The sequence below is a fragment of the Chlorocebus sabaeus genome, chromosome X (genome assembly GCF_047675955.1).
Source record: "Chlorocebus sabaeus isolate Y175 chromosome X, mChlSab1.0.hap1, whole genome shotgun sequence".
In the NCBI taxonomy this organism is placed as follows: domain Eukaryota; kingdom Metazoa; phylum Chordata; class Mammalia; order Primates; family Cercopithecidae; genus Chlorocebus; species Chlorocebus sabaeus.
Window position 1 is genome coordinate 457226 of NC_132933.1, and position 72089 is coordinate 529314.

Consider the following 72089-nt stretch of genomic DNA (forward strand, 5'->3'; position numbering starts at 1 on the left):
GTAGGACACGCCAGTTGTCTATAAATAGGACCTGTGAATGGGCAAAAAAAAAAAAAAAGAGAAAACACTATCAGAAGAAGGACAGACCAAAGGAACCCTAAGTCAGAAGAGATCATTTAAAAGACAAGCTTTAGGTTGTTCTCTGCTTACATTAAATGAGGTATTTTTCTTTTGAAATTAAACAAACGTTTGGAAACTAAGATGTGTATAGCCCTGTAGTAGGCTAAATGGAAGTTACAGAGGCAACAGTAGGTAATAGGCCCTGCAGTGGAAGAGCTTCTGTTTCTCAAGTAATTGTTCTCTTATCAAAGCAAATCAGATAATTGGTTTCTTTCTTTTTCTTTAATTCTTATTCTACCCTTTCTCAAAGGGTTAAATTATCTCATGACATTTTTTGCTAAGCTGAAGGTATTTTTCATCCAGAGGAAATACCAAAATAAAAACTATGGAATCATGAAGCTGGAAGGACCCTTGGGGGTCATCCAGTTAAACCCCCTCACCATACAAATAGAGTTACTGATGCCTTAGAGATGGGATGAGGCTTGCTTCCAGGGCATTCAGTGAGCGAGCCGCAGGACCATGACCAACACCAAGGACTCTTTTCTCTTTTTCCTTTGCAACATTGTGACTCACATATTAAGTAAGTACCCGTTCTTCACTGCTTCATTATTACAAGCTTGCTTGACATCTTTAGAGATTAGGACCCACCCTGCCAGGCTTTAGTTTAACCCAAAACTCATTCTCAGGTCTCCTCAACTCTATCGTTAGAGTCCGGTGTGCTGTATACCAGCGATGGACGACATCATAAGGAACGGTATTGATGACAGCCCGGTCATAGTTGTTGTACCTAACATGGAATCATGAGAAGAAAGATCTCAAACACATGTTAAAGACATCTTTTGTTTATTGAACAATTTTATGTAAGGCTCCCCCTATGTTCAATACTTGTCCCAGAGACGAAGTGACAATAAGTCAATATTCTCTCAGGAATATCACATTGGAGTGAGGAGTTCCACTGCCTGTTGACCGTATTTTGTTTTTCTTTGAATAATCGAAGGATACGGGATAGAAGTTAAGTTCCAACTGGTTTCTCTCATCTTATGATATGATATTTTAAGTCTTTACTGGCCAAAGTTCATGGAAGCACTGGGGAAAGCTCTGAGCTTTCTCCTCACCAAACTGAGGTGGGGTGGACAAGAGAGGTTATACTAACAAAGCTTTCCTTTTAACAGGATGACTTACAACTTCTCAGGTGTCTCCCTTTGTGGGAGGAATCCCAGCTATAGCCTAGTGGACCATTCACCCAGGGATCTTCAATCATTCATTCAACCCTAACATTTATAGGGGCACCGGCTACATGTGGAGGAGGTAGCCAGGGGCTAGATCATGTATATATTGCCATGCAGGCCATGGTAAGGACTTTGGATTTTATTCTGAGTACCATGGGAAGCCACTGAAAAACCTTGCCTAAGATAATGGGTTTCCGTTTTGCCTAAGGCAAATTAACTTTTTACTGAAGTATACTATACATTATGGGAAAGTACACAAATCGTAAGCTTGATGAATTTTCATGACGTAATCACATCCATATCACTAGCACGCAGGTCAATAAACAGATCATTACCAGAACCCCAGAACCCTTCCTTATGCTCCTTTCCAGTAACGCCACTCCCCCAACCCAAGGGTAACTACCATCCTGACTTCTATCACCAAGGATTAGTTTTGCCTGTTTATATAAAACTTTATATAAATGCAATCACAATATGTATTCATTTGTGTCTGGCTTCTTTTTCATTTAATATTATGTTTAGGAGTTTCATCATTGTTTAGCAATAGTTTATTGGTGCTATACAGAAGTTGATTGCGTGATCACACCACAATTTATTTATCCATTCTACCGTTGATGGACATATGAGTAATTTCCAGTTTGGAACTACTACAAACAGTGCTGTTATGAACATTCTATTACATGTCTTTGGTGAACAAATATATTCACTCCTGTTTGAAATAAACTTAAGAATGGAACTTATGGATCATAAGGTATGTGTATGCTCAGATTTACTAGATACTGCCAAATATATTCTTTCCAAAGATAAATTAACATCCAATGGTGTCATTTTTGGACATCTCAGGCAATATTCCTTAGTGTTATATAGTACATGGCACAATCAGAGCCAATATTCTTAGTTTTGTTGCATATAAAATTGAGCATAATAACCTCTGCCTAGCTGATCTCACAGGGCTACTGCGAGAATCAAATGAAAAAATAGGCCAGGTGTGATGGCTCACGCCTGTAATCCCAGCACTTTGGGAGGCCGAAGTGGGCAGATCACCTGAGGTCAGGAGTTCAAGACCAGCCTGGCCAACATGGCGAAACCCCATCGCTACTAAAAATACAAAAACAAAACAAAACAAAACAAAACAAAACCATTAGCCAGGCGCGGTGGCACGCGCCTGTAGTCTGTAGTCCCAGCTACTTGGGAGACTGAGGCAGGAGAATCACTTGAACCCGGGCGGCGGAGGCTGCAGTGAGCCAAGATTGCGCCACTGCACTCCAGCCTGGGCAACAGAACGAGACTCTGTCTCAAAGGAAAGAAAAAAAAAAATAGAAAGAAAAAGAAAAAGAATATAATAGTCCATCCTCCCAGGCTTCAAGGAGCCATGCCTGGAGGGAGAATGCAGTGAGGACGCACAGTCTTCACCAGGTTATTGACACCCACTGTCATTTCCAGAAACTTCTAGTGCTGGGTTAAGCATTTGCAAAAATATTTTTAAATTTACTTATTTCATCATCCCAGAAGGAAAAGTGTTATTAACCTTCTTTTACATTTAAGGTTAAAACTGAAACTTAGACACCTGCCACAAAGTTTATAAGTAGCAGAGAGGTTTTGAAATCTGGTCTCCTTAATTCTTTAACTCATTATTTATGCCAGAGAACAGAAAAATGATCGTAATTCCTGTGTACGCTTGTTCATGAGAGCAACATTTTTACAGATCACACTTGTAATCTTTTGACTTCAAATTGAGATTTACAGTTTAGAAATGTTTCCATATACAGTATCTCATTGACCCTCTGTATGATAACCCCGTGTGGTAAGTAGTACAGCTGTTATTATCTTACTTTATAGATAAGGAAAATAATGATAAGGCCCTGTGATTTGTCCAAGTTTACATGGAATTTGGTATTCACTGTTTACATTAGATGGCGGTGTTTTCTAAAGCCAACAGAGAAAGTAGCAGGAAAAGTCTATTACACATAAGCAAAATGGTTGTGCAATATTCTTTGGATTAGAATAAGACTATTTCTGGACTTTGGCACAAAGTGATGCCATCATATTATTGTGCAGTTTTTCCTTTCTTTCCTGCTTTGATATGAAGCAAGAGAGACCTGGGAGTAGGGGAAAGCAAATAAAGTGGGCATTTATCTGACAAGAAAAGCTAGGAAGATTTAACAAGGTTATCCTTCTTCTTAGCTGACAGACAAGTATTTCCCAAGACAGCTCCATAATTGAGTGGACAATGCATTTGATGGATTTGTGTATTGTGGTGTAAGTGACAGCTGATGGGCTTTCAGATAGGTAGATAAATGGGCTTTCAGATAGATCACCATTACAATCTCAGTTCAGATGTGTGATCTTGGAGGAGCTATAGAAATTATAAAAATGCTAGAAGAAAACCTCGGGATGACTCTCCAGGATAATGCTCTGGGAAAAGATTTTATTGCTAAGACCCCAAAAGCACAGGAAACAAAACCCAAAAATAGATAAAAGAGACTAGATTAAACTAAAGAGTTTCTGTGAGGCAAGGGAAACACTCAACAGAGTGAAGAAACAACCCACAGTATGGGAATATGGCCATTGTAGAATGGCTGTTATTACAAAGACCAAAAATAACAGATGTTGGCAAGTATGTGGAGAGAAAAGAACTCTTATACATTCAATAAACGGTGCTGGGAAAACTGGATGTCCACATGCAGAAGAATGAAATTAGACCCTTTTATTACAACATATACAAAAATCAACTAAAAATGGATTAAACACTTACATGTAAGACCTGACACCATAAATCTACTAGAAGAAAACATATGGTATAACTCTATGATATTCGTCTATACAATTACTTTTTGGATATGATCCAAAAGTATAAGCAACGGAAGAAAAAATAGGTAAATGAAATTACATCAAACTGAAAAGCTTCTGGCACAGCAAAGGAAACAAAAGAATGAAGAGACAACCTGCAGAATGGGAGAAAGTATTTGCAAACTATACATCTGATAAGGGGTTAATATCTAAAATATTTGAGGAACTCAAACAACTCAATAGTAAGAAAACAAATAACGTGATTTAAAAATGGGAAAAGGATCTGGATAGACATTTCTCAAAAGAAGACATACAAATGGCCAACAGGTATATGAAAAAGTGCTCAACATCACTAATAATCAGATAAATTCAAATTAAAACCACCACGAGATATCACCTCATACTCCTTAGGATGGCTGTTATTAAAAGGACAAAAGATAACAATGTTGATGAGGATGTGGAGATAAGTGAACCCCTGCACACTGTTGGTGGGAATGTGAATTAGTACAGCCATTATGGAAAACAATATGGAGGTTTCTAAAAAAAAAAAAAAACTAAAAGTAGAACTACTACATCATCTGGCAGTCTCACCACTGGGTGTATACCCAAAGGAAATGAAATCAGTATGTCTGAGAGATATCTTCCATGTTCTTTGCAGAAATATTCACAGTAGCCAAGATATAAAATCAATCTAGGCAGAATACATGGGAGAGTATATACAGAAAATGTGGTATGTATAAAAAGTGGAATACTATTCATCCTTGGAAAAGAAGAAAGTCCTGTCATTTGTGACAACATGGATGAACCTGGAGAACATTAAGTGAAAATAAGCCAGGCACAGAAATATCAGTACTGCATGATCTCACTCATATGTGTAATGAAAAAAAAAGTTGATATCATAGAAATAGAGAGCAGAATGGTGGGTACCAGAGGCTGGTGGGTTGTGGAGTAGTGGTTGGGGATATGCTGCTCAAAGGATACATAATTTTAGATCAGAGGAATAAGTTCAAGTGATCTATTTTTCAACATGGTGACTATAGTTAATAACAGTGTATTGTAATTTGAAAATTTCTAAGAAACAATCAATCAATGGAGTGAAGAGGTAACTCGCAGAATGTGAGAAAATGTTTGCAAACTATGCATCTACAGAGATTAATGCCCAGAATATATAAGGAGCTCAAACTCAATAACCAAAAAAGACATAATCCCTTAAAAATGGACAAAAGTTCTGAATAGACATTTCTCAAAAGAAGGCAGACAAATGGCAAATGGGTATATTTTTAAACGCTCCGTATCACTAATCGTTAGGGAAATGCAAATCAAAACCACAATATCACCTCACCCCAGTTACAAAGGCTATCATTAAAAAGACAAAAAATAGGCTGAAAGTCAGGATGGCTAATATGTACAAACACAGAGAGAATGAATAAGATCTAGTATTTGGCAGCACAATAGAGCAACTATAGTTAACAATAACTTATTGTATATTTAAAAATAACTAAGAGAGTAGAATTGGAGTGTTCCCAACACAAAGAAATAATAAAGGCTTGAAATGATAGATACCCCAATTATCCTGATTTGATCATTACATATTGTATGCCTGTATCAAAACATCACATGCACTCCATAAATATATGCAACTATTATTTACCCATAATAATTAAAAATTTTAAAATTAAAATGCAATAAAATAAAATATAATAAAGTGATCTTAAAATAAATTTGCCCGTGGTTAGATATTACTTATTTGTTACACTTTAATTGATGATTTCTATTATAATTTCATAGTACTTAGAATATATATATATATAAGAAAATATCATCTATAGGATTTTTGCTTTCATGACGGTAATGATACTTTAAGCCTAAAACATTAGAATTTTCAATAATTTTCTCTAGTGTTTGGAAATAATTTTAATCCTCTGTTTAGTGCTCAAAAATGCTGTTCATTTGTGACTGATTAAACTTTCTAATAAAGTGATTTTATACTCTTTATGTTAAAGAAACAACAAATGCTGGTGAAGATGTGTAGAAGGGGAAACCTTATACATTGTTGATGGGAAAGTAAACTAGTATAGGCAATATGGACAACAGTACTGAGGTTCCTCAAAAAACTAAAAATAGAACTAGCATATGATCCAAAGCACTCACTACTGGGTATATTAAAAGGAAATGAAATCAGTATGTTGGAGAGATACCTGCACTCTCATTGTGATGGTTCAGTTTACGGGTCAGCTTGACTGGACTGAGGGATGCCAACATGGCTGTTGAAGCATTATTCCCTGGGTGTGTCTGTGAGGGTGCTTCCAGGGGAGCTTGGTGTGTGAGACAGTGGACTGCAACACTTAAGATCCACTTTCAATGTGGGCAGGCACTGTCCTATTAGCTGGGAGCCTGGTTGGGACAAATAGGCAGAAGAGGAAGAACTCTCTGTCTCTGCTCATTCTATCTCCCTTCTGGAGCCAGATGCCTTTCCTCCTCCTGCCCTTGGGCATCAGACTGCAGTTTCTTCCACTTTTGCACTCTGGGACTTGCATCAACAGCCTCCTGTGGGCTCTTAGGCCTTTGGCCTCAGACTGGGGTCTGTACTGTCAGCTTCCCTAGTTCTGAGGCTTCCAGACTTCGAGTGAATCATGCTACCAGCTTCTTCGGTTCTCCAGCTTGCAGATGGCCTATTGTGGGACTTCTCCACCTCTATAATCAGCTGAACCAATTACACCTCATAAATCCTCTCTCATACATCCTATCGGTTCTGTCTCTCTGGAGAACCTTGACTAACACACCCATGTTTATTGCAGCACTATTCACAATAGCCAAGATATGGAATCAACCTAAGTGTCCATCAACAGATGAATGGATAAAGAAAATGTGGTGCATATGCACAATGGAGTACTATTCAGCCATAAAAAATAATGAGATCCTGTCATGTGTGACAACATGGATAAGCCTGTAGGACATTACATTAGGGGAAATAAGCCAGGCATAGAAAGACAAACTTTGCATGTTCTCACTTATTTGTGTGAGCTAAAAATTAAGTAATTGAAATGAAGATAGAGAGTAGAAGGGAGGCTGGGAAGGTTAGTGGGAATGTGGGGAGGAAATGGGGAAGGTTAATGGGTACAAAAAACAGAAAGAATGAATAAGGCCTAGTATTTGCTAGCACAACAGGGAGACTACAGTAAAAAAATAATTTAATCGTACTTCTAAAATAACCAAAAGAGCATAATTTGGTTGTTTGTAATACAAAGATAAATGCTTGAGGTGATGGATACCCCATTTACCCTGATGTGATTATTACATACTGCGTACCTATATTAGAACACCTCATGTAACCCATAAATATATACACCTATTATGTAACCACAAAAATAAAAAAATAAAATAAATATAAATTTAAAAGCTGATGTTATAGAGGTAGAAATTAGAACAGTGGTTACCAGAGGCAGGGGAGGGGAGGAGGGAAAGAGAGATGGGAAGAGGTTGGTCATTGGGTACAAAGTTACAGTTATAGTTAGATAGGAGGAGGGTGACAATAGTCAACAATAATATGCTGTATAGTTCAAAATAGCTAGAAGAGATGATTTTGAATGTTCTCACTAAAAGAATAAGAGGGGGAATACTACAATCAATCTATGCCTATATATTTGATAACTTATATGAACCAATTTCTTAAACACACATGATAAAAAAACTAATTCAAAGAAAAGTAGATAATCTGAATAGCCTGACATCTGTTAAAGAAACTGAATCTGTAATTTAAAACTTTTCAAAAAAGAGAACTCCAGGCCAGACAATTTCACTCATGAATTCTATCCAACATTTAAGTAAGATGTAATACAAATTTTACAGTCTCTTTCAGAAAATTAAGGAGAGAAAATGACCCCACTCATATTATGAGGATACCATCATCCTAATACCAAACTCAGACAAAGATATTACAAGAAAAAAACTAAATAGCAATATCTCACATAAACATAGGTACAAATATTCTTACTGAGATATTAGCCAATCACCTCTAGCAATGTATCAAAAAGATAATAATACATCAAGATCAAGTGGAGTTTATCCCAGGTATTCAAAGTTGGTTCAACATTCAAAAATCAATCAATGTATTTTATTATATTGTCATACTAAATAAGAAACATCAGATGATCATATGAATAAGTGCAGAAAAGGCATTCAACAAAATTCAATATTAATTAATGATAAAATTCCCAACATGTTAGGAATAGAAGGAAATTTCCTTATTCTAAAAAAGGGTATCCATGGAAAACCTACAGTGAACCACTGAGTAATTTTCCCCTAAAATCAGAAATAAGTCAAGGATGTCCTTTCTCGCCACTACTATTCACTGTTAGTCCTGGAAGTCCCAGCTAGTGCAATAACACGTGCACACACACACACACACACACACACACACACACACGCAAGCAGAGAGAGAGAGAAGTGAAAGGCATACATATTATAAGGGAGAAAAAATACCCCATTATGTTGAAAACCCCAAATAATGTACAATAAAACTCCTAAAGACCCTTCCAAAAGACTCCTAGACTTGATAAAGAACTTCAGTAAAGTTTCAGGACACAAAATCAATGTACAAAGCACAGTAGCATTTCTCTACACCTATATCATTCAAGCTAAGAACCAAATGAAGACCCCATTTACAACAGCCACAAAAAATAAAACACCTAGGAATACGTTTAATCGAGGAGGTGAAAGATCTCTACAAGAGGAACTACAAAACACTGATGAAAAGATTGTGTATGACACAAATAAACGAAAAAGCATCCCATGCTCATGGATCAAAAGAATCAATATTATTAAAATGACCACACCGCTCAAAGCAATTTACAGATTTAATGCAATCTCTATCAAATTACCAACACATTTTTTCACATAATTAAAAAATCTTAAAATTCATATGAAACCCAAAGAAGAGACTGAATAGCCAAACCAATCCTAAGCAAAAAGAACAAAGCTTGAAGTATTACATTCTGACTTTGAATTATACCACAAGGCTATAGCAACCAAAACATCATGATATTGGTATAAAAATAGACATATAGACCAATGGAACAGAATAGTGAACCCAGAAATAAAGTACCTATTAACAACTGATCTTCTGCAACACTGACGAAATTAAACAATAGGGAAAGAATACCCTATTCAATATATGGTGCTAGGAAAACGGGCTAGCCATATGCAGAAGAATGAAACTGGACCCCTATCTCTCACCATATACGTGAATTAACTCGAGATGGATTAAAGATTTATATTTTAGACATGAAACTGTAAAAATCCTGTAAGAAAATGTAGGAAAAATTATTCTGGACATTGGCCTGGCTTAGGCAAAGAATTTATGACCAGGTCCTCCAAAGCAAATGCAACACAAACAAAAATAAACAGATGGGACTCAGTTAAGCTAAAAACCTTCCACACAGCAAAAGAAACAATCAACAGAGTAAACCTACCTAATGAGAAAAAATATTTCCAAATTATGTATCTAACAAAGGCTAATATCCAGAATCTGCAAGAAACTCCAACAACTCAACAAGAAAAAAAAAGAAAAAAAACAAAAACAAGTAATGCCATTAAAAAGTAGCCAAAGGGCCATGAATGGGTGTTTTTTGAAAGACATACAAGTGGCCAACAAACATGTAAAAGATGCTCAATATCACTAATTATCAGAGAAATGCAAATTAAAGCCACACAATACTATCTTACACCAGTCAGAATAGCTATTATTTAAAAATCAAAAAACAACAGATGTTGGTGAGGATGTGGAGAAAAAAGTAATGCTTATGCACTGTTAGTGGGAATGTAAATTATCACAACATTTATGGAAAAAAGTATGGAGATTTTGCAAAGAACTAAAAATAGAACTACCATTTGATCCAGCAATCTCAGTACTGGGCATCTACCCATCTACATTTTACATATACATGGAATACTATGCAGCCATAAAAAATAATGAAGTCATGTGTTCCACAGTAACATGAGTGGAACTGGAGTACATTATCTTAAGTAAAATAATTCAGAAACAGTCAAATATCACGTATTCTCACTTGTAAGTGAGAGCTTAACAATGGGTACACATGGACATATAGAATAATAGACATTGGAGACTACAAAAGGTGGAGGGTGGGAAGTTGACAAGGGTTGAAAAATTACCTATTGGGTGCAATGTTCACTATTCAGGTGAATGGTACGCTAAAAGCCCAGACTCCACTACGATGCAATATATGCATGTAAGAAATCTGCACTTGTACCCTCTAAATCCATTTTTAAAATGGAAAAAAAATCACCGTAGGGTACCACTTCATAGCCGCTGGAATGACTATTATAAGCAAACAAAGCAAAGAGCAAGCAAGTTTTCGTAGGGCCCTGGTGGGAGGTGTTTTCATCATGGGGGCAGGTCCCTCATGGGTGGTTTGGTGCCGCTCTCATAGTAATGAGTGAGTTCTCCCTCTGAATTCATGCAAGAGCTGGTTGTTTAAAAGATTGTGGCATGTCCCCCCACCACTTTCTCTCTTCCTCCCACTTTCATCATGTGAGATGCATGCTCCCACTCTACCTTCTGCCATGATTGGAAGCATCCTGAGGCTCTCACCTGAAGCAGATGCTGGCACCATGCTTTCTGTACAGCCTGCGGAATCATGAGCCAATTAAACCTCTTTTCTCTATAAATTACTCAGCCTCAAGTATTTCTTTATAACAAAGCAAAAATGGACTAACACAACATTTATATGAAATATCTAGAATAGGCAAATCCATAGGCACAGAATGTAGATTACTGGTTGTCTGATGCTGGGAGTGGCAATGAAGACTGACTGCAAATGGGCAAGGAAGAGGTCACTGACGTGATGCAAATGTTCTAAAATTAGATTGTAGTGATGGTTGCACCACCCAATAAATTTATAAAATCACTTTAAATACATGAATTTTAGGGCACGTTAATTATCCTAAACATGTTTTTAAACACATTCAGCATCAAGAAAAAAAAGAGAACATTCATCTCTTTACTTTGCCAATTTATTAGGGATCACACAGAGGTCATTAGGCTGTTTGTTGTTGTTGCTGTGGTGGTGGTGACAGTAAGGGTTGTGGTTTTCTCATGAGAGTCGAAGGTCAAGCAACCATTTGGTCTTTTAAAATAAAAATTTTAAAATCAATTAAAAAAGAATGTTGCTGGCTTGAAATCTGGAGTGGCCATAGGGGCAAGAGAAGTGGATGGATTTTTTAAATATTCAAGATGTAGAAGTGACAAGATTTTGTAGTGGTTAGATATAGGGAGTGGGGAAAGGTGAGGAGGCCTCAGACTGAGTATGCTTAAAGTTGAATTCCTGTTGTCCTCCCGAACTGGCTGTCCTCCCGTGCTGCCAATCTCAGTGAATGGATCAGCATCCTGGCACAGAGTTGACATTCATTGATTGCCTTTGGAGTGAACGAACAGAGTATGATGAATAGAGTAAAAATATGGCTAAACGAGGCAGACATCAGGTCCTGCCAAGTAGCCAGTAGAAAACTCACCCTTAAGGTTGGCTCAGTAGATGTCCAGCACAATTTTCTTCTCACTTTGCAAACCATTTGGGGAATCATGAGGTCTTTCTCTCATCCAGAAGAACACTCACCTACGTATCAGTCACTCCTTCCCTAGAACCTACAGGTATGGAGCAGGCTGAGTTCTTTCAAGGGTTTCTTATCCTGTAAATCTTTACACAGGGCAATGGCAGGTGCATGTACAGCCCATATGAGCATGGGGGATGCTTAGTGTTATAGAAAGGGGATCACAGTGGTGCCCAACTGATGGATCTGCGTTCTGTTTTGCTCCAAGCAGGAAGAGACTCTTCCCAACAAAGAAGTTTGTTGATCCCAGGGTCCTACTCCCAGACCCTGGAGGCATCAGATACAGCTGTCAGAAACATTGCAGACACAGAGTGATCCATTTGACTGGTTTTGCTGCTGTTCCCAGGGTTGACAAGCAGAAATACAGAACAAATGGTGGTTCCTGAAACAGACGCCAGAACAAGGAAGTGATCTGTTCCAGTCCAAGCTTCCAAGAAATAAAGAACTAGGTGGGGCACACTAAACAAGCCCCCAGACTCAACCACCCCAGTGAATATTCCCTGGTTGTAGAGAGAAGTGAAATTTGCAACCCAGAACAGAAATCTGGCTGTGTGAGCAGTAGAATTGGGGGTGGAAACATTTAATAAAGTACAATTTTTTTAACCCTCTTTTAGACAGTATCATTGGATAAACATCCTTTTCAATAATAAAAATCCAAGTCATTTCTGGCCCTTTTCCTGGAAATGCTTTCAAGTTACAGGAACACCAATAAGAGGCCCTTTTCTGGGCATGGAGCCCAGGACTCAAAGGGAGGCTCTAGAGAACATCTGGTCTGCTTGATATATAGAAGCTAGCACTGCATGTGTGTGTTTGTGTGCATGTGTTTCTCCTATGCTGACTCATGGCATTGAAGCCTCTCTGGAAACACCCCCACCCTTCTAGTCAGCCAGTTTATACACAGTCCTTTGGCTCCTCCTTGATTTAAATGTTAGGTCAGGAGGAAGAAGGAAAACGAATTCAAGAGCTGCACTTAAGCATCTAGAATTTTCTGCGTCACACCTCTTGAGAGAAGAGACTGGCTCCAGGTCTGACTCAGTCCACTACAAACTAGACTCTCTTCTTAAAGCACCAACATTACTTGAGTCTTTGGATAAAATTGAGAAAAGAGTCTACAAGTATTGTGGACTCTACAGGAGGCAGGAGGCTGACAACTGGCAGTAAAGACAAAGATGTCAGGCCTGAGGCCCAGCACTCAAGTGGACCCTGAGATTGAGCTTTTTGTAAAGGTAAGTTTTCCAGCTATAATAACTGCATGTAGAATATATTAGTTTTTGACACTGAAGTCCAATGTTTTTAAAAATTCTCCACATTTGGGCTAGAGATAGGAAAAAATGTTGTGATTATTTTCCTACTCTGAGTTCTAGAAAAATGCCCGGGTATGTGACTGTTCTTAGATGACAACAGGAAAAGAGAACTCTTCTGAAAAAGCAAGGTGATATGGTGGAAAAGCACTAGACTGGTTTGTAGTGAGCAACTAACTTATATTCGCAATGGCTTCCTATATAACCTTAGAAAAATCCCTCCCTCTCTCCAGACCTTTGTTTCTCCATCTATACAATGAAGGAGCATGACAAGATGATCCTTAAGGGCTTTCCAAGTCTCAGAATCTGTGTTTTATGAGATAGGTTTTGAAAGGCCTGACTGGGTGGAGGGGAGGGTGGAGAATGACCTGAGAACTCCATTCCCACACATAGCCCAGACAGAACTTTCTAAACTTCTACAATGGACAAACATCACAGCAGGGTCACATGGACACTGTGGGAGAAAAAAAACAGGAGTCTATGTGCTTGTTATGTGAGGAGGGGGACATTTTAGAATGCTCTGCTTCTTCTTTTTGGTCTGCCACAGAGTTTTTTGTTTTTTTTTAACATGTCTTAACTTTTCAGAAAAGCACTTTGGAAAACCCCTAAATCAAGAGAAAGGAACATGTGTTTCCAAATTAGCTCATCAAGGAAGAAAAACTTATATGGGTTATTCCCAGTAAAAATTAAATAGTTACTAAATCCTTGCTTGCATTAACTGTTTAGCTTTTCCCTTTATTTTCATTGACTATTGGAAATATTCAGGATAATAAGAACAATAACAAACTCATATTGTGCCTGGCTCTTTTCTAAACACTTTACATATGTTACCTAATTTAGTCCTAACAAGTTAGGAGATAGGTTGTTATTAACGATGCTTATATATTACTAGCATCATCAGTAGTAGTAGTGATAGTAGTAGTTATTACTACTTCATTACAACTTTTAGTTATTACAATATTATAATGTTGTTCTCATCATTTCTAGATAGGTAAACTAAGGCAATAAAGTTTAAGTAACTTGCCTCTAAAACTATACAACTTCCTGATGGCTTACAAAGACGTAAAATGAGATATACTCACCAAATGTTAAGTTAAATACCTATTGGCAAAAGTATGTGTTTACGGTCATTTAGATTATTTAACAGTTTGTCACATATATACACCAAGGACATCACCAACCTGTCTTTTCAAAATTGTGAGAGAAAGACCCTTGAATTCCTTCAGTGCTAGGTAACGCGATTAAGTGTTTGCTAAACTATCGGGCATAAGAGCAACTTCTCCTATCTGTGGGTTGTAGCAAAACATATAACTGCTCAGATGGGATATAAATGAGCTGTAATTTCCTAGCTAGCTTTTTACATTTACCAATTCCAAATCAGAAGTAATGTCTCTTCACTGGGTAACTAAAGTGTTCCCTTTGTACGAACTGTTCATTCAACTCAATTAGACTCCTTAAATCAATTGTTGGCTTTGATGTGTGTGTTTATCTTCATAGACTTTTTATATTTGGGTGGCAATCTGGACAGGAAACTTTAGCAAGTCACACATGGATGAGAAAATGTTGAATTAAATAATAACTTTCGAAGTAACCAATAATTTATTGAGTACTTACTATATGGTAGGCACTGTGCTAAGTGGTTTATTATTAACCCTCTTTTATGAATACAGAAATTAAAGCAAAGAGCAGCTAAGTAACTTTGCCCAAGGTCACATAGCTAGTTAGTGGCAGAGTTAGAATTCCAATACTTTAAAATAACTATGTCTAATATTATTCAATTGTTTTCAGTTGTGTGAACTTTTTAGTAAACTATTCCAGAATTTTATCAGGTGGAGTGCTCTAGATATATGTAAGCTTATCTGATGACATTGATACAAACTACAGATTTTCTGGAAGAACCTCAAATATCATCTGGTCCAGGTTTTTGTTTTATTTTAAGCTGTGTTCCACAGGTCTCTAGAAGTTTCATGGAAGATATTGGGAGGGGAAATAGGGGTTGAGAATGACTAAAAGTGCTAATGAGTAATTTTTAAAAGGCATTACTACAAGAGATTAAGCATTCTCCTGTCACAATTAAGAATTTAACCACAATATCTGTGTGTTCTGTGTAGTCAATAAAAAACATTGTCTTTTAGCTCTGAATGATTTGAGCAAGGTTTCTATCTAATAACTAAGAACAAAGGATTTGATAACACACATTTTATTTTCTCTAAGTGCAGGGATGAAATAATCTTAATGGTTTGTTGTTTGTTGTTATATGGAATGTTTGCATTCTGTACCAAAGACTCTAAAATTAAGTTTTAGTATATTTGTACATAAAATTATGGAATCTAATATTTGGACCAAAATTCTGAATGTAATAATTTTGTCAAAAACTTTTTTAATGTGTGGGAGAAAGAGGGAAGAGATGATACTCTTCTCTGAGTGTTCGGACCATTTCAAAGTATCTTATAGCTATTATAAATACTCATAAAGACTGATTAATATAAAAACTCGACAAAACTATTAAATGACAGAAGGCAGTGTTTAAGAGTATGGTGTATGGAGGATATAGTCCTAGTCCTGAATTTGCTAAGTGAGAAGAGAATGTATGTCATCAACTCTTGATTAGCCGACTGTACTTGAGCAAATCAGCCTGAGCCTCAGTTTTCTCACCTGTAAAACAAGCGTAATAACAGAGCCTACCTCATAGCATCATCCTATTTGTAAGCATTAAATAAAACAAGTATATAAAGCACAGTAGTTGGCAAGGTAGTAAATACTATATAAATGTTAACTATCGTTGCCATTATTATTTTTCATGTTTAAAAACTTAGATCACAAACACAAAGAGAAAAAAAATTGTTTTGGTGAATGGCCGCAAGCCAGCTGAAGATAATTAAGAGGTAGGTAATTCATCAATCAGGCTAGTGAATTTATATCGTAAAATTTTATGTGATGGCACTTTAAATCAGCATAACAGAAAAAAAAAAAATCTTCTGTTTTCCTGTAAAAGTTTACTGCATTTCCCCCACACCTCAGTGTTTTATTCTCCTTTTGCCAAAGGCAATCCACCCTTCCTGCTGTGCCTATTATCAGACTCCATTCTTCTTCCTGCCTCCCACCCTTAATCATGTTTCCCCTCACTAAACCTAGTTTTGATTGGATCCTTAGTCTGACTTCCATTACAAAACAAATGTAGCTGCTAAGGTTGGTTGTCTCTTCCCATACCTCTTCACACCCCGCCATCACAAAGATCAACAATATCATTTTCTTTGTCACATCCACTATCACGGAAAGAAAATTTTGTCAAAAAATTGAAATTTTGTCCAGTGTTTCTGGACCTTAATAATGCTATGCATAATAGATCAGAGCAGCCGTAAGATTAAGTACCTTTTATTTCCTTGTATAGGCTACTCTCTCTAGTCTTTCTTATCATAATTCTTGGTGATTTTAATATCTACACAGATGATTTTTCCAACACTCTAGCCCCTCAGATCCCTGACTTTCCCTCCTCCAGGGATCTTAGTCCTTATCATCTCTCAGGTGCTTCTTCCCATAGTCATATCCTTACCTTTGTCATTGCAATGTCTGCAACCTCTGCATAATATCATTTATTTGGGGGTGTTTTTTGTTCTTCTTTTTGAATTTCTCTATATTCATATATTTTATCAAGGTAAAATTTATATAAAATAAAATGCATGCATTAAGTGTACAGTTCAATAACTTGACAAATGTATATGCACATATAACCATCACCTCAGAAGGTTCCCTTGTGTCTCTTTGCAGTCAGTCTTCCCTACCCTACCCTTTACCTCTCTCCACCACAGCCAACCATTGATCTGCTTTCTGTTAGCCTTACATTTTCTAGAATTTTCTGTAGATAAAATTATATGGTATGCATGCTTTTGTGCCTGCTGTCTTTCACTCAGCATAATTATTTTAAGATGCACCCATGTTGTTGTGTGTTTCAATATCTCATTCCTTTTTATTACTGAAGCATTCCATTGTATGGATATACCATAATGTGTTTATTCATTCACCCATTGAAAGATATTTGGGTTGTTTCCAGTTTGGGGCTATTGTGAATATTGTTATAAGTATTCACTTACATATTTCTATGGCCATATGCTTTCATTTCTCTTGGGTAAAGACTTAAGATTGGAATTGCTGGGTCATATAATAGGTACATATTTAACTTTGACAAAATATTTTAAAAAGCAGTTGTACCATTTTACACTTCACTTCATTATGTGAGAGTTCCACTTGCTCCACTTTCCTGTCCACACTTGGTATGGTCATTATTTTTCATTTCAGTTATTCTGATGTGTTTATCATGTTAGCTCGTTGTGGTTTTAATTTGCCTTTCCCACATGTCTAATGATATTGGGCATCTTTTCATGTCCTTATTTATCATCTGTATATCTTCCTTTTTAACGTGCTCAAATCTCTTCCCCATTTTAATTGGTTTTTAACTTTAATTTTTAATTTTTGTGAGTACACAGTAGGTATATATATTTATGATATATATTTATGGATTACACGGAATATTTTGATACAGGCATACAACATGTAATAATCACATCAGGTAAATGGGGTATCCATCCCCTCAAGCATTTATCTTTTGGTTTACAAACAATTCAATTAAACTGTTTTAGTTATTTTTAAATGTACAATTAAATTATTTTTCACTGCAGTCACCTTATTGTGCTAGTAAATACTAGGTGTTATTCATCCTTCCTAGCTATTTTTTGTACCCATTAACACTCTTCACTTCCCCACACACACCCCCTCACTACCCTTCCCAGCCTCTAGTAGCCATCCTTCTACTCTCTCTCTCTGAGTTATATTGTTTTCATTTTTAGCTCTCACAAATAAGTGAGAACATGTGAGGAATGTCTTTCTGTGCCTGGCTTATTTTCTGTAACATATGATGTCCAGTTCCTTCCATGTTATTGCAAATGACTAAATCTCATTCTTTTTTATGGTCGTATAGTACTCTGTTGTGTATATGCACCACATTTTCTTTATCCATTCATCTGTTGATGGGATATTTAGGTTGCTTCCAAATTTTAGCTATTGTGAATAGTACTGCAATGAACATGGGAGTGCAGAGATCTCCATGGTATGCTGATTTCCTTTCTTTTAGGTAGATACCTAGAGGTGGGATTGCTGGATCATAAGGTAGCTCTATTTTTATTTTTTTGAGGAACCTCCAAACTGTTCTCCATAGTGGTTGTACTAATTTACATTCCCACCAACAGTGTATGAGGATTCCCTTTTCTCCATATCCTCACCAGCATTTATTTCCTGTCTTTTGGATAAACGCCATTTTATTAGGTTGGTGCAAAAGTAATTGCGGTTTTTGCAACTGAAAGTAATGGCAAAACTGCAATTACTTTTTTACCAACCTAATAACTGAGCTGAGTTGATATCTCATTGTAGTTTTGATTTGAATTTCTCTGATTATCAATGACATTGAGCACCTTTTCATATGGCTCTTCACCATTTGTATATCTTCTTTTGAGGAATGTCTATTCACATCTTTTGCCCATTTGTCAAACACAGTATTAGATTTTTTCCTATAGAGTTATTTGAGCTCGTTATATATTCTGGTTATTTAATCTCTTGTCAGATAGGTGGTTTGCAAATACTTTCTCCCATTCTGTGGGTCGTCTTTTCACATTGTTGATTCCTTTGCTGTGCAGGAGCTTGTTAACTTGATGTGATGCCATTTGTCCATTTTTGCTTTGCTTGCCTGTATTTATGGCATATTATTCAAGAAATCTCTGCCCACTCTGATGTCTTGAAGAGTTTCCCTAATGTTTTCTTTTAGTAGTTTCACAGTTTCAAGTTTTAGATTTAAGTCTTTAATCCATTTGAATTTGATTTTTTGTATATAGTGAGAGATGGGGTCTAGTTTCATTCTTTTGCATATGGATATCCAGTTTTCCCAGCACCATTTATTGAAGAGATTGTCCTTTCCCCAGTGTATGTTCTTGGCACCTTTCCTGAAAATGAGTTCACTGTAAATGTATGGACTTATCTCTGGGTTCTCTATTCTTTTCCACTGATCTATGTGTCTTTTTTATGCCAGGACCATGCCATTTTGGTTACTATAGCTCTGTAGTATAATTTGAAGTCAGGTATTCCTTAGGAGATAGCTTTGGCTATTCTGGGTCTTTCCTGCTTCCGTATAAATATTAGGATTTTTTAAATTTTCTGTGAATAATGTCTTTGTCATTTTGATAGGGATTGCATTGAATCTATAGATTGCTTTGGGTACTATGGACATTTTAACTATATTTATTCTTCCAATTCATATAGAATATCTTTCCATTTTTGTGTGTCTTTTTCAATTTCTTGTATCAATGTTTTATAGTTTTCATGTAGCAATCTTTTAGTACTTTTGTTAATTACTAGGTACTTTATTTCATTTGTAGCTATTGTAAATGGAATTACTTTCTTGATTTTTTTCAGATTGTTCACTGTTGGCATATAGAAATGTCACTGATTTTTGTACATTGATTTTGTAACCTGCAACTTTACTGAATTTATCAACTTTAAGAGTTTTCATTGGAGTATTTAGGTTTCTCCAAATATAAGGTCATATCATCTGCGAACAAGATAATTTGACTTCCTCCTTTCCAATTTGGATGCCTTTTTATTTCTTTATCTTGTCTGTTTGTTTTGGCTAGGACTTCCAGTACTATGTTGAATAATAGTGGTGAAAGTGGGCATCCTTGTTATGTTCCTGATCTTAGAGGACAGGCTTTCAGTTTTTCTCCGTTCAGTATAATACTAGCTATGGGTTTGTCATATATGGCTTTTATTCTGTTGAGGTATGTTCCTTCTATACCCATGTTTTTGAGGGTTTTTTGTCATAAAGGGATGTTTAATATTATCAAATGCTTTTTCAGCACAATTAAAATGATCATAAGGTTTTTGTTCTTCATTCTGTTGATATGATGTGTCTCATTAATTGATGTGTCTATGTTGAACCATTCTTGCATCACTGGAATAAATTGCACTTGGTCATGATAAATGGTCTTTCATTTTGGTTTTGTTTTCACTTTTAAGTACAGGGGTACATGTGCAGATTTGATATATAGGTTAACTTGTGTCATGGGGGTTTGTTGTACAAATTATTTCATCACCCAGGTATTAAGCCTAGTACCCATTAGGTTTTATTTTTTTTCTGATCTGTTCCTTCCTCCCACCCTCCACCTTCCAATAGGCCCTAGTGTCTGCTGTTTCCTTTTATGAGTCCATGTATTCTCTTCTTTTAGCTGCCACTTAAGTGAGAATGTGTGGTATTTGGTTTTCTGTTGCTGCATTAATTTGCTAGGGATAATGGCTTCTAGCTCCATTCATGTTCCTATAAAGGACATGATCTCATTCTTTTTTTTTTAAGTGACTTTATTTTATTTTAGTTACATAAATTACAAAATATCGCTAAGTGAAAATAAAATCAATAAAAATCATCCATGATACCACCCACTTTAACATTTATGTGTATAGCTTTTTATGCTCTATTTCTTCACATATATAGATAAATATATTCATCAAAAAGAGGTTATTTCATATATTAGGTTGGTACAAAATTGGTTGCGCTTTTTGCCATTGCTTTTAATATATTGTTTTGTAAGCTATTTTTATTTAACAATGTATTATGAATTTATTTCTATAACATTAAATATATTCTCTGTGTGTATGTGTGTCTTGTTTCTTATGACTAAAATTTTTTAAAATTAAGGTGTTATGTTGAGATGGTTGAAGATTCACCTGCCATTTTAATAAATAATACAGAGAGATTCTGTGTGCCCCTTACCAAGTTTCCCTTAATGATAACATCTTGTAAAACTATAGTACGATAAGAAAACCAGGACATTATTGACATTGATGCAATCAGATACAGAAGATTTTCATCACTACACAGATCCGTGTTGCCCTTTTAAAGCCACATCCACTTGTGTCTCACCCAATCCCTCAACCATTAATCTCTTCTGCTTTGATAATTTTATCATGTCAAGAATGCTATGTGGATGGAATAATACAGTATATCACCTTTTGGGGTTGTCTTTTTTTCCCCACTCAGCATAATTCCCTGGAACTTCATCCAAGTTGTTGTGTGTATCAACAGTTCGATCCTTTTAATTGCTGAGTACTGCTCCATGATACTGATAGGCCACAATTGGCTTAATTATTCAGCTGTTGAAGGACATTTTGGTTGTCACCAGTTTGGGGTTATTACAAACAAGGCTGTATAAATCCTCTTTTACAGGTTTCTTTATGGACATAAGTTTTCATTTCTCTGAGATAAATGCCAAAGGGTCTAGTTGTTTGGTTGCGTAGCAGCTGCATGTTTAGATTTGTAAGAAATTGCCAAAGTGCTTTCCAGTGTGGTCATACTATTTTACATTAAACCCAGCAATATTTCTGTGCATTCTCACCAGCGTTTTGTGTTGTCACTATTTTTATCTTAACTATTTTGAAAGGTGTGTAGTGACATTTTATTGTTTAAATTTGCATTTCCCTAAAGGCTAATAAAATTGAACATTTTATGTGCTTATTTGTCATCTGTATGTGCAATGTCTGTTCATGTCATTTGCTCATTTTCTTTTTTCCTTTTTTATTTTAGAGTATTTAATTGGCAAATAAAAATTGTATATATTCAATGTATACAACACAATGATTTTGTTTCTTTTTTTAAAAAAAATTATTTTTCAATGGGTTTTTGGGGAATAGGTGATGTTTGGTTACGTGAATAAGATATATAGTAGTGACTTAAGAGATATTGGTACACCCATCACCCAAGCAGTGTACACTGTACCCAATGTGTAGTCTTTTATCCCTCACTCCCCCACCCCTTTCTCTGAGTCTTCAAAGTCCATCGTATCATTCTTATGCCTTTGCGTCCTCATAGCTTAGCTCCCAATTATGAGTGAGAACATACCATGTTTCATTTTCCATTCCTGAGTTACTTCACTTAGAATAATAGTCTCTAATTCCTTCCAGATTGCTGCAAATGCCGTTATTTAGTTCCTTTTTATGGCTGAGTAGTATTCCATGGTGTGTGTGTGTGTGCATGTGTGTGTACACACATATGTATGTGTGTATATATATACACATATATGTGTGTGTATATATATACATATATGTGTGTATATATATATCACATTTTCTTTTTTTATTATGCTTTCAGTTCTTGGATGCATGTGCAGAACATGCAGGTTTGTTACATAGGTATACATGTGCCATGGTGGTTTGCTGCACCCATCAACCCATCATCTAGGTTTTGGGCTCCACATGCGTTAGGTAATGCTCTCTCTCTCATTTCCCCCGACTCCACAAAAGGCTCCATTGTGTGATGTTCCCCTCCCTGTGTCCATGTGTTCTCATTGTTCAACTCCCACTTATGAGTGAGAACTTGTGGTGTTTGGTTTTCTGTTAGTTTGCTGAGAATGATGGTTTCCATCTTCATCCATGTCTCTGCAAAGGACATGAGCTCATTCTCTTTAATGGCTACATAGTATTCCATAGTGTATATGTGCCACATTTTCTTTGTCCACTCTATCACTGATGCCATTTGGGTTGGTTCCAACTCTTTGCTATTGTAAATAGTGCTGCAGTAAACATATGTGTGCATGTGCCTTTATAGTAGAATGATTTATAATCCCTTGGGTATATACCCAGTAATGGGATTGCTGGGTCAAATGGTATTTCTGATTCTAGATCCTTGAGGAATTGTCACACTGTCTTCCACAATGATTGAACTAATTTACCTTCCCACCAATAGTGTAAAAGTGTTCCTATTTCTCCACATTCTCTACAGCATCTGTTGTTTCCTGAATTTTTAATGATTGCCATTTTAACTGGTGTGAGATGTTGTCTCACTGTGGTTTTGATTTGCATTTCTCTAATGACCAGTGATGATGAGCTTTTATTCATATGATTGTTGGCTGCATAAATGTCTTCTTTTGAGAAGTTCATATCCTTTGCCCACTTTTTGATGGGGTTGTGTTTTTCTTGTAAATTTGTTTAAGTTCCTTGTAGATTCTGGATATTAGCACTTTGTCAGATGGATAGACTGCAAAAATTTTCTCCCATTCTGTAGGTTGCCTGCTCACTCTGATGACAGTTTCTTTTGCTGTGCAGAAGCTCTTTAGTTTAATTAGATCCCATTTGTCTGTTTTGGCTTTTGTTGCCATTGCTTTTGGTGTTTTAGTCATGAAGTCTTTGCCCATGCCTATGTCCTGAATGGTATTGCCTAGGTTTTCTTCTAGGGTTTTTATGGTTTTAGGTCTTACGTTTAGGTTTTTAATCCATCTTAGTTAAGTTTTGTATAAGGTGTAAGGAAGGAGTCCAGATTCCGTTTTCTGCATATGGCTAGCCACTTTTCCCACCACCATTTATTAAATAGGGAATCTTTCCCCATTTCTTGTTTTTGTCAGGTTTGTCAAAGGTCAGATGGTTGTAGATGTGTGGTGTTATATCTGAGGCCTCTGTTCTGTTCCATTGGTCTATATATGTGTTTTGGTACCAGTACCATGCTGCTTTGGTTACTGTAGCCTTGTAGTATAGTTTGAAGTCAGGTAGCGTGATGTCTCCAGCTTGGGTTTTTTGTTTGTTTGTTTTTGTTTTTGCTTCAGATTGTCTTGGCTATACAAGCTCTTTATTGGTTCCATATGAAATTTAAAGTAGATTTTTTCGAATTCTGTGAAGAAAGGCAATGGTAGCTTGATGGGAATAGCATTGAATCTATAAATTACTTTGGGCAGTATGGCCATTTTCACGATATTGATTCTTCCTATCCATGAGCATGGAATGTTTTTCCATTTGTTGTGTCCTCTCTTATTTCCTTGAGCAGTAGTTTGTAGTTCTCCTCGAAGAAGTCCTTCATGTCCCTTGTAAGTTGTATTCCTAGGTATTTTATTCTCTTTGTAGCAATTGTGAACAGGGGTTCACTCATGATTTGACTGTCTATTATTGGTGTATAGAAATGCTTTTTGCACATTGATTTTGTGTCCTGAGACTTTGCTGAAGTTGCTTATCAGCTTAAGGAGTTTTTGGGAAAGAATGGTAGATCTCATGTAAATTTAAATTTTATATAATCCATGTTTTTAAAATTACATGTAACATGTATCACAAAGAGTTAATGTCTTTAATATACAAATAGTTTTTCCAAACAATAAGAAAAAGTCATTACCTTCATAAAAAAATTAAAAACTGTCATGAACAAACAATTAGCAAAATAAGGAAACGGTCAATGGCCATATGGAAAGATACTTTTCAGAGAGGAAATTTGGTAAGAGCTATCAAAATGGGAAATGTGCATACATTTTACTCACCATTTTCATTTTAAAGATTAACCTTAAAGATATAATCTCAGAAGTGGAAGAAGTTATATGCCCAAAAATGTTTGTTTCTGAAGTACTTAGATTAGTAAAAATTTTGGAATATCTTAAATGTCTATCAATAGGAAAATTATATAAATTCTGATAATATATAAAATTTATTATTATTATGTACCCATCGCAGTTGTAACTTTGCATATAATGAAATTATTTGCTTCCGTATATCTCTCTGTCCATAGATGATGGAGTTCTTGAGATTGAGAATGTCCATATTTGTCTCTAGCAATGAGCTCATTTCCTAGTAGGCACTCAATACATACTTATTGAACAAACAAATAAACTGTGGTCTCTCTTTATCTTAATAGGCTGGAAGTGATGGAGAGAGTATTGGAAACTGTCCCTTTTGCCAACGCCTTTTCATGATCCTCTGGCTTAAAGGAGTTAAATTTAATGTGACAACGGTTGACATGACCAGGTAAGAGAAATCAGGACACGTTAAATTCTAGGAATTGAGATTGGTACATACCAATAAAATATTGGTGTTTATTTAATGTGTACTTTATCTAGAGACCTAACTCTGCTTATTTTTAATAATCATAGAAAACCTGAAGAACTGAAGGACTTAGCCCCAGGTACCAATCCTCCATTCCTGGTGTATAACAAGGAGTTGAAAACAGACTTCATTAAAATTGAGGAGTTTCTAGAACAGACCCTGGCTCCTCCAAGGTACAGCATTTACAGGATACTATTTTGCTGAAGATAATCTATTTTACTGACTTGTTTATTGCAGATTGAGTATTCTTACCAATTTAAGTACTTTTGGATTTCTGGGCCTACATGTCAAATGGCACACATGCATAAACATCCCCCTCCAACTTCAAATACAAAAGGATGATACGTATAATGTTTCAAATAATGTTTAAAAGCTGCATAACATACATAACACAAGAAGGTAAGCTCTCGGTGGTCTAGAAATAGAGTAGGAACATATAGTGAGATAGGAGTGAGGGAGTGGGGTACTAACACTATGTTATGCATAAGGATTGGTCATGACTGGTCCTTAACACCACTGATGAAATGAAAGAACATACCCAACACAAGGGTTAGTGGCCAGGAAATAGACTTCAAGCAGTTAACCAGAGGCCAGAACTGTACTGCCTATACTTGAATGACAACCGCACATCTCTGTCTACCCAGGATAGGTCTAGAAACAAGAAGCATGCTATATTAATTTTCTATTGCTGTGTAACAAATTACCACAAACTTAGTATCTTAAAATAACACGTATTTATTATCTCACAGCTTCCATTGGTCAGTTGTCTGGGTATGACCTGCTGAGGTCCTCTGCTCAGGATATCAAAAAGCTGCATTCAAAGTGTTGGTCAGGAACACAGTTATCATTTGGGGCCCAGGTGACTCTTCCATCTTCATTCAAGTTTTTGGCTGAATTCAGTTCCTTGAAGCTATATGACTGAAGTCTTAGGTTATTGGGTAGCTGTTTGTTGGGGTTGGCATTCAGTTACTAGAGGCTACCCCTCTGTATAGGCATTTCACAACATAGCTGATTGTTCTCTTCCTCTAAAACCCATGGGAGAATGTCTCTCTGATGGTTCACCTTCTTTTAAAATGTTTTTATCAGCACAAATTATGGGATACATATGAAATTCTATTATGTGTATGTAATGCATAGTGATAAAGTCAGGGTATCCATGGTGTCCATGACGCAAGTACAATACATTTTTGTAACTATAGTCACCCTGCTCTTCTATCAAACATTGAATTTATTCCTTCTATCTTATTTATGTGTGTACTTTTTAACACACTTCTCTTCATCTTCCCTTCTCCTCCCAATCACCTTCCCCAGTCTCTGTTATCTATCTCTCCATTCTCTATCTTCATGTGATCAACTTTTTTAACTCCGACATATAGGTGAGAACATGCTATTTTTGTCTTTTTGTACCTGGCTTATTTCAGTTGACATAACAATTCCAGTTCCATCCATGTTGTTCCAAATGACAAGATTTCATTCTCTTTTATGGCTGAATGCTATTTCATTGTGTATGTGTACCACACTTTCTTTATCCATTTATCTGTTGATGGACACTTAGGTTGATTCCATACCTTGTCTATTGTGAATAATGCAACAATAAACATGAGAGTGCAGGTATCCCTTTGACATACTGATTTCTCATGCTTTGGGTAAATGCTAATTAGTGAGATTTTTGGATCTTAGGGTAGTGCTACTTTTGGTTTTTTCAGAAATCTCCATGCTGTTTTCCATAGTGGCTATATTTATATTCCTAAAAACAGTGTATAAGAGTTCCTTTTTCTCCACATCCTTGCCAATGTCTGTTAATTTTTTCATCTTTTTAATAATAGCGATTCTGACTGAGGTGAGATGATATCTCATTTTGGTTTTGGTTTGCATTTCTCTGTTGATTAGTAAAGTTGAGCATTTCTTTGTGTACATTTTGGCCATGCCCTTTGCCCATATTTTATGAGATTTGTTTTATTGTTGAGTTGTTTGATTTCCTTGTATATTCTGGATATTAGTTCCCTGTTGAATAGTTTGCAAACATTTCCTCTCATTCAAAAGGTTGTCTCTTCACTCATTTCTTTTGCTGTGCAGAAGCTTTTTAGTTTAATTGAGTCCTATTTGTCTATTTTTGTTTCTATTGCGTGTGCTTTTGACATCTCAATCATAAATTATTTGTCTAGACCAATGTCCAGAAGAGTTTTCCCTAGGTTTTCTCTTTTTATTTTTATAGTTTTGAGTATTATGTTTAAGTCTTCAGTCCATTTTGAGTTGATTTTTGTATATAGTGAGAGATAAGGATCAAATTTCATTCTTCTGCATATAGCTATCCAATTTTCCCAGTACCATTTATTGAAAAAGGTGTCCGTTCCCCAATGTTCTTGTGAAATTTGTCAAAGATAAGCTGGCATTAAATATGTTAATTTATTGCTAGGTTCTCTATTCTGACCATTGGTCTATGTGTCTGTTTTTATACCAATAACATGCTATTTTGGTTACTATAGCCTTGTATATATTTCAAAGTCAGGTACTGTGATGCCTCCAGCTTTGTTCTTTTGGCTTAGAATTGCTTTGGCTATATGGAATCTTTTTTGGTTACATGTGAATTTTAGTATTCTTTTTTTCTAATTCTGTGAAAAATGACATTGGTATTTTGACAGGGATTGCATTGAATCTGCAGTTTACTTTGGGAAAATTACAATGTTAACAATATTAATTTTTCTGAACCATGAGCATGAGATGTTTTTCCATATATTTTTTCATTTTCAATTTCTTTCATTAGCATTTTGTAGTTTTCATTGTAAAGATCTTCTACCTCCTTGATTAAAATTATTCCCAGATATTTTAATTTTTAGCTATTGTAAATGGAATTGCCGTCTTCATTTCTTTTGTGGGTAGATCATTATTGGTGTATAGATGCTACATATTTTTTAGTGTTGATGTTTTTAACCTGGAACTTTACTGAATTTACTTATCAAATGTAAGAATTTTTTGATGGAGTTTTTAGGTTTTACCAGATACAAGATAATGGCACCAGTAAAAAGAAACAGTTTTACTTCCTTTTTTCCAATTTGGATGCCTTTTATTTCTTTCTCTTGGCTGATTGCAATACTTAGGACTTCCAATACTATGTTGAATAGGAGTTGTGAAAGTGGGCATCCTTGTTTTTTTCCATTTCTTGGAGGAAAGGCTTTCAACTTTTCCCTATTCAGCATGATATCAGCTGTGGGTTTATCATATATAGCCTTTATTATTTTGACATATTTTCCTTCTACGCCCCATTTGTTGAGAGGTTTTATTATGAAGGGGTGTTGAATTTGATCAAATGCTTTTTCTGTATCTATTGAGACGATGATATGTTTTTTGTTCTTTAGTCTATTGATGTCATATATTGAGGTTATTGATTTGCACTTGTTGAACCATTCTTGTATCACTGGTATAAATCCCACTTGATCATGGTGTATTATCTTTCTGATATGCTATTGGATTCAGTTTGCTAGTATTTTGTCGAGAGTTTTTGTATCTATGTTCATCAGAAATATTGGCCTGTAGTTTTCTTCTATGTGTGTGTTCTTGTCTGGTTTTTGTATCAGGATGGTGCTGGCTTCATAGAATGAGTTAAGGAGAGTTCTCTCCTCTTCCATTTTTTAGAATAGTTTCAGGAGAATTGGTATTAGTTCTTCTAGTAGAATTTGTCAGTGAATTCATCCAGTCCTGTGCTTTTCTTCATTTGAGAGACTTTATTACTGACTCAATCTTGCTACTCATTATTGGTCTGTTCATGTTTTCCATTTCTTCCCAATTCAGTCTCAATACATTGTACATTTCCTGGAATTTATCCATTTCCTCTAGGTTTATCAGTTTGTCAGCATACAGTTGTTCATAATGGTCTCTGGTGATCTTTTGTGTTTCTTACATGTATGACTTAATGTGTCATTTTTCATTTCTAATTTGTTTGTTTGGGTCTTCTACTTTTTTGGTTAGTCTAAGTGGCAGTTTATCAATTTAACAAAAACCAACTTTTTGATTCATGATGCTTTGTAGTTTTTAGTCCATATTTCATTTAGTTCTGTTCTTTATTACTTCTTTTTTCTGCTAATTTGGTGTTTGGTTTGTTCTTGCTTTTCTAGCAGCTTCACATATATTATTAGATTAATTTGTCATTTCCTACTTTTTTGATGTAGGCATTTATTGCTATAAACTTCCCTCTTAGTGCTGCTTTTGCTGTATCCCACAGGTTTACGTATGCTGTGTTTCAATTTTTGTTTGTTTCAAGAATTTTTTTTTCTTCTTAAATTCTTTATTGGTCACTGGTTGTTCAGGAGCATGTTGGTTAATTTTTATGTATTTATGCAGTTTCTAAAGTTCCTCTTGGTGTTTATTTATAGTTGATTTCATTGTGGCCCTAGAATATCCTTGCTATGATTTTGATTTTGTTAAATTTATTGAGACATTTTGTGGACTAGCATGTGGTCCATCCTGGAGAATATTCCATGTGCTGATGAATGTATATTCTTTAGTTGTTGGATAGAGTGTTCTGTAAATGTCTGTTTCATTCATTTGGTCTAAAGTCCAGTTTAAGTCTAATGTTTATTAGCTGATTTTCTGTCTAGATTATCTATCTAATGGTGACAGTGGGATGTTAAAGTTTCTGCCTATTATTGCAGTGCAGTCTGTCTCTACCTTTAGATCTAGTAATGCTTGCTTTATGAATCTGGATGCTCCAGTATTGGGTGCATATATATTTAGGATTGTTATATCTTTTTTGCTGGGTTGATCTCTTTGTCATTATATAATGATAGTCTTAGTCCTTGTTTCCACTTTTTTTGATTTAATGTCTGTTTTACCTTATATGATTATAGCTAATCCTGCTCACTTTTGGTTTCCATTTGTGTGAAATATCTTTATCAACCCCTTTCAGTCTGTATGTGTCTTTACTAGTGAGGTGAGTCTCTTGTAAGTAATATGCAGTTGGATTATGTTTTTTAAGTTTAGTCATCCAGTGTATGTCTTTTAAGTGGAATATTTAATCTGTTTATGTTTATATGTGAAGACTTATTTCTGTCATTTTGTCATTTTTTTCTGATTGCTTTGTATATTCTTTGTTTTTTTCTTTCTCTCTTGTCATTTATCATTACAGTTTGGTGGTTTTGTGTACTGGTAACATTTGAGTCCTTTATTTTCTTTATATCCAGGCAAGAAGGATGGCCACTATTCTCACATTGGGAGCAGTGTGTAAGTGATTCAGCCTTTCCTTTCTTGTTGGACTCCTTACCCTTCAGAGAAATTCTACATATAGCATTTGGAATGACCTTTGGCTTGTACCCAGGAACTGACTTGGGCAGTACAGAATGTTTGGGACCATCTTTTCTTGGAGTGGCAGCTGTGTCTTTTGATTTCTGCCTTCCCTGGAAAGAGTCCTCCTGGCTGTCAGGAGAGCTTTCCCCTTCAGATTCATTGCCAGAGGAGCTGTCCGAAGTGCCTTTATTTTTCTGTTTCTCATCACCTCAACCATCTTCGCCATCATCTGAATCACCGTCACTGTCTAGAGCAGGGAGCTTGGGATCCAGAGTGGCCTCGTGCAGGGCTGTGTTTAATGGCAGATACCGCAGCGCATCTGGCGAGTACCTTTTAAAATATTCCTGGAACTGTCCGGGGATGAGAGTCGCTGGGTAAGAACTGACGTTTGCTCGCCCTGTTGGCAAAATTTCCTACTTCCCTTGAGGCAACTGGATAACGTGTATGCAAGTCAAAATAAGCTCTTCTTTCTTCCAAGCGTTCCCTGGTTTAAGTTGCTGCTTTTTTTTTTTTTTTTTTGGCAGCTTTCTTTCTTATTTATTTATTTATTGAGACAGAGTCTCGCTCTGTGGCCCAGGCTGGAGTGCGGTGGCGCGATCTCGGCTCACTGCAAGCTCCGCCCCCCGGGTTCCCGCCAGTCTCCTGCCTCAGCCTCCCGCCTAGCTGGGACTACAGGCGCCGCCACCGCGCCCGACTAATTTTTTGTATTTTTAGTAGAGACGGGTTTCACCGTGTTAGCCAGCATTCCCCTTTAAAAGAGGCACAAGACAGGGATGCCCTTCTTACCACTCTTATTTAAAACCGTATTGGAAGTTCTAGCCAGAGCAATCAAGCAAGAGAAAGAAAGAAAGGGCATCCAAATACGAACATAGGAAGTCAAACTATCCCTGTTTGCAGACGACATGATTCTATATCTAGAAAACCGCATACTCGGCTGCACTCAGCATCGGAGCCAGGAGCTAGTGGCCGCTGCCATGTCCCACCAGACCCGCATCCAAGCAAGTGAAGATGTTAAAGAGATCTTGCCAGAGCCAGAAATGGAAAGTACAGACTTCTGAAAATATGTATTGAAAATGAGTAACTTGTGATTGGGTCATATAGTCAGCCTTCAGATTCCTGGGATAAGGATTATGATTCCTTTGTTTTACCCCTGTTGGAGGACAAACAACCGTGCTATGTATTATTCAGGTAAGATTCTCAGAATGCCCAGGGACATGAATGAATATTCATTGCATGGTTTCCAGATCATTCTCATGTTCGTCAGAAAAGGTTGTATGCAGCAACAAGAGCAACTTTAACAGCCTTAGTAAATTATCTAAGGTTCTGTGAAGCCAAGCATTTATGTTCAGATTGAAATTTAAAATAATATCATCCAAAAGGAAACAAAAAATGTTGAAAGAGTTTTAAAAATCAGGATTGACTTTTTTCTCCAAAACCATACTTTTATAGGCAAATTGTGTTCTTTGTCACTTCTGAATAAATATTCAGATTTAAAATTAAAGTCCTAGTGCTTAACAGGCTAACACAGATAAATACCTTAATAATCTCCTTTCAATTAATATTGTATTTCAAACCACATTTAACTGTCTTCTAATGCTTTGCATTTTCAGTTACAACCTAGAGAGATTTTGAGCCTCACATTTCTTTGGTGCTTGAAATAGAGGAAACTAGAACACTTAGTGTTTAGTCTGTTAAACCTGCTACAAGAACCATAACTTTGAGGCATTTTCTAAATGAACTGTGGGGATCCAGGATTTGTAATTTATTGATCTAAACTTTATGCTATGTAAATCAGTTATCAGAAATGCATATTTCAAAGGGTGAAGCACACATTTTTTTTTGTTTGTTTTTTGAGATGGAATTTTGCTCTTGTTGTCCAGGCTGGAAAGCAATGGCACAATCTCAGCTCACTGCAACCTCTGCCTCCTGGGTTCAAGTGATTCTCATGCCTCAGCCTCCCAAGTTGCTGGGATTTACAGGCATGCGCCACCATGCCCGGCTAATTTTGTATTTTTAGTAGAGATGGGGTTTCTCCATGTTGGTCGGGCTGATCTCGAACTCCCGACCTCAGGTGATCCGCCCGCCTCTGCCTCCCAAAGTGCTGGGATTACAGGCATGAGCCACTGCGCCTGGCCAAAGCACTCATTTCTAAACCTTATTATCTAAGGTAATATATGTACCCTTCAGAAATTTGTGTTCAAGTAAGTAAAGCATATTAGAATAATTATGGGTTAACAGACTTTTTATATAGAATTTAGAGTATTTTTGTGAGGTTTTGTTTGTTTACAAATAATCAGACTATAGTATTTAAACATGCAAAATAATTGACAATAATGTTGCACTTGTTTATTAAAGATATAAGTTGTTCCATGGGTACACACAGAGACAGACACACATACACCCAAATTATTGCATTAAGAATCCTGGAGCTGTGTTGCAGACCATAGCTGAAGTAGTTATTTTCAGTCAGAAAGACTACCTGTCATGAAGGTATAAAATAATTTAGAAGTGAATGTTTTTCTGTACCATCTATGTGCAATTATACTCTAAATTCCACTACACTACATTAAAGTAAATGGACTTTCCAGAATATAGATGTGATTGTAGTCTTAAACTAATTATTATTAAACCTATGATTGCTGAAAATCAGTGATACATTTGTTATAGAGAATAACTCATCATTTACAATATGTTTTAGGTGGCATTATCATGCCTAGACAGTGAATATCATATTCCCAATAGATTTATATAGCAGTGAAGAATTACATGCCTTCTGGTGGACATTTTATAAGTGCATTTTATATCACAATAAAAATTTTTTCTCAAAGAAAACCCCATACTCCCAACCCAACAGGTCCTTCAGCTGATAAACAACTTTGGCAAAGTTTCAGGATGCAAAATCAATGTACAAAAATCACTAGCATTTCTATACATCAACAACAGCCAAGCTGAGAGCCCAATTGGGAAGGCAATCCCATTCACAATTGCCACACAAAAAAATTTAAAACCTGGGAATACAGCTAACCCAGGAGGTGAAGGATATCTACAATGAGAATTACAAAACACAGGTCAAAGAAATAAAAGAAGACACAAACAAATGGAAAAATGTCCCATGCTCATGAATAGGAAGAATCAATATCAACAAAATGACCACACTGCCCAAAGCAATCTAAAGATTTAATGTTATTTCTAAAAACTAACAATGACATTCTTCACAGAACTAGAAAAAACTATTTTAAAATTCATATGAAACCAAAAAATAGCCCAAATAGCCAAGGCAATTCTAAGCAGAAAGAACAAAGCTAGAGGTATCGCATTAGCCAACTTTTAACTTTACTGCAGGGCTACCGTAAGCAAAACACAGAATGGTACTGATACAACACCTGTAATCCCTGCACTTTTGGAGGCCGAGGCAGGTGGATCACCTGAGGTCAGCCATTCCAGATCAGCCTGGCCAACATGGTGAAACCCCGTCTCTACTAAAAATACAAAAGTTAGCCAGGCTTGGTGGCACATGCCTGTAATCCCACCTACTTGGGAGACTAAGGCAGGAGAATTGCTTGAACCTGAGAGATGGAGGTTGCAGTGAGCCAAGATCATGTCATTGCACTCCAGCCTGGGCAACAGAGTGAAACTCCATCTCAAAAAAAGAAAAGAAAAGAAAAAAACAGGCACATAGACTAATGGGACATAATAGAGAGCCCAGTAATAAGGCCACACACCTACAACCGTGTGATTTTTGACAAAGTTGACAAAAACAAGCAATGGGGAAAGCACTCCCTAGTCAATAAATGATGCTAGGCTGGCTAGCCCTATGCAGACGATTGAGGCTGGACCTCTTCCTTATACCATATACAAAAATCAAGATGGATTAAAGACTTCAGTGTAAAATCCAAAACTACAAAAACCTAGAAGACAACCTAGGCAATGCCATCCTGGACATAGGAACAGGCAAAGATTTCATGACAAAGATGTCAAAAGCAATTGCCCAACAAAAGCAAAAATTGACAAATGGGTTTTAATTAAACAAAAGAGCTTCTACACAGCAAAAGAAACAATCAACAGAGTAAACAGACAACCTACAGAATGGAAGAAGATTTTTACAAACTATGCATCTAACAAAGGTCTAATATCCAGCATCTATAAGGAGCTTAAACAAACTTACAAGAAAAAAATCGCATTCAAAAGTGGGCAAAGGACGTGAACAGATGAACAGACACACATGGGGCAAACAAGCATGTGAAAAAAAAGCTCATTACTGATCATTGGAGAAATGCAAATCAAAACCACAATGAGATACCATCTCACATGAGTCAGAATGGCTAAAAATAAAAAGTCAAGAAATAACAGATGCTGGCAAGGTTGTGGAGAAAAGCAAACACTTATACACTGTTGGTGGGAGTGTAAACTAGTTCAACCATTGTTGAAGATAGTGTAGTGATTCTTCATAGAGCTAACAGCAGAGCTACCATTTAACCCAGCAATCTCATTACTGGATATATACCCAGAGGAATATAAATCCTTCTACCATAAAGACACATGCATGAGAATGTTCATTGCAGCACTATTCACAATAACAAAAACATGGAATCAACCCAAATGCCCATCAATGACAGACTGAATAAAGAAAAGGTGGTACATACATACCATGGAATAGTATGCAGCCATAAAAAGAATGAGATCGTGTCTTTTGCAGGAACATGGATGGAGCTACAGGCTATTATTCTTAGCAAACTAACACAGGAATAGAAATCCAAATACTGCATGTTTGCACATATAAGCGGGAGCTAAATGATGAGAACTCATGAACACAAAGAACGGAACAATACACACTGGGGTCTACTTGAGGGTGGAGGGTTGGAGGAGGGAAAGGAGCAGAAGAGATAACAATTGGGTACTGAACTTAGTACCTTGGTGATGAAATAATCTGTACAACAAATTCCCATGACATGAGTTCACCTATGTAACAAACCTTCACATGTATCCAAAACCTAAAATAAATTTTTTTAATGAATTTTGAGGGGCCTCCTCTTTCGGCTTTGGAGCCCTCCTCCCTCTGTCTCTGTACGGGGGAGCTTCTTCCTTCTGTCTTCTCCCTTCCTTCTTGCCTATTAAATTCTCAGCTCCTTAAAACCAAAAAAAAAAACAAAGAAGGAAAGAGAGAAAGAAATATGGTTTTTGTTTTTCTCACATAAGAAACTCAGAATGAACCTGGGATGATAGCTCCGTAATTTTATTAGGGATTTCAACTCCTAATCTTTCTTCTCTGCCATCCTTTAGGTGAGGCTTCCAGTCTCAAAGTTAACGCATGGTGACAATATGTCTGCTGGAACTCCAGGCAACAGATCTAATATACAAGCCAGCTCTAAGGATTTTTCACAAAAGCCACACCCAAAAATTTCCATTTACATCTCATTGTCCAGAGGTAATTCATGTGGTCATATCTAAGGAGTGGTATATAAGTGTGTTATCTGCCATAGTTTGCCCCTCTGACCACCCAAATAAACGTATGTATCCTTCTTCTCATATATGGAACACACAGTTACTACAGTCAGCTCAAAGTCCAGGACCTTTGGATGATGTGCGATATCTCCATTAGATACTAATGGTCAAGCAGTCAAATATATTAAAAATTATCTCCACCCACTCTTTGACACACCCATTTTTAAAAGTGAAGATTCGATAACACACAACAACCACTGGTTCGTAATACTTCATAATAGTTACCATGACTTGAAAAAGGACTAAAATATTGTTTCTAAGTCAAAAAGGACTAAATATTGTTTCTAAGTTTTATTGTTACAAACACTGCTAAAAGGAATTGTCTATTTACAAGGCCCTCCACAGCGGTTGGTCTTCCATATTGCTGGATATGGGAACCCTTCCATATGAACTTTGTTTTATCTACTTTTAAAAACCTTGTAAACACCCACATTAATGGAAATGGTGGAGTAGGGAACTCCAGAACTCCATTCTTTCATAAAAGCAATGAATAGGCTGGCAAAAACTGTCAGAAACAACTTTTTCAGCACTCTGGAATCTAAGCAAAAATTACAGCAGCCAGGAGAACACTTAATGAATAAAAAATCTAAATTTCAGTGAGAGTTCTGTGGCATTTTTGGTTACCTTGATACCATCCTCCAACCCTCAGTCCATCAATAGCCTTAAAAATGGCAGCTTATATTGCAGGTGCAGGTTACTGGTACCAGAGGAAGTGATATTGACCTTACTTTCAATGAACTGTGATTGTGTGGTTTGACCTATCTGGTGGTTCCCTGAAGGATTACTTCAATGGTTTACCTTTTTGTCACCTGCACTAGAGCTTCCCCAGGGCTGAGTCACCTTCCCTGGTGGTGTTTGTGGAAAGCATTTTAAAGCAAATGTATTAGTCACAGCTACACAGGACAAGGAATAACATTTGGGAAAAGCAATAGACAAATTGAAAAATCCCAGGAAGGGCCAGGCGCAATGGCTCATGCCTGTAATCCTAGCACGTTGGCAGGCTGAGGCAGGCAGGTCACCTGAGGTCAGGAGTTCACCACCTGTCTGACCAACATAGAGAAATCCCATCTCTACGAAAAACACAGAATTAGCTGGGTATGGTGGTGCATGCCTGTAATCCCAGCTACTCGGGAGGCTGAGGCAGGAGAATCACTTGAATGCAGGAGGCCGAGGTTGTGGTGAGCTGAGATCGCGCCATTGCACTCCAGCCTGGGCATGGACAACAAGAGCAAAACTCCATCTCAATTAAAAAAAAAAAAAATCCCAGGAAGAAAGAGGCTGGGATACTTGGGGGATGCTTAGGGAAATAATGGCTTCAAAACGTTTTATGTATTCTGAGGACTATAGAAGACTATGCATGGACCCATTTCTAGATGTGTGCTCACAAAAGAACTGACAAGATTCTAGGCTCTTGATTCTGGCTAAACTTCAGGCACCGCACAAGCAGAAAATGAAGGCTAAGGCAGAACTTTAAACTGTGTAGCTAAGCAATGAAGGAGAGCCCCAACACAGAACCAACCCTCAAAAACATAAAAAAGGATGAGTTTGTGTCCTTTGTAGGGACATGGATGCAGCTGGAAACCATCATTCTCAGCAAACTATCGTAAGAACAGAAAACCAAACACCACGTGTTCTCACTCATAGGTGGGAACTCAACAATGAGATCACTTGGACTCGGGAAGGGGAACATCATACACCGGGGCCTATCATGGGGGTGGGGGGGAAGGATTGCATTGGGAGTTATACCTGAGGTAAATGACAAGTTGATGGGTGCTGACGAGTTGATGGGTGCAGCACGCCAACATGGCACAAGTATACATATGTAACAAACCTGCAAGTTATACACATGTACCCTAGAACTTAAAGTATAATAATAATTAAAAAAAAAAACTAAGAAAGCTTTTTCTTTTCATAGTTTGTTTCTTTGTTTTGCTTCCAGGAGTTTAATAAAATCTCTGTAAAATCAATAGCTGACTAAAGCTGATGGAATAAAGATTTCAGAGGCCACGCATACCAAAAAAAATATAGGCTTTACAAAATCAGTTAAGAAAATGCACTAAACCAACAAAAACCACAATAAGCAGCAACAACAAGACCAGGGGAGTGGGAGAATCAATCAGATTTCCAGAGTTTCTACATTATAACATTCAAAACATCTGGTTTTCAAGAAAAAAAACTGAGGCATGTGAGGAAACAAGAAAGTATGGCCCATTCTCAAGGGGAAAAATAAATTAATAGAAATTGTCCCTGAGGAGACATGGACATGTGAATTAATAGACAACGACTTTAAATCAACTGTCTTTTTTTTTTTTTTTTTATAGTACAGAATATTGAAAAAAATTTATTTCTTAACATGTAGAATTTTTCTGTTGAAAAGCTCTTTTTTTTTTTTTTAATTTATTTATTATTATTAAACTTCAAGTTGTAGGGTACATGTGCACAACGTGCAGGTTTGCTACATATGTATACTTGTGCCATGTTGGTGTGCTGCACCCATCAACTCGTCATTTACATCAGGTATAACTCCCAATGCAATCCCTCCCCCCTCCCCCCTCCCCATGATAGGCCCCGGTGTGTGATGTTCCCCTTCCCGAGTCCAAGTGATCTCATTGTTCAGTTCCCACCTACGAGTGAGAACATGCGGTGTTTGGTTTTCTGTTCTTGTGATAGTTTGCTAAGAATGATGGTTTCCAGCTGCATCCATGTCCCTACAAAGGACACAAACTCATCCTTTTTTATGGCTGCATAGTATTCCATGGTGTATATGTGCCACATTTTCTTAATCCAATCTGTCACTGATGGACATTTGGGTTGATTCCAAGTCTTTGCTATTGTGAATAGTGCTGCAATAAACATACGTGTGCATGTGTCCTTATAGCAGCATAATTTATAATCCTTTGGGTATATACCCAGTAATGGGATGGCTGGGTCATATGGTACGTCTAGTTCTAGATCCTTGAGGAATCGCCATACTGTTTTCCATAATGGTTGAACTAGTTTACAATCCCACCAACAGTGTAAAAGTGTTCCTATTTCTCCACATCCTCTCCAGCACCTGTTGTTTCCTGACTTTTTAATGATCGCCATTCTAACTGGTGTGAGATGGTATCTCATTGTGGTTTTGATTTGCATTTCTCTGATGGCCAGTGATGATGAGCATTTTTTCATGTGTCTGTTGGCTGTATGAATGTCTTCTTTTGAGAAATGTCTGTTCATATCCTTTGCCCACTTTTGGATGGGGTTGTTTGTTTTTTTCTTGTAAATTTGTTTGAGTTCTTTGTAGGTTCTGGATATTAGCCCTTTGTCAGATGAGTAGATTGCAAAAATTTTCTCCCATTCTGTAGGTTGCCTGCTCACTCTGATGGTAGTTTCTTTTGCTGTGCAGAAACTCTTTAGTTTGATGAGATCCCATTTGTCAATTTTGGCTTTTGCTGCCGTTGCTTTTGGTGTTTTAGACATGAAGTCTTTGCCCATGCCTATGTCCTGAATGGTACTACCTAGGTTTTCCTCTAGGATTTTTATGGTATTAGGTCTAACATTTAAGTCTTTAATCCATCTTGAATTAATTTTCGTATAAGGAGTAAGGAAAGGATCCAGTTTCAGCTTTCTACTTATGGCTAGCCAGTTTTCCCAGCACCATTTATTAAATAGGGAATCCTTTCCCCATTTCTTGTTTCTCTCAGGTTTGTCAAAGATCAGATGGCTGTAGATGTGTGGTATTATTTCTGAGGACTCTGTTCTGTTCCATTGGTCTATATCTCTGTTTTGGTACCAGTACCATGCTGTTTTGGTTACTGTAGCCTTGTAGTATAGTTTGAAGTCAGGTAGCGTGATGCCTCCAGCTTTGTTCTTTTGACTTAGGATTGTCTTGGAGATGCGGGCTCTTTTTTGGTTCCATATGAACTTTAAAGCAGTTTTTTCCAATTCTGTGAAGAAGCTCATTGGTAGCTTCATGGGGATGGCATTGAATCTATAAATTACCTTGGGCAGTATGGCCATTTTCACGATATTGATTCTTCCTATCCATGAGCATGGTATGTTCTTCCATTTGTTTGTGTCCTCTTTGATTTCACTGAGCAGTGGTTTGTAGTTCTCCTTGAAGAGGTCCTTTACATCCCTTGTAAGTTGGATTCCTAGGTATTTTATTCTCTTTGAAGCAATTGTGAATGGAAGTTCATTCCTGATTTGGCTCTCTGTTTGACTGTCACTGGTGTATAAGAATGCTTGTGATTTTTGCACATTAATTTTGTATCCTGAGACTTTGCTGAAGTTGCTGATCAGCTTAAGGAGATTTTGGGCTGAGACAATGGGGTTTTCTAAATATACAATCATGTCGTCTGCAAACAGGGACAATTTGACTTCTTCTTTTCCTAACTGAATCCCCTTGATTTCTTTCTCTTGCCTGATTGCCCTAGCCAGAACTTCCAACACTATGTTGAATAGGAGTGGTGAGAGAGGGCATCCCTGTCTTGTGCCAGTTTTCAAAGGGAATTTTTCCAGTTTTTGCCCATTCAGTATGATATTGGCTGTGGGTTTGTCATAAATAGCTCTTATTATTTTGAGGTACGTTCCATCAATACCGAATTTATTGAGCGTTTTTAGCATGAAGGGCTGTTGAATTTTGTCAAAAGCCTTTTCTGCATCTATTGAGATAATGATGTGGTTCTTGTCTTTGGTTCTGTTTATATGCTGGATTATGTTTATTGATTTGCGAATGTTGAACCAGCCTTGCATCCCAGGGATGAAGCCCACTTGATCATGGTGGATAAGCTTTTTGATGTGCTGCTGAATCCGGTTTGCCAGTATTTTATTGAGGATTTTTGCATCGATGTTCATCAGGGATATTGGTCTAAAATTCTCTTTTTTTGTTGTGTCTCTGCCAGGCTTTGGTATCAGGATGATGTTGGCCTCATAAAATGAGTTAGGGAGGATTCCCTCTTTTTCTATTGATTGGAAGAGTTTCAGAAGGAATGGTACCAGCTCCTCCTTGTACCTCTGGTAGAATTCAGCTGTGAATCCATCTGGTCCTGGACTTTTTTTGGTTGGTAGGCTATTAATTATTGCCTCAATTTCAGAGCCTACTATTGGTCTATTCAGGGATTCAACTTCTTCCTGGTTTAGTCTTGGAAGAGTGTAAGTGTCCAGGAAATTATCCATTTCTTCTAGATTTTCCAGTTTATTTGCGTAGAGGTGTTTATAGTATTCTCTGATGGTAGTTTGTATTTCTGTGGGGTCGGTGGTGATATCCCCTTTATCATTTTTAATTGCGTCGATTTGATTCTTCTCTCTTTTCTTCTTTATTAGTCTTGCTAGTGGTCTGTCAATTTTGTTGATCTTTTCAAAAAACCAACTCCTGGATTCATTGATTTTTTGGAGGGTTTTTTGTGTCTCTATCTCCTTCAGTTCTGCTCTGATCTTAGTTATTTCTTGCCTTCTGCTAGCTTTCGAATGTGTTTGCTCTTGCTTCTCTAGTTCTTTTAATTGCGATGTTAGAGTGTCAATTTTAGATCTTTCCTGCTTTCTCTTGTGGGCATTTAGTGCTATAAATTTCCCTCTACACACTGCTTTAAATGTGTCCCAGAGATTCTGGTATGTTGTATCTTTGTTCTCATTGGTTTCAAAGAACATCTTTATTTCTGCCTTCATTTCGTTATGTACCCAGTAGTCATTCAGGAGCAGGTTGTTCAGTTTCCATGTAGTTGAGCGGTTTTGATTGAGTTTCTTAGTCCTGAGTTCTACTTTGATTGCACTGTGGTCTGAGAGACAGTTTGTTATAATTTCTGTTCTTGTACATTTGCTGAGGAGTGCTTTACTTCCAATTACGTGGTCAATTTTGGAGTAAGTACGATGTGGTGCTGAGAAGAATGTATATTCTGTTGATTTGGGGTGGAGAGTTCTATAGATGTCTATTAGGTCTGCTTGCTGCAGAGATGAGTTCAATTCCTGGATATCCTTGTTAACTTTCTGTCTTGTTGATCTGTCTAATGTTGACAGTGGAGTGTTGAAGTCTCCCATTATTATTGTATGGGAGTCTAAGTCTCTTTGTAAGTCTCTAAGGACTTGCTTTATGAATCTGGGTGCTCCTGTATTGGGTGCATATATATTTAGGATAGTTAGCTCTTCCTGTTGAATTGATCCCTTTACCATTATGTAATGGCCTTCTTTGTCTCTTTTGATCTTTGATGGTTTAAAGTCTGTTTTATCAGAGACTAGTATTGCAACCCCCGCTTTTTTGTGTTCTCCATTTGCTTGGTAAATCTTCCTCCATCCCTTTATTTTGAGCCTATGTATGTCTCTGCGTGTGAGATGGGTCTCCTGAATACAGCAGACTGATGGATCTTGACTCTTTATCCAGTTTGCCAGTCTGTGTCTTTTAATTGGAGCATTTAGTCCATTTACATTTAAGGTTAAGATTGTTATGTGTGAACTTGATCCTGCCATTATGATATTAACTGGTTATTTTGCTCGTTAGTTGATGCAGTTTCTTCCTAGCCTTGATGGTCTTTACATTTTGGCATGTTTTTGCAATGGCTGGTACCGGTTGTTCCTTTCCATGTTTAGTGCTTCCTTCAGGGTCTCTTGTAAGGCAGGCCTAGTGGTGACAAAATCTCTAAGCATTTGCTTATCTGTAAAGGATTTTATTTCTCCTTCACTTATGAAACTTAGTTTGGCTGGATATAAAATTCTGGGTTTAAAATTCTTTTCTTTAAGAATGTTGAATATTGGCCCCCACTCTCTTCTGGCTTGAAGAGTTTCTGCCGAGAGATCTGCTGTTAGTCTGATGGGCTTCCCTTTGTGGGTAACCCGACCTTTCTCTCTGGCTGCCCTTAAGATTTTTTCCTTCATTTCAACTTTGGTGAATCTGGCAATTATGTGTCTTGGAGTTGCTCTTCTCGAGGAGTATCTTTGTGGCGTTCTCTGTATTTCCTGGATTTGAATGTTGGCCTGCCCTACTAGGTTGGGGAAGTTCTCCTGGATGATATCCTGAAGAGTGTTTTCCAACTTGGTTCCATTTTCCCCCTCACTTTCAGGCACCCCAATCAGACGTAGATTTGGTCTTTTGACATAATCCCATACTTCTTGCAGGCTTTGTTCATTTCTTTTTCTTCTTTTTTCTTTTGGTTTCTCTTCTCGCTTCATTTCATTCATTTGATCCTCAATCGCTGACATTCTTTCTTCCAGTTGATCGAGACGGTTACTGAAGCTTGTGCATTTGTCACGTATTTCTCGTGCCATGGTTTTCGTCTCTTTCATTTCGTTTGTGAGCTTCTCTGCATTAATTACTCTAGCCATCAATTCTTCCACTTTTTTTTCAAGATTTTTAGTTTCTTTACGCTGGGTACGTAATTCCTCCTTTAGCTCTGAGAAATTTGATGGACTGAAGCCTTCTTCTCTCATCTCGTCGAAGTCATTCTCCGTCCAGCTTTGATCCGTTGCTGGCGATGAGCTGCGCTCCTTTGCCGGGGGAGATGCGCTCTTATTTTTTGAATTTCCAGCTTTTCTGCCCTGCTTTTTCCCCATCTTTGTGGTTTTATCTGCCTCTGGTCTTTGATGATGGTGATGTACTGATGGGGTTTTGGTGTAGGTGTCCTTCCTGTTTGATAGCTTTCCTTCTAACAGTCAGGATCCTCAGCTGTAGGTTGTAGCTGTAGGAGATTGCTTGAGGTCCACTCCAGACCCTGTTTGCCTGGGTATCAGCAGCAGAGGCTCAGTTGAAAATGCAGAAATCGCCGGTCTTCTGTGTCGCTCGCGCCGGGAGTTGGAGACTGGAGCTGTTCCTATTCGGCCATCTTGCTCCGCCCACCTAAATCAACTGTCTTGACTATGCTTTAAAAGCTACAGAAAGCCAGAAAAAAAGTCTCAACAAATAAAGAATATCAATAAAAATATAGAAATTATAAAAATAAGCCAAATAGAAATTCTGAAGCTGAAAAGTATAATAATGTTCAAAAAGTTCACTAGAAGTTTTCTTTTTTTTAATTTTATTTTAAGTTCAGGGGTATTTGTACAGGTTTGTTACATAGGTAAACTTGTATCATAAGGGTTTGTTGCACAGATTATTTCATCACTTTGGTATTAAGCCTAGTACTCATTAGTTATTTTTCCTAATTCTCTCCCTTCTCCCACTCTCCACCCTCTGATTGGCCCCAGTATGTGTAGTTCCCCTCTATGTGTCCGTGTTTTCTCATCATTTAACTCCCATTTATAAGTGAGAATATGCATTATTATTTGGATTTATCTTTCTGCATTAGTTTGCTAAGGATGACAGCTTCCAGCTCCATCCATGTCCCTGCAAATGACATGACCTTGTTCTGTTTTATGGCTGCATAGTATTTCCTAGTGTATATGTACCACCTTTTCTTTTATCCAGTCTATCATTGTTGAGCATTTCAGCTGAATCCATGTCTTTGCTATTGTGAACAGTGCTACAGTGAACATACATGTGCCTCTGTCATTATAATAGAATGATTTATATTCCTTTGAGTATATACCCAGTTATGGGATTGCTGGGTCAAACTGTATTTGTTTTTAGATCTTTGATGAACCATCATACTGTCTTCCACAATGGTTGAACTAATTTACACTCCCACCGACAGTGTATAAGTGTTTGCTTTTCTCCACAACCTTGCAAGCATCTGTTATTTCTTGACTTTTTAGTGATAGCCATTCTAACTGGTGTCAGATGGCATCTCATTGTGGTTTTGATTTGCATTTCTCCGATGATCAGTAATGCACTTTTTTCACATGCTTATTTGTCGCATGTATGTCTTCTTTTGAAAAGTGTCTGTGCATATCCTTTGCCCACTTTTTAATGTGATTTTTTTCTTGTAAATTTGTTTAAGTTCCTTATAGATGCTGGATGTTAGACCTTTGTCAGATGCGTAGTTTGGAAAAACTTTCTCCCATTCTGTAGGTTGTCTGTTTACTCTGTTGACAGTTTCTTTTGCTGTGTAGAAGCTCTTTTGTTTAATTAAAACCCATTTGTCAATTTTTGCTTTTGTTGGGCAATTGCTTTTGGCATCTTTGTCATGAAATCTTTGCCTATTCCTATGTCCTGAATGGTATTACCTATGTTGTCTTCTAGGGTTTTCATAGTTTTGGGTTGTACACTTAAGTTTTTAATCCATCTTGTGTTAATTTTTGTATATGATGTGAGGAAGGGGTCCAATTTCAATCGTCTGCATATGGCTAGCCTGTTATCCCAGCACCATTTATTGAACAGGGAATCCTTTCCCCATTGCTTGTTGGTTGCTGTCAGGATTGTCAAAGATAAGATAGTTTTATGTATGTGGTGTTATTTCTGGGTTCTCTTCTGTTTCATTGGTCTCTGTGCCTGTTTTTGTACCAGTGCCATGCTATTTTGGTTACTATAACCCTGTAGTATAGTTTGAAGTCAGGTAGTGTGATGTCTCCAGCTTTGTGCTTTTTGCTTACAATTGCTTTGGCTATTTGGGCTCTTTTTTGGTTCCATATGAATTTTGAAATAGTTTTTTCTAGTTCTGTGAAGAATCTCAGTGGGAGCTTAATAGGAATAGTATTGGATCTATAAATTGCTTTGGGCAGTATGGCCATTTTAACAACATTGATTCTTCTTATCCATGAGCATGGAATGTTTTTCCATTTGTTTGTGCCAAGTAGACTTTATCCCTGGAATGCAAGGTTGGTTCAACATACAAAAATCAATATATGTGATTCGTCACATAAACAGAACTAAAGACAAAAACCTCATGACTACCTCAATACATGCAGAAAAGGCTTTTGTTAAAGTTCAACATCCATTCATTTAAAAAAAAAACTCTCAATAAACTAGGTATTGAAGAAACATACCTCAAAATAATAAGAGCCATATATGAAAATCCTACACCCAACATTATACTGAATGGGCAAAAGCTAGAAGCATTCCCCTTAAAGATGAGCACAAGACAAGTATGCCCTTTCCCACCACTCCTATTCAACATAGTATTGGAAGGCCTGCCCAGGGCAATCAGGCAAAAGAAAGAAATAAAGAGCATTCTAATAGGAAGAGAGGAAATGAAAGTATCCCTGTTTGCAGGTCACATGATCCTATATGTAGAAAACCCCACGGTCTCAGCACAAAAGCTTATTAAGCTGATAAACATCTTCACTAAAGTCTCGGGATACAAAATCAATATGCAAAAATCACTAGCATTCCCATAAACCAAAAACAGTCAAGCTGAGAGCCAAATCAGGAAAAAAAAAAAAACCATTCACAATTGCCACAAAAAGAATAAAATACTCAAGAATACAGCTAACTAGGAGGTGAAAGATCTCACAGGGAGAACTGCAAACCACTGCTCAAAGAAATCAGAGATTACTAGAGGTTTTCTACAACAAACTTGAACAGAGAAAAAAAAATCAGCAAAATGAAACATAAGTCAGTTGAAATTATTTAGTCTCCAGAAAGGGAAGATAAAGAATAGAACTTGAAACCTGTGGAGCACCACCAAATTTACCAAGCTGTACATAATGAGAGTCCCAGAAGGAAGGGATGAGGAGAAAGAGGTAGAAAGAATATTTGAAAAAAATAATGGCTGACAATTTGATGAAGGAACTTGCTCTACACATCCAAGAAACTCAATGAACTCCAAGTAGAATAAACTCAAAGTGATCCACAACAAGATGCACTATAATCAAATTATATAAAGCCAAAGCCAAAGCCAAAGAAAGGATTTTAAAAGCATCAAGGAAGAGGTAATTCATCACATAGAAGGGATCTTCAATAAGATTAACAGAAGATTTCTCATCAGAAACCATGGTGGCCAGAAGCAGAGAGAAGACATATTTAAAGTGCTAAAAGAAAAAAAAAACCTGTCAACCAATAATTCTCTATTTGGCAAAAATGATCCTTCAAAAATAAAGGAGAAATTAAGACACTCTACATGAACAAAAATTGAGGAAATTTATTGCTAGTAGACCTGCCCTACAAGATGCTATAGAGAGTCCTCTAGACAGAAATGAGAGGACACCAGACAGAAATGTGAAGCCATATGAAGAAATAAATAATACCAGTAAAAGACAAAAAGTACATGATTTTCTCAATTGATGCATAAAAAAGCATTTGACAAACTCTAACACTGTTTCATGATAAAAATACTTAACAAACTAGGAATAGAAAATAGCTTCTACAATCTGATAAAGGCCATATATGAAAAGCCTGCATTGCCAAGACAATCCTAAGTCAAAAGAACAAAGCCAGAAGCATCATGCTACCTGACTTCAAACTATACTACAAGGCTACAGTAACCAAAACAGCATGGTGCTGGTACCAAAACAGAGCTATAGACCAATGGAACAGAACAGAGCCCTCAGAAATAATACCACACATCTACAACCATCTGATCTTTGACAAACCTGACAAAAACAAGAAATGGGGAAAGGATTCCCTATTTAATAAGTGGTGCTAGGAAAACTGGATAGCCATATGTAGAAAGCTGAAACTGGATCTCTTCCTTACACCTAATTAATTAATTAATACAAAAATTAATTCAAGATGATTAAAGACTTAAATATTAGAACTAAAACCATAAAAACCCTAGAAGAAAAGAAAAACCCTAGGCAATACCATTCAGAACATAGGCATGGGCAAGAACTTCATGACTAAAACACCAAAAGCAATGTCAACAAAAGCCAAAATTGACAAACCAGATCTAATTAAACTAAAGAGCTTCTGCACAGCAAAAGAAACTACCATCAGAGTGAAGAGGCAACCTACAGAATGGGAGAAAATTTTTACAATCTACCCATCTGACAAAGGGCTAATATCCAGAATCTACAAAGAACTCAAACAAATTTACAAGAAAAAATCAAACAACCCCATCAAAAAGTGGGCAAAGGATATAACAGACACTTCTCAAATGAAGACATTTATGCAGCCAACAGACACATGAAAAAATGCTCATCATCACTCACCATCAGAGAAATGCAAATCAAAACTACAATGAGATACCATCTCATACCAGTTAGAATGGCAATCATTAAAAAGTCAGGAAACAACAGGTGCTGGAGAGGATGTTCAGAAATAGGAATACTTTTACACTGTTGGTGGGACTGTAAACTAGTTCAACCATTGTGGAAGACAGTGTGGTGATTCCTCAAGGATCTAGAACTAGAAATACCATTTGACCCAGCCATCCCATTACTGGGTATATACCCAAAGGATTATAAATCATGCTGCTATAAAGAAACATGCACACGTATGTTTATGGTGGCACTCTTCACAATAGCAAAGACTTGGAACCAACCCAAATGTCCATCAATGATAGACTGGATTAAGAAAATGTGGCACATATACACCATGGAATACTATGCAGCCATAAAAAAGGATGAGTTCATGCCCTTTGTAGGGACATGAATGCAGCTGGAAACCATCATTCTCAGCAAACTATCACAAGGACAAAAAACCAAACACTGCGTGTTCTCACTCATAGGTGGGAATTGAACAAGGAGAACACTTGGACACAGGAAGGGGAACACCACACACGGGGGCCTGTTGTGGGGTGGGGTGAAGGGGGAGGGATAGCATTAAGAGATATACCTAATGTAAATGATGAGTTAATGGGTGTAGCACACCAACATGGCACATGTGTACATATGTAACAAACCTGCATGTTGTGCACATGTACCCTAGAACTTAAAGTATAATAAAAAAAAGAAATGAAAAAAATACATTGCACAGATGAAATATGATCATGCATTTATAGCACTTAGCACATTTCCTGACATAATAAAATACCCAATAAAACAACAACAAAAAAGAAAAACCCACAGCTGACATTGTACTCAATAGTGAAGGACTGAAGTTTTTCCCCTTAAGATCAGAAACAAGACAAGGATGTTCATTGTGGTTGGAAAAAATAATTGATATAGTTTCAATCTTCTTAAGTGGTTAAGAATTGTTTTGTGGCCTAACATATGATCTATCCTGGTGAATATTCTGTATGCACTTGAAAATAATGTGTATTCTGCTACTGTTGCTCAAAGTCTGGGGTTGAAGAGGCCAGCTTAGTACTGGGTTGGACCTGAAGCCTAGGGCTGTGTGGGCCAGCCTTTTTTGGGCTGGGTTGGAGCCTGGTCTGGGCCTGAAGCCTGAGCTTGAATGGGCCAGCCTGAAATCTGGGGCCACCAGGGATGGCCTGGAGTCTGTGCCCATAAGGGCTATATTGGAGGCTGAATCTTTGGGTGCTGACCTGGTACCTGAGGCCATGGGGGCCAGCCTGGAGCTGAGGTCCATGGGTGTCAATGTGGCACTGGGACAGACTCAAAGCCTGGGAGTGTGAAGGCCAGCCTAGAGCTGAGTTGGTCTGGATACTGGGTCTGTGGGTATTTGCCTTAAACTGGGGTCCAAGCATGCTAGTCTTGTGATGGAGAGGGCCTGAAAGCTGAATCTGGGGGTACAGTGGCTGTCCTGAAGTGAAGGGGCTGTCTTGGAGGGGTGCAAGCCTGGAGGTATGACCTGCTGCTGAAGGAAGTCTGGAGTCTGGGGCTACTGGCCCAAGGATGGGAGACTACATCTGCAGGGATGGCCTGGACATTGGGGCTGCAAGGGCTGGCCTAGTGCCCAAGTTTGTGGGGACCAGCCTAAAGTCTGGGGTAATCATGGCCTGTCCAGGGCTAGACTTTACTGTGTTGGGCTCAGTGTTTGGGTCTAAGGCAAAGTCTGGTGTTCACTTACTTCTTCTCCCAAAGAAAGGGCATCTCTCTCCATACTGTGTTGCCTGGGGTTGGGGAAGGCATAACACAGGTAATTTAAAACTGTCCTGCTAAAGAGAAAAATAAAGCAAAAGAGAGAAGTAGTGATATTATGGAAAGGAGTGACGTTGCAGTGTGACATTGAGCATCCAGAGAAAGGCTTCACTTAGAAAGAGATACCCATGAAAAAGACGTGAAGGAAAAGTGGGAGCAAGGCATGCACATATGTGAGAGAAAATGCATATGTCCCCCTCATCTAAGGGCAGACCAAGTTAAAAGGCTCTGGGGCAGGAGCGTTCCAGGCCTATTTGAATGATAGCAAGAAAGTCTGTGTCATAATTGAGCGAGTGAGGGATATGAGAGAAGAGAGGTAAGGTGGGATCACATCATGTGGGTCCTTATAGGCTACTGTAATGAATTAGGCTGTGACTCAATAAGATAAGACAATTGCAGAGTACTGAGTAGGGGAAAGCCATCACTCTGGCTTCTGGGTGGTTAATAGACTGGGTGGGAAAGAAGGTGGCTCATATCATGTGGGTTCTTGTAGACCACTATGAGTACTTGGGCTCTAACTCTGAGATGAGGACATTGCAGGATAATGAGTAGGGGAAAGACATGATATGACTTACATTTTAACATGATTGCTCTGTCTATGGGTGGAGAATATTCAAGGTGTATGAGGGACAAGTATGGGAGTAGGGATAATAGTCAGGAGGATGTTACAGTAATATAGGCTTTGGACTGGGCAGGGGCAGGGGAGGTGGACAGATTCTGGATACATTTTGAAAGGTAAGCTGACCAGAGTTGCTGATAGATCAAATGTCAAGTTAGAGGGAAAGAGAGGAATCAGGTTAGATACCTAAGTTTTTGACCTGACCATTTCTAGCTTGCAGTGAGTTTTTTGTGTTATGAAAAGGAATTGAGTGTTTTAGTCTTTGTTTGTATTGTATATATTTAAGGTATATCACATGATGTCTTGATATACATATACATAGTGCAATGATTACTACAGTCAAGCAAATTAACATATCCATCGCTTCATATAGTTACCCTTTTTATATGGTAAGAGCACCTAAAATCTATCCTTTGCAAATATTCAGTATGCAATATTATTAGTCTTCATATTATACATTACATCTCTAGACTTACTCATTCTACATAACTGCAACTTTGTACCCTTCGACCTACATCTCCCTATTTCCTCCCCCCACTGTCCGTGGTAATCACTGCTCTATTCTTTTTTTCTATATATTTGACCTTTTAAAGTGAGATCATAGAGTATTTGTCTTTCTGTGCCTGGCTTATTTCACTTACCACAATGTCATCCAGGTTCATCCATGTTGTTGCAAATGACAGGATTTCATTATTTTTAAGGCTGATTCATATTCTAGTATACATATATATATCACAATTTCTATATCCATTCATGTATTGATGGGAACTTAGGTTGTTTCTATATGTTGACTTTTGTGAGTAATGCTGCAGTGAACATGGGAGCACAGATATCTCCATGAGGTGCTGATTTTTTCTTGAATACTTTTCCACATCTAGTCATTATCATCTGGGTTTTCTTATTGGATTTGTTAGTGTGGTGAATTATATTATTACATTATTTTATTTAATTATGCTAACTGAGCTTTGTATTACTAAGAGAGGATATCTTGGCTCCTTTTTTCCCATTTTCTCCATCCAATTTATTCCATCATTTGTTTTATAAGTTGCAATATTTGAAATCATATTTTTCTTTTTCTTTTCTTTTTTATTGAGACTGAGTTTCACTTTTGTCCCCCAGGCTGGAGTGCAATGGCGCGATCTCAGCTCACTGCAACCTCCACCTGCCAGCTTCAAGCAGTTCTCCTACCTCAGCCCCCTGAGTAGCTGGGACTACAGGCGCCCACTACCACGCCCAGCTAATGTTTGTGTTTTTAGTAGAGGCGGGGTTTCACCATGTGAGCCAGGCTGGTCTCAAACTCCTGACCTCAGGTGATCCAGCCACCTGAGCCTCCCAAAGTGCTGGGATTACAGGCGTGAGCCACTGCGCCCAGCTGAAACAGATAAATGAGCTTTGGATTCCAGACAACTGATTTCCCTGTGAACTTTAGAAACTAAAGTGTTCTGAGATTGGAAAAAAATATAAACTTCTACTGAGAGACTTCTAAGGGTGTTTAGTTTCCAGCGCAATTTTCCAGAACTTCCATTTTCAGTATAGTGCAAGCTAGGGCACCTGGTCTCTGTCATGTTATGTGCAAATGATAGTTGACTCGTGTTTCTTTTTAAGGTACCCTCACCTGAGTCCCAAGTACAAGGAGTCTTTTGATGTGGGCTGTAACCTCTTTGCCAAGTTTTCTGCATACATTAAGAATACACAAAAGGAGGCAAATAAGAGTAAGATACCTTTCTTTAAATCTCTATTTTTCCTCACTTTTCATACTCTCACTCAGCAAAAATAGAATTTTCCTGAATATATAGTATATTTGGGGGACTAGCCTAGTCTTCCCCTCATTGTCTGTTCTCTCCTCTGAAATTCCCTTGCATGAAGTTTTATTAGATTTAGAACTCAAAATTCAATATAGCAATTACCAGGTGTGAACTAACTGCAAGACGGTGTACCTTTAAGGTTTCTTAAACTGTAGCACCTACCATTTCCCATGAACATTCTTAAATAGGTTTATTGTCCTCTGAGTCACAAGAACTGTGTTTTTTCTTTCACTTTCTAACTCTTCTGAGTTGGATAACATGTATCACTTTTCTTTCTTTTACTCTCCTGACAATGCAACTCCCTAAGAAAAGCCCAAAAGATTTACACTCACTATTTGATCTTACTTTGTCGTATCAGTGAGTAGTTGAGCATTCTAAATAGTTAACTAGATGTTGAAGAGCCAGTGTAAGCAGTATGTATAGATAGAGGTGTCTAAATGTAAGGAAAGCATATTTAGACTGTATTTAGTCAAAAGACAATACATTTACAAGTCCTTCATTGCCTCAGATTTTGAAAAATCTCTGCTCAAAGAATTCAAGCGTCTGGATGACTACTTAAACACCCCACTTCTGGATGAAATTGATCCAGACAGTGCTGAGGAACCCACAGTTTCCAGAAGACTATTCTTGGATGGGGATCAGCTAACACTGGCTGATTGTAGCTTGTTACCCAAGCTGAACATTATTAAAGTAAGTCTTTATAGGGCAGGCTGAATGGGTGGGAGGGGTTTGCCAGTTGCCAGCACAAAACACAGTGACCTTCCAGTGCAGTATTATTATATTATAGCTTTGTCATTATCATCATCATCATCATGTGTAGTATCTACATCTCTTTTTTCTCTTTAGACGGAAAATCCATAATGATCTCTTCTGGGAAGTATTAAAACTTGTTTCTTTTTTTTTTTTTTTTCTTTTTTGAGATAGGATCTTGCTCTGTCACCCAGGTTGGAGTGCAGTGGCATGATCAAGGCTTATTGCAACCCCCACCTCCAAGGCTCAAGCAGTCTTCCCACCCCAGCCTCTTGAGTAGCTGAGACTACAGGTGCATGCCACTACGCCCGGCTAATTTTTTGTACTTTTTGTAGAGACAGGGTTTCACCATGTTGCGCAGGCTGGTCTTGAACTCCTGGGCTCAAGTGATCCGCCTGCCTTGGCCTCCCAAAGTGCTAGAATTACAGGCATGAGCCACCGCGCCCGGGCAAAACTTGTTTCTTTCTTTCTAAATCAGAAGGTATTTTCCACTGTCTTGTCTTTATTTTATAAAGGATAATAATATTACCTAATTTACAGAATTGTTAAGAGAATTAAATAAATTAAAGCATTTAAAATGCTTAGAACAGTGCCTAGATCATAATAGGGAATAACCAATTTGGGCTATTCATATTATGATGAATTAATCATAAATTTAACAAATATTTATTGCACAGACTTATGCAGAATTTACTCTCTGAGTCCTATGCCAAACACAGAGAATACATAAAGAAATAAGACATAGGACTCTAAATAAACTCTTAGTCTAGTGGTGGTGGATATGTGCTCATTTTCTGTGCTTCCTTCCACTAAATATAGTCATAATTAAATATGGAATCAATATAAACATGATTGTAAGCATATGGTTTTGTCAACATTTGTAGACAAAACATCAAAATAGTCCAAGATTCGAGTCTACTTCATAGTTTATTTTATAGTGCTTTTTGTGTCGATAAGATGCCTTTGATAATCTTGACTTCTAAGATATATTTCTACATAGTAGACATATTACTGATGCCTTTCTTTTTCCTCTTTTTTTTTGCAAAATTCTAGGTTGCTGCCAAGAAATATCGTGACTTTGACATTCCAGCAGAATTCTCAGGAGTCTGGCGTTATCTCCACAATGCCTATGCCCGTGAAGAATTTACCCACACGTGTCCTGAAGACAAAGAAATTGAAAATACTTATGCAAGTGTAGCTAAACAGAAGAGTTAGGACAGCTCTTACAGGAGAAAAGGCTGTATTTGTGATCAGATTTTACTTAATGACATATTAGAAAAGTTTCTGCAAATAAGAATATGAAAAATACTGTTTCTTCTGTCCAACTCTCTTATGGAAAGGAACTCTGTATTTTCTGTTAGCCATAAACGATCTGTCCACTGTATTTTACAGGTCTTCCCACTTTTACTTAATTTGCTTTATTTGTATGGCAAACCACTGCAATCCTGAATGACATGGAAAGCATCACGATCTTTTGCCCTTTGCTTGAATTCCTGGAATGCATACATATAAGCTAAACAGATGTCTGCAGTTATAAATGTCATAAGTAGAGGTACAATCTCACCCTGGTCCTTAGAAACATTTCCATACAAATTGTTAAAATAATTCCACATTTTTGCTAGTTTAATATATACATGAGTTTATTTCTGATACAAATAACAAATTCAGAGAGTGAGCATATCAGAGAGGCAGATTCTAAAAGAATGATTTTTAAAATCAGCTCTAGGAAGAGATCAAGATCAATTGGTCATAGAACAGCATTTGACGCCTAGAACTATGACCATCTCATGGCCAGAGATGAGAATGTAGCCTTTGTGACCAGATTATATTATTTTTAAATGAAGAAGCACTCATTAAATAAAACATAATTTTAAAAAACCAGAAATGAAGTCAACTGAATCTTTTATTCATAAAAATGAAAAGGAAAATAAGAAATGTGACTGACCAAAAGGTCTTGTTGTTATCCATAAAAGGATAAGGTAAACAGTCCTTAGATAATTACAAAACTTTCTACAAAAGTTAAAATGTTACATTACTATACATATTCAGATTCACTTGCTAAAGTACTCTTAAATCATTCAAATCTGGAAACAAAAGCTGAACTAAACTACTGCTCCCTCAAAGGAGAAACACAAGCATAAGTGCAGCATCTAAAAAGGAAAATATGGGGTTATTTTAGGTTTTGGTGGAAGGGTGGAGTTTAGATAAAATTTAAATGAAGTAGTGTTTTAATAGGTTCAAAGAAAAGTAAGGCAATGAGCAAGTTGAAAGTACTGTCCTTGAAAACCACAGAGTCAAGATAAATGTATAGTGTATGGTTAGGTGGCAGAGAAATGCAATCATGTTGATAACCTTTGAGATACATCCTCTCATCAGCATATTTCAGAATACATGCAATATACTAGCAAGTTACAATTGATAGAATACATTTGAAATGTTAAATGAAATAAGCCAGGCACAGAAAGACAAACACCACATGATCTCACTCATATGTGGAATTTTAAAAAGTTGATGTCACACAAGTAGAGGGTAGAATCGTGGTTACCAGGGGCTGGGCAGAGAAAGAAGGCAGAGGCACTGAAAGATGTTGGTCAATGGGTATAAAGTTACACTTAGGAAGAATAAATTTTGGTATTCACCACATTTGGGTGACTATAGCAAATAATAATGTAGCATATATTTCAAGATAGCTAGAAAAGTAGATTTTAAGTGTTGTCACCACAAAGAAATAACAAATGTTTATTGTGATGGATATGGTCATCACACCTATTTGATCATTATACTGTGTATACATGCATTGAAACACCACATTGTATCCCATATATATGTACAATTATGTGCCCATTATACATTTAAAAATAAATTTTAAAAACCTTCAATTAAACAACTCTTGGTTTAAAGGAAAAATATAAACCAAAACTACAGTACCTCTAAAACAAATAATGATGATGTAAACACTTCATATCAGAATCCATGGGATAAATATAAAGCAGTGATCAGAGGAAATTTTATAACACTAAACACTGCTATTAGTAAAAATAAAAGATTGAAAATAAATTGATTAAATATTGAGCTAACAAAAATTTTTTAAATGTGCACAACAATGTGAATATACTTAACACTTCTCAACTCTCTGCTTCAAAATAGTTAAGATGATGAGTTTTAAGCTATGTGTTTTTAATACAACTTTAAAAAAATGTCCAAAGGGATGTTGGTAGAGCACCAGCAAAAAACAAAAAGAAACTTATAAGTACAACAAATTAAGTAAAAGAACACAAGAAATTAACAAAAAAAAGTAAGAATTAACAAAAGAGAATCGAAATAGCATACACCTAGTTAATGAATCAAAATCCTTATTTTTTAAAAGATTGATAATATAGACAACCCACTAGCTACATTAATCAAAATAAAACAGAGAAAGCAAAAATATGCAAAATAAAGAATGGGGAAATAACTATTGGAAGAAATTTAAGACTTTATAAGAGACTACTTTGCACACCTCTGTGCAAATAAATTTGAAAATCTAGATAATAGAGATAATTTCCTAGGAAAGTAATGATTACCACAAACAACTTTATTAGAGATATAAAAATTAAAGAGATCAATATTCATAGAAGAAACAGAGAACATTTTTTAAAAAGTATCAAAGAAGAGAGTTTCACAGGGAAATTCTACCAAACTTTAAAAGACCATATAGTCTCAAAGTAACTTTGTGAAACAGTGTTTCTTCTGGAAAATATAAAACAAAATATAAAGAAACTATACATAAACATTACACTCTAATTGGCAAAGTTGTTTCTCAAGGAGATATGTGTAGACAATTCTGAAACAGCCATACATGTATACTAAGACTGAAAAAATAAGTAAATGATCTATAGGTGGGAAGTACAAATAATCAAGAAAAGAAGGCTAGGATGAACTATGTGGTACTGGATTCGATTCAGAGACATCAGTATGTACTCACGTTTAACTTAATATTGACAGAAGTGAATAGATACAAAAATAATTACACATGTGTATATACATGAGGCAGTATATATGTATAGTTCCTAGCCCTGTGTCCTGAGAGGGCCTGGAAGCAATAGTACCCTAGTAGCAACTAGCACACCCAGTGCTAAGACCTTGGATTCTAATATCATTCTCCAATAAAAGGAACTAGAGCTCCTTGGAGAAATAACTGATTCTACGACCAGGACAGGGGAAATATGAGATGGACCCGGAGAATCTCATAGTACCGGAAAGTAAGGAATTTAAAAAAAAAAAAAAAATGAGGGCATGGCAAAGGGATAGAGGAGTCATCCTGAAAGATTGCCAAATTTGGAAAAATTCCAGCAATAAAATATAGATATTCCTCACCTTCTGATGGGGCTATGACTTGATAAACCCATCATAAGTTAGAAATATTATAAGTTGAAAAGGCATTTAATACCCCAACAAACCCATCATAAAGTCAAAAAATCATAAGTCAAACCATAAGTCCAGATGCTCCTCAGCTTACCATGCAATTACATCCCAATAAACCCACCATAAACTTGAAAATTTGTAAGTAAGCCAAATGGTCATAAGCTGAGGTTTGTCTGTATTGCAGTATTAGATTATAACACAAAGTATAAAATAGATGAGTCCATAGGGAAACAAATGACTAAATAAATAAATGGAGGAAAAGAGGTAAATCTCCCATTACAGAGGAATTCCAAATAGTGTATGTAGATCTTTCCCACTCAAGCTGATGGAGCTTCAGTTCTTAAGCTTAGAGTATGAGCTGTACTTAATGACTTGCTTCTAAAGAGTAGAGTATGACAGTTTGTATGGGGATGAGTAACTTTGCAGTAGAGAAACCTGGCAAACACTACCTCAAAACACATGATCAAAGTCAATATCAACAGACAAGCCACATTGATAGTTTGTATCCTTGATATAATGTGATGAAAATAGCAGTTTACCTCTGATCTTTACAAGAAAAACAAAGTGATTTGAGAATTCTTATCCCAAAGGACAGGTTTTAAAGAAATACTTTCTTCTTTGTAGTCAATTCTCAGTTATTTACAGCACAGTACCTCCAATGAATTATTCTTCACTGTTACCATCATATTGTTTGTTTTGTGGCCATGTTCCTGCTAATTAAAACTTTCTAACCAATATCAGAAGGCTGGCAAAGAAAAAAAAAAGAAGTAGAAACTAAGATTCGTGTTCATCGTGAGTTTATTCCTTTCTCCTTACTGTTGAAATGTTCAAATTCTGATCTAGAATACTTCTAAAATTACCCAATGTTCAAGTGTCATACACTTTTTAATTAACTGGCAAAATTAATCGAACACATATTATGAATGAGATGTGATGTAATGTTGTGAAGGAAACCAGAAAATGTTGAGACTTTGTTCTTGTCCTTTTGACATGCTGAAACACTAGTAGAGAAGGTGTCAAAACATCTGCTTAAAATCTTGGTAACATTGGGCAAGTGACTTGACCAATCTAAGCCTCAGGTTCCATTTTTTATAATTTCAACTTTTATTTTCAATTCAGTGGTTACATGTGCATGTTTGTTACATGGGTATATGCATGATGCTCTGGTTTTAAGTATGAATGATCCCATCACCAGGTAGTGAGCATAGTAGCCAATAGGTAGTTTTTCAACCCTTGCCTCCCTTCCTTCCTGCCCACTCCAGTGGGTCCCAGTGTCTATTGTTCCCTTCATTGTGTCCATGTGTACCCACTATTTAGCTCCCACTTATAAGTGAGAACATGTGGTATTTTGTTTTCTGTTTCTGCGTTAATTCACGTACGATAACAGTCTCCAGCTGCATCCATGTTGCTGCAAAGGACATGATTTCATTCTTTTTTATGGCAGCATAGTATTTGATGTAGGTATATACATACCACATTTTATTTATCCAATCCTCTGTTGATGGATACTTAGGTTGATTTCATGTCTTTGCTATTGTAGATAGTACTATCGTGAATATACAAGTGCAGTATCTTTTTGGTAAAATGATTAATTTTCCTTTGGGTAGATACCCAGTAATGGGTTTGCTGGGTCGAATGGTAGTTTGTTTTAGTTCTTTGATAAATCTTTAAGCTGCTTTCCACTGTGGCTGAACTAATTTACATTCCCATCAGCAGTGTATAAACATTCCCTTTTTTCCACAGCCTTGCCAGCATCTGTTATTTGACTTTTTAGTAATAGCCATTCTGACTGGTGTGAGATGGTATCTCATTGTGGTTTTGATTTTTCTCTAATGATCAGTGATGTTGAGCTTTTTTTCATATGATTGTTGGCCATATGTATCCTTTTTTTTTTTTTTTTTTTTTTTTTTTTTTTTTTTTTTTTTGAGACAGAGTCTTGCTCTATTACCCAGGCTGGAGTGCAATGGTACAATCTCAGCTCACTGCAACCTCCACTTCCTGGGTTCAAGCGATTCTTCTGCCTCAGCCTCCCAAGTAGCTGGGACTATAGGAGCATGCCACCATGCCCGGCTAACTTTTGTATTTTTAGGAGATATGGGGTTTCACCATATTGGCCAGGCTGGTCTCAAACTCCTGACCTCGTGATCTACTTGCCTTAGCCTCACAAAGTGCTGGGATTACAGGCATGAGCCACTGCGCCCAACCGTATGTCTTCTTTTGAGAAGTGTCTGTTCATATCATTTGCCCACTTTTTAATTTGGTTATTTGGTTTTTGCTTGTTGAATCATGTAAGTTCCTTATAGATTACAGATATGAGACCATTATGAGATAGTTTGAAAATATTTTCTTCAATTCTGTAGGTCATCTGTTTAATCTCTCATTAATTTATTTATATTTCAATAGCTTTAGGGATACAAATGGTTTTTGGTTACATGGGTGAATTGTATAGTAGTGAATTCTGGGCTTTAAGTGTATCTGTCACTTGAGTAGTGTGCATTGTACCCAACAGCTGGTATTTTTTATCCTTCACCTCCCTCCAGCCCTCCCTCACTTCTGAGACTCCAATGTCCGTTATACCATTGTGTAAACCTTTACATACCCATCACTTAGCCCTCACTTGCAAGTGAGAACATGTAGTATTTGAGTTACTTCACTTAGGATAATGGCCTCCAGTTTAATCCAAGTTGTTGCAAAACACATTATTTCATTTTTTTATGGCTGAGTAGTATTCCATGGTGATAGATAGATGATAGATAGATCGATAGATAGATAGATAGATAGATAGATAGATAGATAGATAGAATCTCACATATATATATCACATATAATATATATATACTGTTTTCCTTATCTACTCATCAGCTGATAGACACTTAGGAACTTAGGTTGATTCCACATCTTTTTAACTGTAAATTATGCTGTGATAAACATAAAAATGCAGGTATCTTTTTTATATAGTGACTTCTTTTCCTTTGGGTAGATACCCAGTAGCAGGATTACTGGACTCACTGGCAGATCTACTTTTAGTTCTCTGAGAAATCTCCATACGATCTTCTGTAGTGATTGTACTAGTTTACATTCCCACCAATAGTGTATTAAGTCCTCCCTTTTCACTGCATCCATGCCAACATATATATATATATATTTGTTATTTTTTGAGAGACGTTTATCATTCTTTAGGGATTGGCAACTCTGCAGGAGTTGGCAATCCTCTACAGAGAAATAAAGAATAATATTTTTAACTTGATGGGTCAAGAGACAAAATTAAGAATATTATGTAGATGCCTATATCATAAGAAAGTTTTAAAATTCCACAAAATTCTTATTGATGAAATTCAAAATATAGTAACAATCAAACACAATCTTTTATAATATGGGTCTACTAATGAGAAAGCTACAATTCTTTCTTGGGAAAACATTAAGTTAGTGTTTCCTATCTTCAAAATCAATTCAAATGTTTATCTGTTAATGCTGATCTATAAAGAGATTTCACAGATTTCATTTTTCAAAATATATTCCTTAATGAATGGGTACTGTCAAATACTGACGTAAATCCACAAACACATCATTTTTATTAAAATAAACTTTATTTTGTAATATTTTTACATTTACAAAAAGTTGCAAAGATAGTACAGAGAGTTCTGTATCTCCCTCACCCAGTTTCTTTTATTGTTAACATCTTATATAATCTTGGCACATTTGTAAAAACTAAGGAAACAACATTGGCACATTACTATTAACTAAAGTCTCTACTTTAATCAAATTTAACTACTTTTTCCCTAATTCTTTTTTCTGTTCTGGGACACCATCTAGGTACCACATTATTTTTAGTCATCGTGTTTCCTTAGCCTTCTCTGGTTTGTGACACTTTCTCAAATGTTCCATATTTTTAATGATCTTGACTATTTTCAGAAGTACTGGTCAATGATTTTGTAGAATACCTCTCAATTGGGATTATTCTGATGTTTTTCTCATGTTTAGAGTGGTTAGGATTAGACTGGGGTATGGGTTTTTAAAAGATCACGGAGACTTCAAACTATACTATAAGGCAACAGCAACCAAAACAGCATGGTACTGATACAAAAACAGACACATAGACTAATGGTACTATATATATGTAACCAGTTAGAGGATGTATAGTAGAGAAAACACTTACAATAACAGCAAAGAAGATAAAATATTTAAAAATAAACAACAGGAAATATATAAAACCTATACAAAAAGAAGCTTAAACACTCCTGAAAGGCACACATTAAAACTTAAGCATATGGAAAGGCCTCCTTTGGTTCTTGGACAGGATGACTCAACTACATAATACATCAGTTCTCCATAAGTTAACTTATAAATGTATTGCAAACACAACAAAAATACCAACAAGCTTCTTTATGGACTTATATATGCCAAAACTAAGTTCATATGAAAAAAGAAACATGAAAGAATAGCCAGGAAAACACTAAAAAAGAAAAATCGTGAGGAGGAATTAGCCCTACCAGACATTAAAATATACAATAAAGTGTCTTTAAGTAAAACAGTGTAGTGCTAGTGTACAAATAGACAAATAGACTCGTGAAATAAATAGAAAGTTCCTAAGTAGGTCATTTGGTATGAAAATTTAGTTTAGGATAGACAGCATCTTCAATCTCTGGAGCAAATATGGGCCTTTTAAGAAATGGTGCTGAGACAAGTGAAAAGCTATTTGTAGATGATAAAATTGAGGCAAAGAGAGGTTAACAAACGATTCAAGGTCATTCAGTTAGTAAGTGATATCAGTATAGCTGATATTTGAATCTAGGCAATCTGACCCCACAGTCTATGCTTTTGATCACTAGTCTATGATATTTTTGCTGTGCCACCCCTCTTATTCTTCAAAACTCAGATCAGAAGTTGCCCTGTTATAAACGTACCTGTATCCTCACATAGCATTACTCATCCATTCCTCAATATACCCTGTAATTGTACTTACTTATTTTGCTGAACCAGAGGGATAACTTGAACAATAACAGATATTGGGAAAGCAGATTGACTTCTGGCTAGTTTTGTTGGTGGCAGAGAGGGATAGAATATAGAGACCAGTTTTGGACATAGTAAGTTGAAGGTGATAGCTGAATATGCAAATACAAAAGACGAGGAATGCAAGGATGATTCAACATATGCAAATAAATAAATGTGATACATCATATCAACAGAATGAAAGATCAAAAACCATCTGATCATTTCAATTGATGCTGAAAACACATTCAATAAAATTTAACATCACTTTATAATAAAAACTCTCAAAAAACTGGGTGTACAAGGAACATACCTCAATATGATAATGCCTTATACAACAAACTCACAGCTAGTATATTGAACAGGGGAAACCTAAAAGCCTTTCTTCCTAAGATTGGGAACAAGACAAGGATACCCACTTTCACCACTGTTATTCAACACAGTGCTAAAAATCCTAGCCAAAGCAATTAGACAAGAGAAGGCAATAAAAGATATACAAATTGGGAAAGAAGAAGTCAAATTATCCTTGTTTGCAGATGATATAATCTTATATTTACAAAAACCTAATAAGTCCACAAAAACTGTTAGAACTAATAAGCAAATTCAGTAAAGTTGCAGGATACAAAATAATACATACAAAAGTCAGTAGCATATGCCAAGAGCAAACAACCTGAAAAAGAAACCAAAACAGTAATCCCATTTATAATAGCTAAAAATAAAATAATAAACTTGACCAAAGGAATAAACTTGACCAAAGAAGTGAAAAATATCTACTATGAAAACTGTAAAACATTGATAAAACATTGATGAAAGAAAGAAAAAAAGAAAGGATATTGCATATTCATGGTTTGGAAGAATAAATATTGTTAAGATATCCATACTACCCAAAGCAATCTACAGATTCAATGCAATCACCATCAAAATTCCAGTAACATCTTCACAGAAATAGAAAAAATAATTATAAAATTTATGTTATAGTTTGCTAAGAATGATGGTTTCCAGCTACATCCATGTCCCTACAAAGGACACAAACTCATCCTTTTTTATGGCTGCATAGTATTCCATGGTGTATATGTGCCACATTTTCTTAATCCTATCATGGGGAGGGGGGAGGGGGGAGGGATTGCATTGGGAGTTATACCTGATGTAAATGACGAGTTGATGGGTGCAGCACAGCAAGATGGCACAAGTATACATATGTAACAAACCTGCACGTTATGCATATGTACCCTAGAACTTAAAGTATAATTAAAAAATAAATAAATAAATAAATAAATAAATAAATAAATAAATAAAAATTTATGTTAAACCATAAAAGACCCAGAATAACAAAAGCCATCCTGGGAAAAAGAACAAAACTGGAGGAATCACAGTACCTGACTTCAAATTATACTGCAGAGCTATAGTAACCAAAATAGCAAGGTACTGTCATAAAAGCAGACACACTGACCAACAGAACAGAAAAGAAAATCCAGAAATAAATCCATGCATTTACAGTCAACTCATTTTTGATAAAAGTGCCAAGAACATACATTGGGAAAAGGACAGTCTCTTCAATAAATGGTGTTGGGAAAACTGGATATCCATTTGCAGAAAAATGAAACTACCCCATATATAAGAATCAAATCAAAATAGGTTAAATAATTAAATCTGAGACCTGAAATTATGAAACTACTACAAGAAGACATTGGGGAAACATACCAGGGCATTGGTCTGGGCAAAGATTTCTTGAGTTAAGACCTCAAAAGCACAGGCAAGCAAAGCAAAAATAGACAAATGGGATCACATCAAACTAACGAGCTTCTGCACAGCAAAGGAAACAATCAGCAAAGTGACATAGAATGGGAGAAAGTATTTAAGAATACTCATTTGACAAGAGATTAACAACCAGAATATATAAGGAGCTCAAACAATTCAATAGGAAAAAAACAAATAGACCAATTTAAAAATGGGTAAAAGATCTGAATAAATGTTTCTCAAAAGAAGACATATAAATGGCAAACAGGTATATGAATAAAAGTGCTCAACATCACTAATCATCAGAGAAATGCAAATCAAAACTACAATGAGATATCATCTAACGCCAGTTAAAATGGCTTTTATGCAAAAGATGGGCAATAACAAATGCTGGTGAAGATGGTGAAAAAGGGGGAGCCTTCTACACTGTTGATAGGAATATAAATTAATACAACCACTATGGAGAACAGTATGGTGGTTCCTAAAAAAATAAAAATAGAACTACCATATGATCCAGCAGTCTCACTGTTAGGTATATATCCAAAAGAAAGAAAATCAATATATTGAGGAAATATCTGCACTCCCATGTTTATCGCAACACTATTCACAATAGCCAAGATACAGAAGCAACCTAAGTGTTCATCAACAGATGAATGAATTTTTAAAATATCTGACAGGTACACAATGAAATATTATTTGGTTATAAGAAAGAATGAAATCTTGTCATTTGCAACAACATGAATAGAACTGGAGTATATTATATTAAGTGAAATAAGCCAGGCACAGAAAGACAAAAATCTCATGTTCTCACTCATATGTGAGCACTAAAACAAAATTGAACTAATGGAGACAGAGAGTGGAATGATGTTTTCCAGAGGGTGGGAAGGGTAGTGGGAAAAGAATAAAGTGGGGATGGTTAGATAGAATGAATAACATCTATTCTTCAGTAGCACAATAGGGTGACTACAGTTAACACTAATTTATTATGTATTTCAAAATAACTAAAATAGTAGAATTCTAATGTTCCTATCACAAAGAAATGATAAGGGCTTGAGGTGATGGATACCCCAATTACCCTGATTCAATCATTACACATTGGATGCCTGCATCAAAACACCACATGTAACCCATAAATATATACAACTATTGTGTACCCATAATACTTAAAAATAAAAAATGAAAAATGGGAAAAAATGATTTATCACTTACAAGGGAACCCTAATAAGATTAACAAATGACTTCTCAGCAGAAACAATGGAGGCCAAAAACAATGAGGTAACATATTTGAAGTGATCAAAGAAAAAAAGTCACCCAAGAATTTTATATCCAACAAAGCTATCATTCAGAAAAAGAAAGCAAATAAAGACATTCCCAGATAAACAAACAAAAACTGAAGAATTTGTTGCTGGCATATCCACCTTACAAGAAATACTGAAGGAAGTTATTCAGACTGAAAGCAAGTGATATCAGATGATAATTCAAATCCACAGAAACAAATAAAAAACCAGAACACCAGTAATTATAAGAGACTGCATAAACGTATATTTTTCCATTAATTGATTAACAAAGCAATTCCATAACATATGTATATAATGTATTATTCAGTCCATAACATAGAATGCAGTATATTTGCCAAAAACAACACAAAAGAGGTGGCTGAGAGCAAAGCTATATTGGGATAAGGAAATATAGATGATAAAGCAATAATTATAACAATGTATTGATAGGTTTGTAACATTAATAGACATAATATGCATAATAATAGTACCATAAAAAGACAGAAAAGACAATCAAACTATATAGGAGTCCGGGCATGGTGGCTCATGCCTGTAATCCCAGCACTTTGGTAGGCCCAGGCAAGTGGATCATTTGAGGTCAGGAGTAGCCTGGCCAACATGGTAAAGCCCCGTCTCTACCAAAACTACAAAAAATGGCCAGGTGTGGTGGCGAACGCCGGTAGTCCCAGCTACTTGGGAGACTGAGGCAGGAGAATTTCTTGAACCTGGGAGCTGGAGGTTGCAGTAAGCTAAGATTGCACCACTGCACTCCAGCGTGGGTGACAAAGCTAGACTCCATCTAAAAATAAATAAATAAATAAAAGAACTATATAGGAATAATGTTTCTATATGTCACTACAATAAAGCTAGTGTAAATCTGAAGGTGATTCTGATAAGTCAGGATATACATGGTAAGCTCTAAAGCAACCACTAAAAAGTACTTCAAAATATAGTGAAAAAATTTTAATCAAGAATTAAGAAACTCAAATGGTACATCAAAAAATATTCACTTAGTGCAAAAGAAAGCAATAAGAGACGACTAGAGGAACAAAAATATTAAGACATACAGAAAAACAAATAAATGGCTGACATAAATCCCACTATATCAATAAATAACATTAAATGTGAACAGATTAAACAATCGGTTTAAAGAAAGACAAAGATTATATGGCTAGATGTTTCGAATGATACAACTATATGCTGTCTACAGCAGACACTTTATATTCAAAGATACAAAGTGATTGAAAGTAAAATGATGGAAAAATACATATGCAATCACCAACCACAAGAAAGCTGAAGTGACTATACAAAACAGCTACTAAAAAAGGACATTTCATAATGATAAAAGGGTCAATCTATCAGAAAGATACAACAATTAAAAACATATGCATCTAACAATAGAGCTCCAAAATATATGAAGCAATAACTGACAGCTAAAGTGAAAAATCATTCCACAAGAATAGGTGGAGGCTTCATTCTCCATTTCCAATAATATGTAGAACAACCATACTGAAGATCAACAAGGAAACAGCAGACTTATGTCTAAGTCTTTATAAACCAACTAGACATAACATATATATATATATTATATATATAAAAAACAGCAGAAGATATATTCTTTTCAAGTGCACATGGAGCATTACCAGAATAGATGATACACTATGCCAAAAAAACAAATCTCAAGAAATTTAAAAGGATAGAAATAATACAAAGTATGTTTTCTGACCACATGGAATGAAACTAGAAATCAATAGTAGGAAAAAGATATGAGAAACTCACAAATATGTGAGAATCAAACAAAACATTCATAAATAACAAATGGGTCAAAGAAGAGATCAAAAGGAAAATCAGAAAATAGTTTCAGATAAATGAAAATGACACAAGAAAGATACCAAAACTTATGGGGTTCAGATAAAGCAGTGCTCAGAGGGAAATGTATAGCTGTAAGTGCCTGTATTAAGAAAAAAAATCTCAAATCAATAACTCAACCTTACAACTTAAGAAACTGGAAAAAGATGAGCTAACTAAAAGAAAATCAAGCAAAAGGAAGAAAATAATAAAGATTAGGGCAGAGATAAATGAAACAAAGGGAATAGATTAACAATAGAATCAATGAAACCAAAAGTTGGTTCTTTGAAAAGAACAACAAAACTGTCAAACCTCTTTTTTGGTTCCATGTGAAATTTAAGGTAGTTTTTTCTAATTCTGTGAAGAAAATCAATGGTAGCCTGACTGGTCATTAGAGAAATGCAAATCAAAACCACAATGAGATACCATCTCACGCCAGTTAGAATGGCAATCATTAAAAAGTCAGGAAACAGTGGTACGTGCCTGTAATCCCAGCTACTTGGGAGGCTGAGGCAGGATAACCGCTTGAGCCCAGGAGATGGAGGTTGCAGTGAGCTGAGATCATGCCACTGCACTTCAGCCTGGCCCATGGAGCAAGACTCTGTCTCAAAAAAAAAAAAAAAAAAAAAAAGGAAACAACAGATGCTAGAGAGGATGTGGAGAAATAGGAACACTTTTACACTGTTGGTGGGTGTGTAAATTAGTTCAACCATTGTGGAAGACAGTGTGGTGACTCCTCAAAGATCTTGAATCAGAAATACCATTTGACCCAGCAATCCTATTCCTGGGTATATACCCAAAGAATCATAAATCATTCTACTATAAAGACACATACACATGTATGTTTATTGCAACACTGTTCACAATAACAAAGACTTGGAACCAACCCAAATGCCCATCAATGATAGACTGGATAAAGAAAATGTGGCACATATACACCATGGAATACTATGCAGCCATAAAGAAGGTTGAGTGCATGTCCTTTGCAGGGACATGAATGAAGCTGGAAACCATCATTCTCAGCAAACTAACACAGGAACAGAAAACCAAACACCGCATGTTCTCATTCATAAGTGGAATTGAACAATGAGAATACATGGACACAGGGAGAGGAACATCACACACCAGGGCCTGTTGGAGAGTGGGGGTATAGGGGAGGGATAGCATTAGAAAAAATACCTAATGTAGATGACAGGTTGATGGGTGCAGCAAATGACCATGGCACGTGTATACCTATGCAACAAACCTGCACGTTCTGCACATGTATCCCAGAACTTACTATTTAAAATAAATAAATAGAAAATTGGGCAGGGGGGCGGAGCAAGATGGCCGAATAGGAACAGCTCCAGTCTCCAACTCCCAGCGCGAGCGACACAGAAGACCGGCGATTTCTGCATTTTCAACTGAGGTACTGGGTTCATCTCACTGGGGAGTGCCAGACGATCGGTGCTGGTCAGCTGCTGCAGCCCGACCAGCGAGAGCTGAAGCAGGGCAAGGCATTGACTCACCTGGAAAGCGCAAGGGGGAAGGGAATCCCTTTTCCTAGCCAGGGGAACTGAGACACACAACACCTGGAAAATCGGGTAACTCCCACCCCAATACTGCGCTTTAAGCAGACAGGCACACCAGGAGATCATATCCCACACCTGGCCGGGAGTGTCCCACACCCACGGAGCCTCCCTCATTGCTAGCACAGCAGTCTGTGATCTACCGGCAAGGCAGCAGCGAGGCTGGGGGAGGGGCGCCCGCCATTGCTGAGGCTTAAGTAGGTAAACAAAGCTGCTGGGAAGCTCGAACTGGGTGGAGCTCACAGCAGCTCAAGGAAACCTGCCTGTCTCTGTAGACTCCACCTCTGGGGACAGGGCACAGTAAATAATAACAAACGCAGCAGCTCTGCAGACGCAAACGACTCTGTCTGACAGCTTTGAAGAGAGCAGTGGATCTCCCAACACGGAGGTTGAGATCTGAGAAGGGACAGACTCCCTGCTCAAGTGGGTCCCTGACCCCTGAGTAGCCTAACTGGGAGACATCCCCCACTAGGGGCAGTCTGACACCCCACACCTCACAGGGTGGAGTACACCCCTGAGAGGAAGATTCCAAAACAAGAATCAGACAGGTACACTCGCTGTTCAGAAATATTCTATCTTCTGCAGCCTCTGCTGCTGATACCCAGGCAAACAGGGTCTGGAGTGGACCTCAAGCAATCTCCTACAGCTACAACCTACAGCTGAGGATCCTGACTGTTAGAAGGAAAGCTATCAAACAGGAAGGACACCTACACCAAAACCCCATCAGTACATCACCATCATCAAAGACCAGAGGCAGATAAAACCACAAAGATGGGGAAAAAGCAGGGCAGAAAAGCTGGAAATTCAAAAAATAAGAGCGCATCTCCCCCGGCAAAGGAGCACAGCTCATCGCCAGCAACGGATCAAAGCTGGACGGAGAATGACTTTGACGAGATGAGAGAAGAAGGCTTCAGTCCATCAAATTTCTCAGAGCTAAAGGAGGAATTACGTACCCAGCGCAAAGAAACTAAAAATCTTGAAAAAAAAGTGGAAGAATTGATGGCTAGAGTAATTAATGCAGAGAAGCTCACAAACGAAATGAAAGAGACGAAAACCATGGCACGAGAAATATGTGACAAATGCACAAGCTTCAGTAACCGTCTCGATCAACTGGAAGAAAGAATGTCAGCGATGGAGGATCAAATGAATGAAATGAAGCGAGAAGAGAAACCAAAAGAAAAAAGAAGAAAAAGAAATGAACAAAGCCTGCAAGAAGTATGGGATTATGTAAAAAGACCAAATCTACGTCTGATTGGGGTGCCTGAAAGTGACGGGGAAAATGGAACCAAGTTGGAAAACACTCTTCAGGATATCATCCAGGAGAACTTCCCCAACCTAGTAGGGCAGGCCAACATTCAAATCCAGGAAATACAGAGAACGCCACAAAGATACTCCTCGAGAAGAGCAACTCCAAGACACATAATTGCCAGATTCACCAAAGTTGAAATGAAGGAAAAAATCTTAAGGGCAGCCAGAGAGAAAGGTCGGGTTACCCACAAAGGGAAGCCCATCAGACTAACAGCAGATCTCTCGGCAGAAACTCTTCAAGCCAGAAGAGAGTGGGGGCCAATATTCAACATTCTTAAAGAAAAGAATTTTAAACCCAGAATTTTATATCCAGCCAAACTAAGTTTCATAAGTGAAGGAGAAATAAAATCCTTTACAGATAAGCAAATGCTTAGAGATTTTGTCACCACTAGGCCTGCCTTACAAGAGACCCTGAAGGAAGCACTAAACATGGAAAGGAACAACCGGTACCAGCCATTGCAAAAACATGCCAAAATGTAAAGACCATCAAGGCTAGGAAGAAACTGCATCAACTAACGAGCAAAATAACCAGTTAATATCATAATGGCAGGATCAAGTTCACACATAACAATCTTAACCTTAAATGTAAATGGACTAAATGCTCCAATTAAAAGACACAGACTGGCAAACTGGATAAAGAGTCAAGACCCATCAGTCTGCTGTATTCAGGAGACCCATCTCACACGCAGAGACATACATAGGCTCAAAATAAAGGGATGGAGGAAGATTTACCAAGCAAATGGAGAACACAAAAAAGCGGGGGTTGCAACACTAGTCTCTGATAAAACAGACTTTAAACCATCAAAGATCAAAAGAGACAAAGAAGGCCATTACATAATGGTAAAGGGATCAATTCAACAGGAAGAGCTAACTATCCTAAATATATATGCACTCAATACAGGAGCACCCAGATTCATAAAGCAAGTCCTTAGAGACTTACAAAGAGACTTAGACTCCCATACAATAATAATGGGAGACTTCAACACTCCACTGTCAACATTAGACAGATCAACGAGACAGAAAGTTAACAAGGATATCCAGGAATTGAACTCATCTCTGCAGCAAGCAGACCTAATAGACATCTATAGAACTCTCCACCCCAAATCAACAGAATATACATTCTTCTCAGCACCACATCGTACTTACTCCAAAATTGACCACGTCATTGGAAGTAAAGCACTCCTCAGCAAATGTGCAAGAACAGAAATTATAACAAACTGTCTCTCAGACCACAGTGCAATCAAACTAGAACTCAGGACTAAGAAACTCAATCAAAACCGCTCAACTACATGGAAACTGAACAACCTGCTCCTGAATGACTACTGGGTACATAACGAAATGAAGGCAGAAATAAAGATGTTCTTTGAAACCAATGAGAACAAAGATACAACATACCAGAATCTCTGGGACACATTTAAAGCAGTGTGTAGAGGGAAATTTATAGCACTAAATGCCCACAAGAGAAAGCAGGAAAGATCTAAAATTGACACTCTAACATCGCAATTAAAAGAACTAGAGAAGCAAGAGCAAACACATTCGAAAGCTAGCAGAAGGCAAGAAATAACTAAGATCAGAGCAGAACTGAAGGAGATAGAGACACAAAAAACCCTCCAAAAAATCAATGAATCCAGGAGTTGGTTTTTTGAAAAGATCAACAAAATTGACAGACCACTAGCAAGACTAATAAAGAAGAAAAGAGAGAAGAATCAAATCGATGCAATTAAAAATGATAAAGGGGATATCACCACCGACCCCACAGAAATACAAACTACCATCAGAGAATACTATAAACACCTCTACGCAAATAAACTGGAAAATCTAGAAGAAATGGATAATTTCCTGGACACTTACACTCTTCCAAGACTAAACCAGGAAGAAGTTGAATCCCTGAATAGACCAATAGTAGGCTCTGAAATTGAGGCAATAATTAATAGCCTACCAACCAAAAAAAGTCCAGGACCAGATGGATTCACAGCTGAATTCTACCAGAGATACAAGGAGGAGCTGGTACCATTCCTTCTGAAACTATTCCAATCAATAGAAAAAGAGGGAATCCTCCCTAACTCATTTTATGAGGCCAACATCATCCTGATACCAAAGCCTGGCAGAGACACAACAAAAAAAGAGAATTTTAGACCAATATCCCTGATGAACATCGATGCAAAAATCCTCAATAAAATACTGGCAAACCGGATTCAGCAACACATCAAAAAGCTTATCCACCATGATCAAGTGGGCTTCATCCCTGGGATGCAAGGCTGGTTCAACATTCGCAAATCAATAAACATAATCCAGCATATAAACAGAACCAAAGACAAGAACCACATCATTATCTCAATAGAT

The 72089-nt window shown here is 36.9% G+C and overlaps 1 protein-coding gene, 1 long non-coding RNA gene and 1 pseudogene across 2 annotated transcripts in view; 1 reads left to right on the plus strand and 2 right to left on the minus strand.

Annotated features, from left to right (window-relative positions):
- The window catches only part of LOC119620988 (uncharacterized), a 13241-nt gene extending 2653 nt beyond the window's left edge, over positions 1–10588 (minus strand). The window contains exons 1-2 of the long non-coding RNA XR_005237532.2: positions 709–10588; positions 1–31 (exon numbers count right to left, since the gene is read on the minus strand). The exon at positions 1–31 is cut by the window's left edge and continues 2653 nt beyond it. This is a non-coding gene — a long non-coding RNA (uncharacterized lncRNA). The remainder of the gene's footprint in view (positions 32–708) is intronic.
- Positions 10589–12487: 1899 nt separating this feature from the next.
- On the plus strand, positions 12488–53994 carry CLIC2 (chloride intracellular channel 2). The gene is made up of 6 exons (XM_007993217.3): positions 12488–12931; positions 24708–24817; positions 24943–25068; positions 51666–51772; positions 52374–52555; positions 53669–53994. The coding sequence occupies exons 1-6, from the start codon at positions 12875–12877 to the stop codon at positions 53828–53830; spliced, it is 744 nt and encodes a 247-aa protein (XP_007991408.1). The 5' UTR covers positions 12488–12874; the 3' UTR covers positions 53831–53994.
- LOC140710761 (PHD finger protein 10 pseudogene) lies at positions 29844–35905 on the minus strand (annotated as a pseudogene).
- Positions 53995–72089: the final 18095 nt, after the last annotated feature.

Coding starts and splice junctions, on each gene's coding strand:
- CLIC2 (XM_007993217.3), top strand. CDS start 12,875: ATGTCAGGCCTGAGGCCCAGCACTCAAGTGGACCCTGAGATTGAGCTT. Junction 12,932..24,707: donor AGATTGAGCTTTTTGTAAAG/GTAAGTTTTCCA, acceptor TTATCTTAATAG/GCTGGAAGTGATGGAGAGAG. Junction 51,773..52,373: donor ACAAAAGGAGGCAAATAAGA/GTAAGATACCTT, acceptor TCATTGCCTCAG/ATTTTGAAAAATCTCTGCTC.